General features: G+C 43.3%; 2 protein-coding genes and 1 pseudogene across 2 annotated transcripts in view; all 3 read left to right on the top strand.

Moving 5' to 3' along the window:
- Nucleotides 1-23,640: 23,640 nt before the first annotated feature.
- LOC148149457 (putative G protein-coupled receptor 139) lies at nucleotides 23,641-26,316 on the top strand. Its single transcript, XM_087990220.1, has 2 exons — nucleotides 23,641-23,647; nucleotides 25,358-26,316. The coding sequence occupies exons 1-2, from the start codon at nucleotides 23,641-23,643 to the stop codon at nucleotides 26,314-26,316; spliced, it is 966 nt and encodes a 321-aa protein (XP_087846346.1).
- A 14,393-nt stretch (nucleotides 26,317-40,709) lies between these two features.
- On the top strand, nucleotides 40,710-46,119 carry LOC148149456 (putative G protein-coupled receptor 139; annotated as a pseudogene).
- Nucleotides 46,120-59,165: 13,046 nt separating this feature from the next.
- The window catches only part of LOC148149455 (putative G protein-coupled receptor 139), a 2,566-nt gene continuing 783 nt past the window's right edge, over nucleotides 59,166-60,948 (top strand). Inside the window, exons 1-2 of the mRNA XM_087989486.1 lie at nucleotides 59,166-59,238; nucleotides 60,830-60,948. The exon at nucleotides 60,830-60,948 is cut by the window's right edge and continues 783 nt beyond it. Coding sequence (XP_087845612.1) covers nucleotides 59,166-59,238; nucleotides 60,830-60,948 — 192 coding nt within the window. The remainder of the gene's footprint in view (nucleotides 59,239-60,829) is intronic.

The raw sequence follows: 60,948 nt of genomic DNA, 5'->3' as shown, positions 1-60,948 counted from the left end.
GTGATGGGGAACTGGGATTTCAGATGAATGTCCTCATTTGTTTGTTCAGTTGACTGTAACTGATATGAACGATGATGTAACTGATGCTGTCCCACCTTTATCAATGTGTGACTGCTCTCAATGGATCTGAGAGTCAGGTGGAATCTCTGCCAACAACAGAACCCAGAAAATGGATGAACCAACAATACTTCACCAGATCGGAGACATTTACTACCCTGCTCTTGCTGTTCTTGGCATTTTCGGTAAGGCAATTAACTCTTTCATGTCCTAGATAACCGCTCAGGCATTTCCCAGTTTTGTCATTTGTTTTTAAGAGTGAGTTTTGTTTTCCACTATGTGGATTTGATGATTCTTAACAAAACCTGATGAAAGTCTCTCTTATTCTCGTTTGTTCTACATGTGACAATTCTGTTGAGTGAATCAAAGTATTTGTGCTCATGGTCTGCCCCACATGGAGTAGTGGGGCTTGCTCAGAAGCTCATTTGATCCTAGCAGATCATAGGGCTGCTGTCTCATGAGAGAGATAAGTGGCAGTGGATTAACCTGAGGGTCACCACACCTCATGTGAGGGGAAGAGGTTAAGAAGGTGGAGTCCTTTGTGGTAACCACAGCTGGTGCAGGAATTGAACACATGTTGTTGGAATCAGTCTACATTGTGGACCAGCTCTATAGCCAAATGAGCTAACTGACCCTTTCGGTCCTTGACTGCCAGTATATTTCTCCATCACGGTACTAACACCGTTATCAGATTGTTATTTGCGATCTGCACAGATTAGCTGCTCAGCTTCCTGTGATATAACAGTGACCTCAGAGCAAATAGCATTGCACTGGCTGAAAATAACTTTGGACTGACTTGACGTTGTGAGTGCTGCTATCTAAATGGAAGGTCTTTTGTCTGTTCCACATAATTCCTCACAAAGTAGTGGGGTCTTTGTGACTCAGCTCCATAAGTCCCTGTGTCTGTTAAATTCAAGGTTGACATTACCTTATACATTAGCATCATGAGTTGCAATTCCTTGTCTCTGTCATCATTATCTGTATCCCTTGAAATTTGTGTCCCTACCTGGATACAGAGTTGCAAGTGGATTGTTATGTTTCATTAGATAAAATGTTGCAACGAAAGTGTGGTACTGACAAGTTTCTCAGCTTTTCACTGTGCCCATTTTTTACTGAGATGGTGCAATAGGGAGCTGTGTCTTTACATTTAGCACTGACTTAAATGAGATGGGAACAGAGAATTTGAAAGGAACATTCATTTCTTAAGGACGGAGGGAGGGGTAGAACTGTGGCAAATGGAATTTGGCAAGGAAGGTTATGAGAGTTCTCAATGGAGTCAAACTCAGAAATGTAGATAAACAGAGAGAAATTAATTGAAATGCAGTATTCATGAAAAGCTCAAGACCATCAAATTTTATAATGGATGCTGCTATGTATTTCAAAGTCTGGCTGGAATAGAAAGGAGTGACATATTACAGCTGGACAGTACACCAATTGAAACTCATTTGGTTTATTGGAGTCTATAAAGCAGTGAAGTACAGGAGTTGGGATGTCACGTTGTGGCTGTACATGATATTGGTGAGGCCACTTTTGGTATAGTGCATTCAATTCTGTTCAGCATGGATGAGTTGCACTGAAAGGTCTGGTTCCACACTGTACAAATCCATGAGTCTATGTTTTAAATCATCTCCCTTGATGCAAACCAAAATAGAGTAGCCTCGAGATGGAAATGGTACAAAATATGTACAGCAAGAGTCAAAGTGGTTTCATACTAACTCATCCCAGAGACAAACATATTTGACTTTCTTGTTATGGAACAAACACTCAAGTTGAAACTTTTCCAAAGTTAAGTGGCAGTTTTAATGGCTGTGGTGTAGGTGATGGTACATTGTCCTTCATTGAGAACCTGGGTTTAAAAGCAGAGGAAAAATACATTTTAGCTTTTAGTTCTGTGAAGAAGTTTGGTGTTTTGAAAACAAAGGTCAGAAAGTTGTTTTGGCCAGTGGTCTAAATTCTGATTTTCCAAGAAACCATGTGACTTATTTTAAGTGACTTAATCAGCTCCATGTCGAATTAATTGTTGAATGTTCACTAAATTGGTTTTTATGACCCACAGAAACAGATGGTCAGGGTTATTTGTGTGTTGAGTTCAAAAGAGAAGTCAGCTTTGTAGTTTGTTGCAATCTCCAGGCCGTGAGAGTACAGTTTGTAGCAATCTCCAGGCTGTCAGAGTACAGTTTGTAGCAATCTCCAGGCTGTGAGAGTACAGTTTGTTGCAATCGCCAGGCTGTGGGAGTGCAGTTTGTAGCAATCTCCAGGCTGAGAGAGTAAAGTTTGTAGCAATCTCCAGGCTGAGTAGTACAGTTTGTAGCAATCTCCAGGCTGTGGGAGTGCAGTTTGTAGCAATCTCCAGGCTGAGAGAGCACAGTTTGTAGCAATCTCCAGGCTGTGGGAGTGCAGTTTGTAGCAATCTCCAGGCTGAGAGAGTACAGTTTGTAGCAATCTCCAGGCTGTGAGAGTACAGTTTGTAGCAATCTCCAGGCTGTGGGATTACACTTTGTAGCAATCTCCAGGCTGTGGGAGTACAGTTTGTAGCAATCTCCAGGCTGCGAGAGTACAGTTTGTAGCAATCTCCAGACTGAGAGAGAACAGTTTGTAGCAATCTCCAGGCTGTGAGAGTACAGTTTGTAGCAATCTCCAGGTTGTGAGAGTACAGTTTGAAGCAAACTCCAGACTGAGAGAGTACAGTTTGAAGCAATCTCCAGGCTGTGAGAGTACAGTTTGTAGCAATCTCCAGGCTGTGAGAGTACAGTTTGTAGCAAACTCCAGGTTGTGAGAGTACAGTTTGTAGCAATCTCCAGGCTGAGAGAGTACAGTTTGAAGCAATTTCCAGACTGAGAGAGTACAGTTTGAAGCAATCTCCAGGCTGTGAGAGTACAGTTTGTAGCAATCTCCAGACTGAGAGAGTACAGTTTGTAGCAATCTCCAGACTGTGGGAGTACAGTTTGTAGCAATCTCCAGACTGAGAGAGTACAGTTTGTAGCAATCTCCAGGTTGTGAGAGTACAGTTTGTAGCAATCTCCAGGCTGTGAGAGTACAGTTTGTAGCAATCTCCAGACTGTGGGAGTACAGTTTGTAGCAATCTCCAGACTGAGAGAGTACAGTTTGTAGCAATCTCCAGGTTGTGAGAGTACAGTTTGTAGCAATCTCCAGGCTGTGAGAGTACAGTTTGAAGCAATCTCCAGACTGAGAGAGTACAGTTTGAAGCAATCTCCAGGCTGTGAGAGTACAGTTTGTAGCAATCTCCAGACTGAGAGAGTACAGTTTGTAGCAATCTCCAGGTTGTGAGAGTACAGTTTGTAGCAATCTCCAGGCTGTGAGAGTACAGTTTGTAGCAATCTCCAGACTGAGAGAGTACAGTTTGTAGCAATCTCCAGGCTGAGAGAGTACAGTTTGTAGCAATCTCCAGGCTGTGAGAGTACAGTTTGAAGCAATCTCCAGGCTGTGGGAGTACAGTTTGTAGCAATCTCCAGGCTGTGAGAGTACAGTTTGTAGCAATCTCCAGGCTGTGGGAGTACAGTTTGAAGCAATCTCCAGACTGTGGGAGTACAGTTTGTAGCAATCTCCAGGCTGTGAGAGTACAGTTTGTAGCAATCTCCAGGCTGAGAGAGTACAGTTTGAAGCAATCTCCAGACTGTGGGAGTACAGTTTGTAGCAATCTCCAGGCTGTGAGAGTACAGTTTGTAGCAATCTCCAGGTTGAGAGAGTACAGTTTGAAGCAATCTCCAGGCTGTGGGAGTACAGTTTGTAGCAAGCTCCAGACTGAGAGAGTACAGTTTGTAGCAATCTCCAGGCTGTCAGAGAACAGTTTGTAGCAATCTCCAGGCAGTGAGAGTACAGTTTGTTGCAATCTCCAGGCTGTGGGAGTACAGTTTGTAGCAATCTCCAGGCTGTGAGAGTACAGTTTGTAGCAATCTCCAGGCTGAGGGAGTACAGTTTGTAGCAATCTCCAGATTGTGGGAGTACAGTTTGTAGCAATCTCCAGGCTGTGGGAGTACAGTTTGTAGCAATCTCCAGGCTGAGGAGTACAGTTTGTAGCAATCTCCAGGCTGAGTAGTACAGTTTGTAGCAATCTCCAGGCTGTGGGATTACAGTTTGTAGCAATCTCCAGGCTGAGAGAGTACAGTTTGTATCGATCTCCAGGCTGTGGGAGTACAGTTTGTAGCAATCTCCAGGCTGTGAGAGTACAGTTTGTAGCAATCTCCAGACTGCGAGAGTACAGTTTGTAGCAATCTCCAGGCTGTGGGAGTACAGTTTGTAGCAATCTCCAGGCTGTGGGAGTACAGTTTGTAGCAATCTCCAGACTTCGAGAGTACAGATTGTAGCAAACTCCAGGCTGTGGGATTACAGTTTGTAGCAATCTCCAGGCTGTGGGAGTACAGTTTGTAGCAATCTCCAGACTGAGAGAGTACAGTTTGTAGCAAACTCCAGGCTGTGGGATTACAGTTTGTAGCAATCTCAAGGCTGAGAGAGTACAGTTTGTAGCAATCTCCAGGCTGTGGGATTACAGTTTGTAGCAATCTCCAGGCTGTGGGATTACAGTTTGTAGCAATCTCCAGGCTGTGAGAGTACAGTTTGTAGCAATCTCCAGGCTGTGGGAGTACAATTTGTAGCAATCTCCAGACTGCGAGAGTACAGTTTGTAGCAAACTCCAGGCTGTGGGATTACAGTTTGTAGCAATCTCCAGGCTGAGAGAGTACAGTTTGTAGCAATCTCCAGGCTGTGGGATTACAGTTTGTAGCAATCTCCAGGCTGTGGGATTACAGTTTGTAGCAATCTCCAGGCTGTGAGAGTACAGTTTGTAGCAATCTCCCGGCAGTGGGAGTACAGTTTGTAGCAATCTCCAGGCTGTGGGATTACAGTTTGTAGCAATCTCCAGGCTGTGAGAGTACAGTTTGTAGCAATCTCCAGGCTGTGGGAGTACAGTTTGTAGCAATCTCCAGGCTGTGGGAGTACAGTTTGTAGCAATCTCCAGACTGCGAGAGTACAGTTTGTAGCAAACTCCAGGCTGTGGGATTACAGTTTGTAGCAATCTCCAGGCTGTGAGAGTACAGTTTGTAGCAATCTCCAGACTGTGGGATTACAGTTTGTAGCAATCTCCAGGCTGTGGGAGTACAGTTTGTAGCAATCTCCAGGCTGTGGGAGTACAGTTTGTAGCAATCTCCAGGCTGTGGGAGTACAGTTTGTAGCAATCTCCAGGCAGTGGGACTACAGTTTGTAGCAATCTCCAGGCTGTGAGAGTACAGTTTGTAGCAATCTCCAGGCTGTGAGAGTACAGTTTGAAGCAATCTCCAGAGTGTGGGAGTACAGTTTGTAGCAATCTCCATGCTGAGAGAGTACAGTTTGTAGCAATCTCCAGGCTGTGGGATTACAGTTTGTAGCAATCTCCAGGCTGTGGGATTACAGTTTGTAGCAATCTCCAGGCTGTGAGAGTACAGTTTGTAGCAATCTCCAGGCTGTGGGAGTACAGTTTGTAGCAATCTCCAGGCTGTGGGCGTACAGTTTGTAGCAATCTCCAGACTGTGGGAGTACAGTTTGTAGCAATCTCCAGGCTGTGGGAGTACAGTTTGTAGCAATCTCCAGGCTGTGGGAGTACAGTTTGTAGCAATCTCCAGGCAGTGGGACTACAGTTTGTAGCAATCTCCAGGCTGTGAGAGTACAGTTTGTAGCAATCTCCAGGCTGTGAGAGTACAGTTTGAAGCAATCTCCAGAGTGTGGGAGTACAGTTTGTAGCAATCTCCATGCTGAGAGAGTACAGTTTGTAGCAATCTCCAGGCTGTGGGATTACAGTTTGTAGCAATCTCCAGGCTGTGGGATTACAGTTTGTAGCAATCTCCAGGCTGTGAGAGTACAGTTTGTAGCAATCTCCAGGCTGTGGGAGTACAGTTTGTAGCAATCTCCAGGCTGTGGGCGTACAGTTTGTAGCAATCTCCAGACTGCGAGAGTACAGTTTGTAGCAAACTCCAGGCTGTGGGATTACAGTTTGTAGCAATCTCCAGGCTGAGAGAGTACAGTTTGTAGCAATCTCCAGGCTGTGGGATTACAGTTTGTAGCAATCTCCAGGCTGTGGGATTACAGTTTGTAGCAATCTCCAGGCTGTGAGAGTACAGTTTGTAGCAATCTCCCGGCAGTGGGACTACAGTTTGTAGCAATCTCCAGGCTGTTGGTGTACAGTTTGTAGCAATCTCCCGGCAGTGGGACTACAGTTTGTAGCAATCTCCAGGCTGTGGGAGTACAGTTTGTAGCAATCTCCAGGCAGTGGGACTACAGTTTGTAGCAATCTCCAGGCTGTGAGAGTACAGTTTGTAGCAATCTCAAGACTGAGGAGTACAGTTTGTCGCAATCTGCAGGCTGTGAGAGTACTGTTTGTAGCAATCTCCAGGCTGAGAGAGTACAGTTTGAAGCAATCTCCAGAGTGTGGGAGTACAGTTTGTAGCAATCTCCAGGCTGTGAGAGTACAGTTTGTAGCAATCTCCAGGCTGAGAGAGTACAGTTTGAAGCAATCTCCAGAGTGTGGGAGTACAGTTTGAAGCAATCTCCAGGCTGTGAGAGTACAGTTTGTAGCAATCTCCAGACTGTGGGAGTACAGTTTGTAGCAATCTCCAGGCTGTGGGAGTACAGTTTGTAGCAATCTCCAGGCTGAGGAGTACAGTTTGTAGCAATCTCCAGGCTGAGTAGTACAGTTTGTAGCAATCTCAAGGCTGTGGGATTACAGTTTGTAGCAATCTCCAGGCTGAGAGAGTACAGATTGTATCGATCTCCAGGCTGTGGGAGTACAGTTTGTAGCAATCTCCAGGCTGTGAGAGTACAGTTTGTAGCAATCTCCAGACTGCGAGAGTACAGTTTGTAGCAATCTCCAGGCTGTGGGAGTACAGTTTGTAGCAATCTCCAGGCTGTGGGAGTACAGTTTGTAGCAATCTCCAGACTGCGAGAGTACAGTTTGTAGCAAACTCCAGACTGTGGGAGTACAGTTTGTAGCAATCTCCAGGCTGTCAGAGTACAGTTTGTAGCAATCTCCAGGCAGTGAGAGTACAGTTTGTAGCAATCTCCAGGCTGTGGGAGTACAGTTTGTAGCAATCTCCAGGCTGTGAGAGTACAGTTTGTAGCAATCTCCAGGCTGTGGGAGTACAGTTTGTAGCAATCTCCAGACTGTGGGAGTACAGTTTGTAGCAATCTCCAGGCTGTGGGAGTACAGTTTGTAGCAATCTCCAGGCTGAGGAGTACAGTTTGTAGCAATCTCTAGGCTGAGTAGTACAGTTTGTAGCAATCTCCAGGCTGTGGGATTACAGTTTGTAGCAATCTCCAGGCTGAGAGAGTACAGTTTGTATCGATCTCCAGGCTGTGGGAGTACAGTTTGTAGCAATCTCCAGGCTGTGAGAGTACAGTTTGTAGCAATCTCCAGACTGCGAGAGTACAGTTTGTAGCAATCTCCAGGCAGTGAGAGTACAGTTTGTAGCAATCTCCAGACTGCGAGAGTACAGTTTGTAGCAATCTCCAGGCAGTGAGAGTACAGTTTGTAGCAATCTCCAGGCTGTGAGAGTACAGTTTGTAGCAATCTCCAGACTGCGAGAGTACAGTTTGTAGCAATCTCCAGGCTGTGAGAGTACAGTTTGTAGCAATCTCCAGGCTGTGAGAGTACAGTTTGTAGCAATCTCCAGACTGCGAGAGTACAGTTTGTAGCAATCTCCAGTCTGTGGGAGTACAGTTTGTAGCAATCTCCAGGCTTCGAGAGTACAGTTTGTAGCAATCTCCAGACTGAGAGAGAACAGTTTGTAGCAATCTCCAGGCTGTGAGAGTACAGTTTGAAGCAAACTCTAGACTGAGAGAGTACAGTTTGAAGCAATCTCCAGGCTGTGAGAGTACAGTTTGTAGCAATCTCCAGGTTGTGAGAGTACAGTTTGTAGCAATCTCCAGACTGAGAGAGTACAGTTTGTAGCAATCTCCAGACTGAGAGAGAACAGTTTGTAGCAATCTCCAGACTGTGAGAGTACAGTTTGTAGCAAACTCCAGGTTGTGAGAGTACAGTTTGTAGCAATCTCCAGGCTGAGAGAGTACAGTTTGTAGCAATCTCCAGACTGAGAGAGTACAGTTTGTAGCAATCTCCAGACTGAGGAGAACAGTTTGTAGCAATCTCCAGGCTGTGAGAGTACAGTTTGTAGCAATCTCCAGGTTGTGAGAGTACAGTTTGTAGCAATCTCCAGGCTGTGAGAGTACAGTTTGAAGCAATCTCCAGACTGAGAGAGAACAGTTTGTAGCAATCTCCAGGCTGTGAGAGTACAGTTTGAAGCAATTTCCAGACTGTGGGAGTACAGTTTGTAGCAATCTCCAGACTGAGAGAGTACAGTTTGTAGCAATCTCCAGGCTGTGAGAGTACAGTTTGTAGCAATCTCCAGGTTGTGAGAGTACAGTTTGTAGCAATCTCGAGACTGAGAGAGTACAGTTTGTAGCAATCTCCAGACTGAGAGAGAACAGTTTGTAGCAATCTCCAGGCTGTGAGAGTACAGTTTGAAGCAATCTCCAGGCTGTGGGAGTACAGTTTGAAGCAATCTCCAGGCTGTGGGAGTACAGTTTGTAGCAATCTCCAGGTTGTGAGAGTACAGTTTGAAGCAATCTCCAGACTGAGAGAGTACAGTTTGAAGCAATCTCCAGGCTGTGAGAGTACAGTTTGTAGCAATCTCCAGACTGAGAGAGTACAGTTTGTAGCAATCTCCAGGCTGTGAGAGTACAGTTTGTAGCAATCTCCAGACTGAGAGAGTACAGTTTGTAGCAATCTCCAGGCTGTGAGAGTACAGTTTGTAGCAATCTCCAGGCTGTGAGAGTACAGTTTGTAGCAATCTCCAGGTTGTGAGAGTACAGTTTGTAGCAATCTCCAGGCTGTGAGAGTACAGTTTGAAGCAATCTCCAGACTGTGGGAGTACAGTTTGTAGCAATCTCCAGGCTGTGAGACTACAGTTTGTAGCAATCTCCAGACTGAGAGAGTACAGTTTGTAGCAATCTCCAGGCTGAGAGAGTACAGTTTGTAGCAATCTCCAGGCTGTGAGAGTACAGTTTGAAGCAATCTGCAGACTGAGAGAGTACAGTTTGTAGCAATCTCCAGGCAGTGAGAGTACAGTTTGTAGCAATCTCCAGGCTGTGGGAGTACAGTTTGTAGCAATCTCCAGACTGTGGGAGTACAGTTTGTAGCAATCTCCAGGCTGTGGGAGTACAGTTTGTAGCAATCTCCAGGCTGAGGAGTACAGTTTGTAGCAATCTCTAGGCTGAGTAGTACAGTTTGTAGCAATCTCCAGGCTGTGAGAGTACAGTTTGTAGCAATCTCCAGACTGCGAGAGTACAGTTTGTAGCAATCTCCAGACTGCGAGAGTACAGTTTGTAGCAATCTCCAGGCTGTGGGATTACAGTTTGTAGCAATCTCCAGGCTGTGAGAGTACAGTTTGTAGCAATCTGCAGGCTGTGGGAGTACAGTTTGTAGCAATCTCCAGGCTGTGGGAGTACAGTTTGTAGCAATCTCCAGACTGCGAGAGTACAGTTTGTAGCAATCTCCAGGCTGTGGGAGTACAGTTTGTAGCAATCTCCAGACTGCGAGAGTACAGTTTGTAGCAAACTCCAGGCTGTGGGATTACAGTTTGTAGCAATCTCCAGGCTGAGAGAGTACAGTTTGTAGCAATCTCCAGGCTGTGGGATTACAGTTTGTAGCAATCTCCAGGCTGTGGGATTACAGTTTGTAGCAATCTCCAGGCTGTGAGAGTACAGTTTGTAGCAATCTCCAGGCTGTGGGAGTACAGTTTGTAGCAATCTCCCGGCAGTGGGACTACAGTTTGTCGCAATCTCCAGGCTGTGAGAGTACTGTTTGTAGCAATCTCCAGGCTGAGAGAGTACAGTTTGAAGCAATCTCCAGAGTGTGGGAGTACAGTTTGTAGCAATCTCCAGGCTGTGAGAGTACAGTTTGTAGCAATCAACAGGCTGAGAGAGTACAGTTTGAAGCAATCTCCAGGCTGTGGGAGTACAGTTTGTAGCAAGCTCCAGACTGAGAGAGTACAGTTTGTAGCAATCTCCAGGCTGTCAGAGTACAGTTTGTAGCAATCTCCAGGCAGTGAGAGTACAGTTTGTAGCAATCTCCAGGCTGTGGGAGTACAGTTTGTAGCAATCTCCAGGCTGTGAGAGTACAGTTTGTAGCAATCTCCAGGCTGTGGGAGTACAGTTTGTAGCAATCTCCAGACTGTGGGAGTACAGTTTGTAGCAATCTCCAGGCTGTGGGAGTACAGTTTGTAGCAATCTCCAGGCTGAGGAGTACAGTTTGTAGCAATCTCCAGGCTGAGTAGTACAGTTTGTAGCAATCTCCAGGCTGTGGGATTACAGTTTGTAGCAATCTCCAGGCTGAGAGAGTACAGTTTGTATCGTTTTTCCAGGCTGTGGGAGTACAGTTTGTAGCAATCTCCAGGCTGTGAGAGTACAGTTTGTAGCAATCTCCAGACTGCGAGAGTACAGTTTGTAGCAATCTCCAGGCTGTGGGAGTACAGTTTGTAGCAATCTCCAGGCTGTGAGAGTACAGTTTGTAGCAATCTCCAGACTGCGATAGTACAGTTTGTAGCAATCTCCAGACTGTGGGAGTACAGTTTGTAGCAATCTCCAGGCTGTGGGAGTACAGTTTGTAGCAATCTCCAGGCTGTGGGAGTACAGTTTGTAGCAATCTCCAGGCTGAGAGAGTACAGTTTGTAGCAATCTCCAGGCTGTGGGATTACAGTTTGTAGCAATCTCCAGGCTGTGGGATTACAGTTTGTAGCAATCTCCAGGCTGTGAGAGTACAGTTTGTAGCAATCTCCAGGCTGTGGGAGTACAGTTTGTAGCAATCTCCAGGCTGTGGGAGTACAGTTTGTAGCAATCTCCAGACTGCGAGAGTACAGTTTGTAGCAAACTCCAGGCTGTGGGAGTACAGTTTGTAGCAATCTCCAGGCTGTGGGAGTACAGTTTGTAGCAATCTCCAGACTGCGAGAGTACAGTTTGTAGCAAACTCCAGGCTGTGGGAGTACAGTTTGTAGCAATCTCCAGGCTGTGGGATTACAGTTTGTAGCAATCTCCAGGCTGAGAGAGTACAGTTTGTAGCAATCTCCAGGCTGTGGGATTACAGTTTGTAGCAATCTCCAGGCTGTGGGATTACAGTTTGTAGCAATCTCCAGGCTGTGAGAGTACAGTTTGTAGCAATCTCCAGGCTGTGGGAGTACAGTTTGTCGCAATCTCCCGGCAGTGGGACTCCAGTTTGTAGCAATCTCCAGGCTGTTGGTGTACAGTTTGTAGCAATCTCAAGACTGAGGAGTACAGTTTGTAGCAATCTGCAGGCTGTGAGAGTACTGTTTGTAGCAATCTCCAGGCTGAGAGAGTACAGTTTGAAGCAATCTCCAGAGTGTGGGAGTACAGTTTGTAGCAATCTCCAGGCTGTGAGAGTACAGTTTGTAGCAATCAACAGGCTGAGAGAGTACAGTTTGAAGCAATCTCCAGGCTGTGGGAGTACAGTTTGTAGCAAGCTCCAGACTGAGAGAGTACAGTTTGTAGCAATCTCCAGGCTGTCAGAGTACAGTTTGTAGCAATCTCCAGGCAGTGAGAGTACAGTTTGTAGCAATCTACAGGCTGTGGGAGTACAGTTTGTAGCAATCTCCAGGCTGTGAGAGTACAGTTTGTAGCAATCTCCAGACTGCGAGAGTACAGTTTGTAGCAATCTCCAGGCTGTGGGAGTACAGTTTGTAGCAATCTCCAGGCTGTGGGAGTACAGTTTGTAGCAATCTCCAGGCTGAGAGAGTACAGTTTGTAGCAATCTCCAGGCTGTGGGATTACAGTTTGTAGCAATCTCCAGGCTGTGAGAGTACAGTTTGTAGCAATCTCCAGGCTGTGGGAGTACAGTTTGTAGCAATCTCCAGGCTGTGGGAGTACAGTTTGTAGCAATCTCCAGACTGCGAGAGTACAGTTTGTAGCAAACTCCAGGCTGTGGTAGACAGTTTGTAGCAATCTCCAGACTGCGAGCCTACAGTTTGTAGCAATCTCCAGGCTGTCAGAGTACAGTTTGTAGCAATCTCCAGGCAGTCAGAGTACAGTTTGTAGCAATCTCCAGGCTGTGGGAGTACAGTTTGTAGCAATCTCCAGGCTGTGGGAGTACAGTTTGTAGCAATCTCCAGGCTGTGAGAGTACAGTTTGTAGCAATCTCCAGGCTGTGAGAGTACAGTTTGTAGCAATCTCCAGGCTGAGAGAGTACAGTTTGAAGCAATCTCCAGTCTGTGGGAGTACAGTTTGTAGCAATCTCCAGGCTGAGTAGTACAGTTTGTAGCAATCTCCAGGCTGTGGGAGTACAGTTTGTAGCAATCTCCAGACTGTGGGATTACAGTTTGTAGCAATCTCCAGGCTGAGAGAGTACAGTTTGTAGCAATCTCCAGGCTGTGGGATTACAGTTTGTAGCAATCTCCAGGCTGTGGGAGTACAGTTTGTAGCAATCTCCAGGCTGATAGAGTACAGTTTGTAGCAATCTCCAGGCTGTGGGATTACAGTTTGTAGCAAACTCCAGACTGAGAGAGTACAGTTTGTAGCAATCTCCAGACTGAGAGAGTACAGTTTGTAGCAATCTCCAGGCTGAGGAGTACAGTTTGTAGCAATCTCCAGACTGTGAGAGTACAGTTTGTAGCAATCTCCAGGCTGTGGGAGTACAGTTTGTAGCAATCTCCAGGCTGTGAGAGTACAGTTTGTAGCAATCTCCAGGCTGTGAGAGTACAGTTTGTAGCAATCTCCAGGCTGAGAGAGTACAGTTTGAAGCAATCTCCAGGCTGTGGGAGTACAGTTTGTAGCAAGCTCCAGACTGAGAGAGTACAGTTTGTAGCAATCTCCAGGCTGTCAGAGTACAGTTTGTAGCAATCTCCAGGCTGTGGGAGTACAGTTTGTAGCAATCTCAAGGCTGTGGGATTACAGTTTGTAGCAATCTCCAGGCTGTGGGAGTACAGTTTGTAGCAATCTCCAGGCTGTGGGATTACAGTTTGTAGCAATCTCCAGGCTGTGGGATTACAGTTTGTAGCAATCTCCAGGCTGTGAGAGTACAGTTTGAAGCAATCTCCAGGCTGTGAGAGTACAGTTTGTAGCAATCTCCAGGCTGTGGGCGTACAGTTTGTAGCAATCTCCAGGCTGTGGGAGTACAGTTTGTAGCAATCTCCAGGCTGTGGTAGTACAGTTTGTAGCAATCTCCAGGCTGTGGGAGTACAGTTTGTAGCAATCTCCAGACTGCGAGAGTACAGTTTGTAGCAAACTCCAGGCTGTGGGATTACAGTTTGTAGCAATCTCCAGGCTGAGAGAGTACAGTTTGTAGCAATCTCCAGGCTGTGGGATTACAATTTGTAGCAATCTCCAGGCTGTGGGAGTACAGTTTGTAGCAAGCTCCAGACTGAGAGAGTACAGTTTGTAGCAATCTCCAGGCTGTCAGAGTACAGTTTGTAGCAATCTCCAGGCAGTGAGAGTACAGTTTGTAGCAATCTCCAGGCTGTGGGAGTACAGTTTGTAGCAATCTCCAGGCTGTGAGAGTACAGTTTGTAGCAATCTCCAGGCTGTGGGAGGACAGTTTGTAGCAATCTCCAGACTGTGGGAGTACAGTTTGTAGCAATCTCCAGGCTGTGGGAGTACAGTTTGTAGCAATCTCCAGGCTGAGGAGTACAGTTTGTAGCAATCTCCAGGCTGAGTAGTACAGTTTGTAGCAATCTCCAGGCTGTGGGAGTACAGTTTGTAGCAATCTCCAGGCTGTGAGAGTACAGTTTGTAGCAATCTCCAGACTGCGAGAGTACAGTTTGTAGCAATCTCCAGGCTGTGGGAGTACAGTTTGTAGCAATCTCCAGGCTGTGGGAGTACAGTTTGTAGCAATCTCCAGACTGCGAGAGTACAGTTTGTAGCAAACTCCAGGCTGTGGGATTACAGTTTGTAGCAATCTCCAGGCTGAGAGAGTACAGCTTGTAGCAATCTCCAGGCTGAGAGAGTACAGTTTGTAGCAATCTCCAGGCTGTGGGATTACAGTTTGTAGCAATCTCCAGGCTGTGGCATTACAGTTTGTAGCAATCTCCAGGCTGTGAGAGTACAGTTTGTAGCAATCTCCAGGCTGTGGGACTAATGTTTGTAGCAATCTCCAGGCTGTGGGAGTACAGTTTGTAGCAATCTCCAGGCTGTGGGAGTACAGTTTGTAGCAATCTCCAGGCTGAGAGAGTACAGTTTGTAGCAATCTCCAGGCTGTGGGATTACAGTTTGTAGCAATCTCCAGGCTGTGGCATTACAGTTTGTAGCAATCTCCAGGCTGTGGGAGTACAGTTTGTAGCAATCTCCAGGCTGTGAGAGTACAGTTTGTAGCAATCTCCAGACTGCGAGAGTACAGTTTGTAGCAAACTCCAGGCTGTGGGATTACAGTTTGTAGCAATCTCCAGGCTGTGAGAGTACAGTTTGTAGCAATCTCCAGGCTGAGAGAGTACAGTTTGTAGCAATCTCCAGGCTGTGGGATTACAGTTTGTAGCAATCTCCAGGCTGTGGCATTACAGTTTGTAGCAATCACCAGGCTGTGAGAGTACAGTTTGTAGCAATCTCCAGGCTGTGGGAGTACAGTTTGTAGCAATCTCCAGGCTGTGGGAGTACAGTTTGTAGCAATCTCCAGACTGCGAGAGTACAGTTTGTAGCAAACTCCAGGCTGTGGGAGTACAGTTTGTAGCAATCTCCATGCTGTGGGAGTACAGTTTGTAGCAATCTCCAGACTGCGAGAGTACAGTTTGTAGCAAACTCCAGGCTGTGGGATTACAGTTTGTAGCAATCTCCAGGCTGTGGGATTACAGTTTGTAGCAATCTCCAGGCTGTGAGAGTACAGTTTGTAGCAATCTCCAGGCTGTGGGAGTACAGTTTGTAGCAATCTCCAGGCTGTGAGAGTACAGTTTGTAGCAATCTCCAGGCTGTGGGAGTACAGTTTGTAGCAATCTCCCGGCAGTGGGACTACAGTTTGTAGCAATCTCCAGGCTGTGGGAGTACAGTTTGTAGCAATCTCCAGGCTGTGGGAGTACAGTTTGTAGCAATCTCCAGGCAGTGGGACTACAGTTTGTAGCAATCTCCAGGCTGTGAGAGTACAGTTTGTAGCAATCTCAAGACTGAGGAGTACAGTTTGTAGCAATCTCCAGGCTGAGAGAGTACAGTTTGAAGCAATCTCCAGACTGTGGGAGTACAGTTTGTAGCAATCTCCAGGCAGTGAGAGTACAGTTTGTAGCAATCTCCAGGCTGTGGGAGCACAGTTTTTAGCAATCTCCAGGCTGTGGGAGTACAGTTTGTAGCAATCTCCAGGCAGTGAGAGTACAGTTTGTAGCAATCTCCAGGCTGTGGGAGTACAGTTTGTAGCAATCTCCAGGCTGTGAGAGTACAGTTTGTAGCAATCTCCAGGCTGTGAGAGTACAGTTTGTAGCAATCTCCAGGCTGAGAGAGTACAGTTTGAAGCAATCTCCAGTCTGTGGGAGTACAGTTTGTAGCAATCTCCAGGCTGAGTAGTACAGTTTGTAGCAATCTCCAGGCTGTGGGAGTACAGTTTGTAGCAATCTCCAGACTGTGGGATTACAGTTTGTAGCAATCTCCAGGCTGAGAGAGTACAGTTTGTAGCAATCTCCAGGCTGTGGGATTACAGTTTGTAGCAATCTCCAGGCTGTGGTAGTACAGTTTGTAGCAATCTCCAGGCTGATAGAGTACAGTTTGTAGCAATCTCCAGGTTGTGGGATTACAGTTTGTAGCAATCTCCAGGCTGTGGGAGTACAGTTTGTAGCAAGCTCCAGACTGAGAGAGTACAGTTTGTAGCAATCTCCAGACTGAGAGAGTACAGTTTGTAGCAATCTCCAGGCTGAGGAGTACAGTTTGTAGCAATCTCCAGAATGTGAGAGTACAGTTTGTAGCAATCTCCAGGCTGTGGGAGTACAGTTTGTAGCAATCTCCAGGCTGTGAGAGTACAGTTTGTAGCAATCTCCAGGCTGTGAGAGTACAGTTTGTAGCAATCTCCAGGCTGAGAGAGTACAGTTTGAAGCAATCTCCAGGCTGTGGGAGTACAGTTTGTAGCAAGCTCCAGACTGAGAGAGTACAGTTTGTAGCAATCTCCAGGCTGTCAGAGTACAGTTTGTAGCAAACTCCAGGCTGTGGGAGTACAGTTTGTAGCAATCTCAAGGCTGTGGGATTACAGTTTGTAGCAATCTCCAGGCTGTGGGAGTACAGTTTGTAGCAATCTCCAGGCTGTGGGATTACAGTTTGTAGCAATCTCCAGGCTGTGGGATTACAGTTTGTAGCAATCTCCAGGCTGTGAGAGTACAGTTTGAAGCAATCTCCAGGCTGTGAGAGTACAGTTTGTAGCAATCTCCAGGCTGTGGGCGTACAGTTTGTAGCAATCTCCAGGCTGTGGGAGTACAGTTTGTAGCAATCTCCAGACTGTGGTAGTACAGTTTGTAGCAATCTCCAGGCTGTGGGAGTACAGTTTGTAGCAATCTCCAGACTGCGAGAGTACAGTTTGTAGCAAACTCCAGGCTGTGGGATTACAGTTTGTAGCAATCTCCAGGCTGAGAGAGTACAGTTTGTAGCAATCTCCAGGCTGTGGGATTACAATTTGAAGCAATCTCCAGGCTGTGGGAGTACAGTTTGTAGCAAGCTCCAGACTGAGAGAGTACAGTTTGTAGCAATCTCCAGGCTGTCAGAGTACAGTTTGTAGCAATCTCCAGGCAGTGAGAGTACAGTTTGTAGCAATCTCCAGGCTGTGGGAGTACAGTTTGTAGCAATCTCCAGGCTGTGAGAGTACAGTTTGTAGCAATCTCCAGGCTGTGGGAGGACAGTTTGTAGCAATCTCCAGACTGTGGGAGTACAGTTTGTAGCAATCTCCAGGCTGAGGAGTACAGTTTGTAGCAATCTCCAGGCTGAGTAGTACAGTTTGTAGCAATCTCCAGGCTGTGGGATTACAGTTTGTAGCAATCTCCAGGCTGAGAGAGTACAGTTTGTATCGATCTCCAGGCTGTGGGAGTACAGTTTGTAGCAATCTCCAGGCTGTGAGAGTACAGTTTGTAGCAATCTCCAGACTGCGAGAGTACAGTTTGTAGCAATCTCCAGGCTGTGGGAGTACAGTTTGTAGCAATCTCCAGGCTGTGGGAGTACAGTTTGTAGCAATCTCCAGACTGCGAGAGTACAGTTTGTAGCAAACTCCAGGCTGTGGGATTACAGTTTGTAGCAATCTCCAGGCTGAGAGAGTACAGCTTGTAGCAATCTCCAGGCTGAGAGAGTACAGTTTGTAGCAATCTCCAGGCTGTGGGATTACAGTTTGTAGCAATCTCCAGGCTGTGGCATTACAGTTTGTAGCAATCTCCAGGCTGTGAGAGTACAGTTTGTAGCAATCTCCAGGCTGTGGGACTACTGTTTGTAGCAATCTCCAGGCTGTGGGAGTACAGTTTGTAGCAATCTCCAGGCTGTGGGAGTACAGTTTGTAGCAATCTCCAGGCTGAGAGAGTACAGTTTGTAGCAATCTCCAGGCTGTGGAATTACAGTTTGTAGCAATCTCCAGGCTGTGGCATTACAGTTTGTAGCAATCTCCAGGCTGTGGGAGTACAGTTTGTAGCAATCTCCAGGCTGTGAGAGTACAGTTTGTAGCAATCTCCAGACTGCGAGAGTACAGTTTGTAGCAAACTCCAGGCTGTGGGATTACAGTTTGTAGCAATCTCCAGGCTGTGAGAGTACAGTTTGTAGCAATCTCCAGGCTGAGAGAGTACAGTTTGTAGCAATCTCCAGGCTGTGGGATTACAGTTTGTAGCAATCTCCAGGCTGTGGTATTACAGTTTGTAGCAATCTCCAGGCTGTGAGAGTACAGTTTGTAGCAATCTCCAGGCTGTGGGAGTACAGTTTGTAGCAATCTCCAGGCTGCGAGAGTACAGTTTGTAGCAAACTCCAGGCTGTGGGAGTACAGTTTGTAGCAATCTCCAGGCTGTGAGAGTACAGTTTGTAGCAATCTCCATGCTGTGGGAGTACAGTTTGTAGCAATCTCCAGACTGCGAGAGTACAGTTTGTAGCAAACTCCAGGCTGTGGGATTACAGTTTGTAGCAATCTCCAGGCTGTGGGATTACAGTTTGTAGCAATCTCCAGGCTGTGAGAGTACAGTTTGTAGCAATCTCCAGGCTGTGGGAGTACAGTTTGTAGCAATCTCCAGGCTGTGAGAGTACAGTTTGTAGCAAACTCCAGGCTGTGGGAGTACAGTTTGTAGCAATCTCCAGGCTGTGGGAGTACAGTTTGTAGCAATCTCCAGACTGCGAGAGTACAGTTTGTAGCAAACTCCAGGCTGTGGGAGTACAGTTTGTAGCAATCTCCAGGCTGTGGGAGTACAGTTTGTAGCAATCTCCAGACTGCGAGAGTACAGTTTGTAGCAAACTCCAGGCTGTGGGAGTACAGTTTGTAGCAATCTCCAGGCTGTGGGATTACAGTTTGTAGCAATCTCCAGACTGTGGGAGTACAGTTTGTAGCAATCTCCAGGCTGAGGAGTACAGTTTGTAGCAATCTCCAGGCTGTGAGAGTACAGTTTGTAGCAATCTCCAGGCTGTGGGAGTACAGTTTGTAGCAATCTGCAGACTGCGAGAATACAGTTTGTAGCAAACTCCAGGCTGTGGTAGTACAGTTTGTAGCAATCTCCAGGCTGTGGGAGTACAGTTTGTAGCAATCTCCAGACTGTGGGAGTACAGTTTGTAGCAATCTCCAGGCTGAGGAGTACAGTTTGTAGCAATCTCCAGGCTGTGAGAGTACAGTTTGTAGCAATCTCCAGGCTGTGGGAGTACAGTTTGTAGCAATCTCCAGACTGAGAGAGTACAGTTTGTAGCAATCTCCAGACTGCGAGAGTACAGTTTGTAGCAAACTCCAGGCTGTGGTAGTACAGTTTGTAGCAATCTCCAGGCTGAGAGAGTACAGTTTGTAGCAATCTCCAGGCTGTGGGAGTACAGTTTGTAGCAATCTCCAGGCTGAGGAGTACAGTTTGTAGCAATCTCCAGGCTGAGTAGTACAGTTTGTAGCAATCTCCAGGCTGTGGGATTACAGTTTGTAGCAATCTCCAGGCTGAGAGAGTACAATTTGTATCGATCTCCAGGCTGTGGGAGTACAGTTTGTAGCAATCTCCAGGCTGTGAGAGTACAGTTTGTAGCAATCTCCAGGCTGTGGCATTACAGTTTGTAGCAATCTCCAGGCTGTGGGAGTACAGTTTGTAGCAATCTCCAGGCTGTGGGAGTACAGTTTGTAGCAATCTCCAGACTGCGAGAGTACAGTTTGTAGCAAACTCCAGGATGTGGGAGTACAGTTTGTAGCAATCTCCAGGCTGTGGGAGTACAGTTTGTCGCAATCTCCGGACTGCGAGAGTACAGTTTGTAGCAAACTCCAGGCTGTGGGATTACAGTTTGTAGCAATCTCCAGGCTGAGAGAGTACAGTTTGTAGCAATCTCCAGGCTGTGGGATTACAGTTTGTAGCAATCTCCAGGCTGTGGGATTACAGTTTGTAGCAATCTCCAGGCTGTGAGAGTACAGTTTGTAGCAATCTCCAGGCTGTGGGAGTACAGTTTGTAGCAATCTCCAGGCTGTGGGAGTACAGTTTGTAGCAATCTCCAGACTGCGAGAGTACAGTTTGTAGCAAACTCCAGGCTGTGAGAGTACAGTTTGTAGCAATCTCCAGGCTGAGAGAGTACAGTTTGTAGCAATCTCCAGGCTGTGGGATTACAGTTTGTAGCAATCTCCAGGCTGTGGGATTACAGTTTGTCGCAATCTCCAGGCTGTGAGAGTACAGTTTGTAGCAATCTCCCGGCAGTGGGACTACAGTTTGTAGCAATCTCCAGGCTGTTGGTGTACAGTTTGTAGCAATCTCCAGGCTGTGGGAGTACAGTTTGTAGCAATATCCAGGCAGTAGGACTACAGTTTGTAGCAATCTCCAGGCTGTAAGAGTACAGTTTGTAGCAATCTCCAGGCTGTGAGAGTACAGTTTGTAGCAATCTCCAGAGTGTGGGAGTACAGTTTGTAGCAATCTCCCGGCAGTGGGACTACAGTTTGTAGCAATCTCCAGGCTGTTGGTGTACAGTTTGTAGCAATCTCCAGGCTGTGGGAGTACAGTTTGTAGCAATATCCAGGCAGTAGGACTACAGTTTGTAGCAATCTCCAGGCTGTAAGAGTACAGTTTGTAGCAATCTCCAGGCTGTGAGAGTACAGTTTGTAGCAATCTCCAGAGTGTGGGAGTACAGTTTGTAGCAATCTCCAGGCTGAGAGTACAGTTTGTAGCAATCTCAAGACTGAGGAGTACAGTTTGTAGCAATCTCCAGGCTGTGAGAGTACTGTTTGTCGCAATCTCCAGGCTGTGGGAGTACAGTTTGTAGCAATCTCCAGACTGAGGAGTACAGTTTGTAGCAATCTCCAGGCTGTGGGAGTACAGTTTGTAGCAATCTCCAGACTGAGGAGTACAGTTTGTAGCAATCTCCAGCCTGTGGGAGTACAGTTTGTAGCAATCTCCAGGCTGTGGGAGTACAGTTTGTAGCAATCTCCAGGCTGAGGAGTACAGTTTGTAGCAATCTCCAGGCTGTGGGAGTACAGTTTGTAGCAATCTCCAGGCTGTGGGAGTACAGTTTGTAGCAATCTCCAGGCTGTGAGAGTACTGTTTGAAGTAATCTCCAGACTGAGAGAGTACAGTTTGTAGCAATCTCCAGGCTGTGGGATTACCGTTTGTAGCAATCTCCAGACTGTGAGAGTATTGTTTGCCGGAATCTCTAATCTGTAGGATTTGGCTGCACCCTCCAAGCTGTCAGAATTGGAAATAGGTTTCCAGGCTAGCAATGCTAGAAAGGGGACTGAAGCTGCTTCAGCAGTCCAAGGGGAAAGGCTGGGAAGAGTAAAGAGTTACAATTGAATTACTGTAAAGGATGCTGCTGTTTATGCTAAGTGCCTCCTAAATTTCCTCACAAATATGCAGATTTATATTTTACACATTTTGTAGAATAAACTCATGTTTCTTAAAAACAAACTGAAATATAAAACCAATGACTATCGACATAGGTATCACTCTGACTTCCAAATTGCCGATGATGAACATCAACTAGAATCATATTGACACTGAGAAAGGGGGAGCTAGTCTTGGTTTTGCCCAGGAGCACATACTATCAGAGTCAGTCTGAGAGAGTTAAATGAAGAAGCCCCACCAGAGCTCCAGTTTGGTGGACAAAGGGACTATTTCCAGGTCAATCACCAAGCAGAAAACCAATGAGCGCAGATTATCCATTCAGAGAAAAAGGCTTGTGAAGCATTAGAGACCACAGATTCACTGAGGGTATTTTCCTACTGGAAGGGCAATGGATTACATTCAAAGGGTTAAGTGAAGAGGACTTGGTCAAAAGTCACTGGAAGATTCACCCAGTTGTGGCAGAGAGAAGAGACCCTGTTAAACCTGGGAGATGAAAGAAGATATTCCTGGGAATGCGCCCAGTGAAGTTATCTGGGTAGAACTTATTGGGATTGTACTATAAGCCCCACAAAAGTCAGCAGGAAATTGAGAAGCAAATTTGTAAGGAGATCTCAGATATCTGTAAGAATGCTAAGATAGTAATGGTGGGGATTTTAATGTTCCAAACATAGATGGGGCTATCATGATGTTAAGGGCTTGCATGGGGAGTGTGCACAAGAAAATCTTCTCATTCAAGATTAGATTAGATTAAATTATATTACTTAAAGTTTAGAAATAGGCCCTTCAGCCCAACAAGTCTACACCGACCCTCCAAAGAGAAACCCATTCAGACCCATTCCCCTACATTTACCCCTTCACCTTACACTACAGGCAATTTAGCATGACCAATTCACCTAACCTGCACATTTTTGGACTGTGGGAGGAAACCCACGCAGACACGGGGAGAATGTGCAAACTCCACACAGACAGTTGCCTGATGCGGGAATTGAACCCGGGTCTCTGGCGCTGTGCGGCAGCAGACCTAACCACTGTGCCACACAAAAAAAAACCCTTAAATCAATCACCAACCCTAACGCAACACTGCAAACATCACTGGCTCGCTCATCTCAGCAGTACTCTTGGTTAGGGTGGGGATTGAACCCACAACCTTGGTATTATTAGCACCACACTGTAACCATCTGAGCTAGCCATCCAATGCTGCTGCTGTACCTACTGGAGAAGGAACAAGATTTGACCTTCTCTTTGGAATTAGTCAGGGCAAGTGACTACGGAGTACTTTGGGACCAGTGGTCATAATTGCCCCTGTTTTGAAATTGTTATGGAAAAGGATAGACCTGTTCCAAAATTTAAAATTCGAAATTGACGTAAAGCCAATTTTAACAATTTTTGGCAAAACTTTTCACAAGCTGATTGGGAGAGGCTGACTGCAGGTAAAGGGACTGTTAAAAAGTAGAAGGACTTCAAAAATGAAATAATGAGAGTCCAAAGGCAATCTGTTCCTGTTAGTGTGAAGCGCAAGACTGGTTGGGGTAGGGAATGCTGGATGCCTGGAGAAATTGATGCTCTGGTCAAGAAAAAGAAGGAGGCATATAGCAGGTATAGACAGACAGGATCAAGTGAGTCCCTCGTGGAGTGTAGGGGCAGTCAGAATATACTCAAGAAGGAAATCAGGAGGGGGAAAGGGGACATGTGCTAGCTTTGGCAAGTAGGGTTAAGGAGATTCTCCAAATGCATGAAGGGGAAAAGAGTAACTCTGGAGAGAGTCAGATCCCTTAAAGATTAACAAGGCCATTTGTGTGCAGAACTGCAGGAGATGGGTGAGGTACGAAATGAGTATTTTGCATCAGTATTTACTGTGAAGAAGGATATGGAAACTAATGAATTTGGATAAATAAAGAGTAATATCTTGACATCATATTACAGAGCAGGTGCTGATGGACATCTTGAAGCATATAAACGTGGAATAATCTCTGGGACCTGATCAGGTGTATTCCAGAACTTTATGTGAAGCTAGCGAAGTGATTGCTGGACCCCTTGCTGAGATGTTTGTATCATTGACAGCCACAGGTGAGGTGCTGGATGACTGGAGGGCAGCTAAAGTGGTGCCATTATTTAAGGAAGGTGGTAAGGAAAAGCCATGGAACTGTAGACCGGTCAGCCTGATGTGAATGGTGGGCATTTCGTTCGAGGGGTTTCTGAGGGACAGGACTTACATGTGTTTGGAAAGGCAAGGATTCATTAGGAATAGTCAACATGGGTTTGTCTGAGGGAAATAGTGTCTCCCGAACTTGATTGACCTATTAAAAGAAGTAACAAAGAATCTTGATGAAGGCAGAGCAGTGGACATTGTCAACGTGGACTTCAGTAAGGAGTTTGACAAGGTACCATATGATAGATTGGTTAGCAAGGTTAGCTCACATGGAATCCTGGGAGAGCTCACCAGTCAGATACAAAATTGGCTTGAGGGTAGGAGACAGAGGGTGATGGGATGGTGGAGGCTTGTTTTTCGGACTGACGGTCAGGGACCAGACGGTGTTCCACAAGCAATAGTGCTGTGTCCATTGCTTTTTATCATTTATTTATAGATTATTTGCAGATGAGTATAGGAGGAATGATTGGTAAGTTAGCAGATGACAACAAATTGATGGTGTAGTAGTCGGTATCTTAAAGTTTATCTCAGAATACAATGGGACTTGATCAGATGGGCCGATAGGTCGAGAAGTGACAGATGTACTTTAATTTAGATAAATGTGAGGTGTTGCGTTTTAAAAATGCCGATTAATATAGGACTTGAACAGTTAAAGATAGTGTCCTGGGGAGTGCCAAACAAAGAGACCAATGACCTTGGGTTCATATTTCCTTGAAGGTGGAGTGGCAGGTAGACTGAATAGTGAAGAAGGCATTTGGGCATTTGGTGCATTTGGAGAATTGGTCAGTGCATTAAGTATCGGAGTTGGGAGGTCATGTTGCATCTGTACAGGACATTGGTTAGCCCCCTTTTGGATAACTGCATTCAGTTCTGGTCTCCCTGAAAGAGGAAAGATTTTGTTTCACTTGAAACAGTTCAGAAAAGATTACATGGATGTTGCCAGGGTTGGAGGTTTGGAGGTTTGAGCTATAGGGAGAGGCTGAATAGGCTGGAGTTATTTTCCTTAGAGCATTGGAAGCTGTAGGGTGACCTTATAGAGATTTATAAAATCATGTGGGCCATGGATAGGGTGAATAGCCAAGGTCTTTCTTCCAGGGATGGAGAGTCCAAGACTAGAGGGCTTAGGTCTAAGGTATGAAGGGAAAAAATTAAAAGGGTCCTAAGTGGCAACCTTTTCATGCAGTGGGTGGTGCATGTATTAAATGAGCTGTCAGAGGAAGTGGTGGATGCTGGTAAAGTTCCCACATTGGGAAGGGAGCTGGATAGGGAGATGAACAGGAAGAGTTTAGAGGGATATGGGCCAAATGCTGGCAAATGGGACTGGGTTAATTTAGGATATCTGGCCGGCATTGATGAATTGGACCAAAAAGTCCGTTTCGCTACTGAAAATCTCTATGACCTCTATGACTCTATTAAGTCCAAGTCAACATTTTTGGAAAGAAGGCTGTGTAAAGAATGATCATAGTGTGGGGTTTTCAGTGATGAAAAGTTGAGAGAGGATGTCTTTATTGTAATCGAGTGTATTATGTTTCTGCACAGGAATGTTTAGCCAATATTAATATTTTCCATTTGTTGCAGTGAACATCTGAAAACATAACATCTTGCCAGGTGATCATTTGAGTTTGTTGCTGGGATTTTCTAAAAAGTGATCTGTCTCTATGAAGATCAAAACAATGCATGTATTGGGCCTGATTGTGGTGTATTATAAAATCATGAGAATGATTATGAGTAATAAAAAGGCGATGGAAAGATTCAGTGGACTGAACTTTTATTCTCTTGCACTTTTAAGTCAAAGATGCCATATACTTGATGATTTTTAAGATGAGAAAATTATTTGCTATAGTTTTCAAGTATTTCTGTTAGTCTGAAGGGGTAGAACTACGGGACTCAAAATTATATAGCAACATTGTTTGAGATGTGTCAAGAGGCAGTCTTTAAATAAGATGATATCTTGAATTCACTCTTTCTTAATCTGTTAAGGAAAGGTCCATTGTAAGTTTCAAAATAGTATTAATATTCTTAGCTAACAATATTTAAGATTTGCAGAGTTGAGGTCGATAAAAATAGGAAAGATATTGATCAGTCATAGTAAATTGAATAGAAGAATAAACCCTGGTCTGCTGACTGGCTAGCCTATCTTTTAAAGCATCCAGGATTTGATTTAATTGCCATGTTCTAGGAGTATCCCTAATAATCTTGTTTTCTCTATCCATTTCAGTTAACTCAGTGGCAATTCTGATCCTTTCTCAAGGAAGGTGTGGACTCTCTAAGTGTATCACTCTCTACTTGGTAGCCATGGCAGTGGCAGATCTACAAGTCGTTTTCACTGATGTGATACTGTTTACAATTATTTCTATTCATTTCCCAGGTACTTACTTGGACAGTACTCCTGTAGAATCATTCTGTCATGTTTTACTCTCCATAGCTACAGACATTTCAGTCTGGTTTACTGTCACTTTCACCTTCGATCGATTTATTGCAATTTGTTCTCAGACGTTTAAGGCAAGATATTGCACAGAGAAGACTGCAACTGTGGTCACTGCAACATTAAGTGTCCTGTTCTGCCTGAAAAACATTCCTTGGTACTTTGCATTTGAACCTGAATATATAATTGACAATGTGCCCTGGGGAGTTACACCATCACTGTCCTTTCACACCAGTGCTTCTTGGATAGCATTTCAATACATCTGTATTATTTTAACCCCTTTCCTCCCATTCATTCTGATTTTACTGCTCAATGCTCTGACTGTCAGACACATTTTAGTGACCAGCAGAATCCGCAGGAAGCTACTGGATCACAGCAAGAGAGAGAATCACACTGACCCAGAGATGGAGAGCCGCAGGAAATCCGTCATTTTACTCTTCACTATCTCAGGCAGTTTTATACTGTTATGGATGACAAATGTTGTGTATTTCCTTTATTGGCGAATTAGCAACACTTATTACTACACAGGTCCCCATGATCCTGCGTATATCACTGAACAATCAGGCTACATGCTGCAGCTTTTGAGTACCTGCACCAACACCTGTATTTATGCAGTGACCCAGACTAAATTCAGAGAGCAGCTGAAGAATGCAGTCCAATACCCAGTCACTGTAATTGGCAAATTATTTCATCAATCAACGTGGAGCAACTAGAATCAGAGCTGTCAATCTATCACTGACTCTAAACTCTGACACTCCTTCTTTCCTTCTTAATCTCCTTTATCAAATTATCTTCAATTTATGTTTTGTCTGCATGTGGTATCTATTACATGAGTTGTTGAATAAATGGACTCTGGACATTTTTAAGTTTTAAAACTGTTTTCAATCTGAAGGGTTTATGTGAAATGGACTCCTTATTCAGTTACTCCAGAAAATCCATTTGGATTAGTTCTTTCATAACCAGAACATTGGTTGGGTATATACACTGAATAAGCAATACCCTTCAAATCCAAACATCGAGTCCAATCAAACAAACAGGTTGGAATGGAGCAGATATTTTCCAACCTGCTCATAACACTGGACCAAGGGCTGGAAAATAAGATTCGAATAGTTCATAGTTTCTGACTGGCGCAGCCTCAATATGCTAAAGAGCTTTATCTGTTAATGATTGGTGGCGCGTGGGTATCACTGGCTGGGCCAGAATTTATTGCCCACCCCCTAGTTGCCCTTCAGAAGGTGGTGGTGAGCTGCCTTCTTGAACCACAGCCGTCCATGTACTATGGGTTGACCCACAATATCATTAAGGAGGGAATTTCAAGATTTTGACCCAGTGACAATGAAGGAACTGTGATATATTTCCAAGTCAGGGCTGGTGAGTGTTGGAGGGGAACGTGCAGGGGGTGGTGTTCCCTCTGCTGCCACTGAATGTCTGAGCTGTGGATCTCAATGATTCCGGGACTTTCTTGTTACAATCATAAAAAAACAAGATATTGTGAAGTCCTTGTAAACCCTAGTGCACCCTTTAAACAACAGCAGACCGGGACGTATCAGCACGTCTGACAGGAGTGTGGTGGTTTGCAGAGGCTCTTCATGAATAAATGTTAAGTTTCTAGTTTTGGTAAAACCTGTCTGATCCATGTTACTACACACAAACAGCAAGGAATTATTGGGCAGTTGTTCCCTCCATTGGGTCGGACTGGGACTGGGGTCACAGTTTAAGAATAAAAGATTTCCCTTTAAGACTGAGAACAAGAGTTTTTTCACATGGCTGTTCATCTGTGAATTATAAGAATTCCGACAGTTTGGAAAAAGGCCAACTAAGTGTGTTGTTCACACCAATGGTGTATCTCTGGAGAACATGGGATGTTTGAACTGTGCAGTTTGAAAGGATTGATTTGAGGTCTTTAATAAGATGACTTCGACCAAATTGAATGTATCAAAATAATGTAAGTTCCCTTTTAAAATGTACAATCCCATAAATGGATAATGCATCAATGTGTCATCTGTCTTTGGTGATGGTCAGTGACAATATTGTCCAGAATATCAAGAGGACAGTCTGTGCTTCAAATTACACCACAATCTCTCTCCTGACCAACAGTGTATGTGCTTGGATGGTCTTTGTTTGATTCAAAAGACAGCACCCTCTGAAATGCAGCATTCAGTCACTGCAGCTTGGATTTTGTCTTCAAGACAACAGAGAGATTTCGAGAACACCAGGGTCAAAAATTCAAAATTACATCACTTCCATTTATTCATTTTTTTTATTTGCTGGATTGCTGAAGTTATAACAAAGGTATTTTAGCACAACACTTTCTGTATTCCTTCAATTGGTGAAGATTTGAATCAGATGTAATTTCTTTCTTTCACACATATCACTTTCAAAAGCATCTCCCACAATTTTATTTAAATGGATTCAATCATTCACATTTTGCTACATACGAGCTAAAGGCATGAACAATGTAGGACGCACCAAAATATTGTGGTCTCTGAAATAAGATATTGCTGATTTTGTGAGCAGTGACTTTAATCTGGAGTCCCCTGTCTGCTAACAGTTCAATGGAACCAGGAATACATCACAGTCACTGCTAAGCAACAGTCAGTGGACAAGAGGTGCGTTACTCAGGGGTAAATGTAGGGGAATGGGTCTGGGTGGGTTGCTCTTCGGAGGGCCGGTGTGGACTTGTTGGGCCGAAGGGCCTATTGGGAATCTAATCTAATCTAATCTAATTATGTTATGGGTTATTTTGGGAGGTGACATTAATATTGAATACAGTTGATTCATTTACCTTCAATCATCAGTCAATGCTGCTGTTGATGTGTCATCAAACTGACGGTTTTTGTAGAGAATAAGTTGTTTGACGATGTGTATGCCATCCCCAATTTACAAACGTTTTATTTAAAAGAGTAGGACGTTCCAGCCAGTGCTCCTCTGCTCGGCCTGTTATTTGTCTTTTCCATTTCCTCTTCAAACTTCTGACTTTAAACTTCCTCAGAGGGGAATGGAGAAGGCGACTCCCTGACTGGATGCTGTCTCAGGTAAGTCTCAGACCAAGCCGGTGTGGGAGGTAAGTAAGGGAGGTGAGTCGCAGATCAGTCCGGTGTGGGAGGTAAGTAAGGAAGGTGAGTCTCAGACCAGGACAGTGTGAGAGGTAAGTAAGGGAGGTGAATCGCAGGCCAGGCCGGTGTGGGAGGTAAGTAAGGGAGGTGAGTCGCAGATCAGGCCGGTGTGAGAGGTAAGTAAGGGAGGTGAGTCCCAGACCAGGCCGGTGTGGGAGGTAAGTAAGGAGGGCACATCCCAGACCAGGCGGTGTGGGAGGTAAGTACAGGAGGCAGGTCCCAGACCAGGCCAGCATTGGCATTGTTTTGGCATCATGGTAGCCCACAAACTCACCAACACACTAAAACAGCAGCTAATGAACTTAAAGACCGGAAACAGACAACAGGCAAAACTAATGTAATTTACAAAATACTTTGCAAGAACTGTAACAAACATTACATTGGACAAACAGGCAGAAAACTAGCCACCAGGATACATAAACATCAACTAGCCACAAAAAGACACGACCCACTTTCACTAGTATCCTTACATACAGATGAGGAAGGACACCATTTCAACCTGGACAACACATCCATCCCGGGACAAGCCAAACAGAGACATGCACGAGAATTTCCAGAAACATAGCATCCAACCAGAACTGTATCAACAAACAAATTGTTAGTGAATGATAACATCAGTGTAATAGTGAGAAAGGGTATTGGCATAGAAAATCTAGAAGTGGGATCAGTCTGGGTGGAGCTAAGAAACAACAAGGGATGGGAAATATTAGTGAAAGTTGTCTATAAGACTCCAAACAATGGTGGTAAGTTAGGGGATTGCATTAAACAGGAAATTAGAGATGCATTCAACAAAGTGCTGCAGTAATCATTGTTATTTTTAATCCACTTACCACCCCTGAGAAAAAGAACAGTAAATGACATCACCACAGGAAATGATGTCATCATAGGAAGTGACATCACCAACCCAAGGAAACCTAAACACATAAATAGAAAGTGAGCCATGCCACCAGAGCTTTATCCGGAGGCTCACTGATGATGTTACCTAGTATGGTGATGAAACATCTGAAAACTAACCTTCCCGCTCAGTGAGCAAACCTACATCCAGAACCTCAACCTCAACTATAAATCTTCTCAAAACTCGCTAACAGGGGTGTAGGTATAGGGTAAATTGTTATTATGTGAGAACCTGAAATTAAAAGTGCAGGAGAAATAGGTTTTAGCTTTCAGTTCTGTGAAGGACATTGGTATTTTGAAAACGTAGTTCAGAAAGTAATTTTGGGCAGAGGACTAAAGATACCCTTTCTGCGTTTTCAAGCTGAGAAACTTCGTTGCACCATGTTACCTTTGCAAGGTTTCCAGTTGGCATAGTGGTTAGCACTGCTGTCTCACAGCAACAGTGACCCAGACTAAAGTCAGAGAGCAGCTGAAGAACGCAGTCAAATACTCATTCATTATAATTGGTAAATTATTTCATCAATTAATGTGGAGCATCTGGAATCAGAGCTGTCAATCTATCACTGACTCTAAACTCTGACACTACTTCTTTCCCTTCTTAATCTCCTTTATCAATCATTAATTTGTGTTTTGCCTGCTTGGGTAACATGCATCATCTGTTACATGAGTTGGTGAATTTTTGACTTTATTTGGACATTTTAAAAATATTTTAAACCTGGAGAGTTTAACTTGTTTAACTCCAGAAAATCCATCTGGCTTAGTCCTTTTATAACCAGCACGTAAATGGTGAAATAGATGGGAAACATTCGTGGCTGTAACAGCTGCTCCTTTTTTTGAGGTATTTTAGGTGCTGGAGGTGATCTCCTCAAATTCCAGGAGCAGCAATTACTGTTTTATATGCTGTTGCATTGTTTTGGAACTTTGGGAAATAAAAGTCAAAACAGCAGCAGTTTTAAAAGGGAGAAGAACAGACAAAGGAAGCACATAGTGAGGTCAGTGCAGGAGAGAGAGAGAGAAAGAAACTGACACTGCCTTTGCTGTTTGAATTCATGAATCAGTGGCACACAGAGGGTGATACGTCTATGGAATGAGCTGTCAGAGGAAGTGGTGGAGGCTGGTACAATTGCAATATTAAAGAGGCATTTGGATGGGTACATGAATAGGAAGGGTTTGGAGGGATATGGGCTGGGTGCTGGCAGGAGGGACTAGATTGGGTTGGGATATCTGGTCGGCATGGACGGGTTGGACTGAAGGGTCTGTTACCATGCTGTACATCTCTATGACTCTGTGACTCAATACACAATCCACATCAAATCCAAAACATTAAGCACAATCAAACAAGAAGTGGAATGTGCTAAGATTTTACAGCACAGAAACAGCCCTTTGGCCCATGATGCCAAATTAAGCTAATTCCTTCTACCTGCCCAAGGTCCATATCCTTCCTATCCTTGCATATTCATATGCTTATTCAAAAGGCTCTTAAACGCCCCAATGGTATCTGCCTCCACCACCTACTTTTCCAACCTGCTCATAAAACTGGACCAAGTGCTGGAAAACAGGACTAGAATAGTGAACTGTTTGACTTGCACAGACTTAATAAGCCAGAGGGCTTTTTTAAATTCATTGGTAGGACATGAGCATCACTGGCTTGACCAGAATTTATTGCCGACCCTTAGTTGCCCAGAGGTGATGGTGAGCTGCCTCCTTGAACCGCTGCAGTCTATGAGCTGTAACTTGACCCATAATGCCCTGAAGGAGAGAATTCCAGGATTTTGACCCAGTAACATTGAAAGAATGGTGATTTATTTTCCAAGCCACGCTGATGAGTGGATTGGAGGGGAACTTGCAGAGGGTGTGTTCCTGCTGCTGCTACTGAGCATCTGAACTATGGATCTCTATGACTCTGTGACTGATCACAAAAGAAGTTACCCTGAAGTCCTACAACATAGTCCCCTATCAATGACAGCAATTCAACATGCAACAGCATGTCTGTCAGGAACCTAATGATTTTCTGAGGCTTGTCATGAATAAATGGTAAGATTCTAGTTTTGATAAAATCTGTATGGTTCATGTTACTACACACAAGCAGCAGTTATTGAGCTGTTGTTACCTCTTTTGGGTAGGGGACACATCTATGTTCACATGTGTTATTAGTCTGTGAATTGTAAAATCCTTACCATGTGGAAAAAGGCAAACTTAGTTTTCTGTATTTGCCCGATGGTATTTCTGTTGAATGTGGATATTTGAATAATGCAATTTGAAAGGATTAATTTGGGGCTTTTAACTAGATGACCTCAATCAAATTGAACAAATCAAGCTGATGCAAATTCATTTTTAAAGCGTACAATCCTAAAAATGGGAAATAAATGGATATATCAGCTGTCTTTGCTGGTGGTCAGTGAACAATATCATTCACAATATCAGGAGGACCCTCTGTGCTTCAAATCACACCACAATTTCTCTCCTTACCAAAAGTATGTCTGCATGGAGGATCTTTGTTCTTTTCAAAGCACAGAACCCTCAGTTATGCAGCATTCAGTCAGACAATCATAGAGATGTACAGTACAGAAACAGACCCTTTGGTCCAACTCGTCCATGCCGACCAGATATCCTAAACTAATCTAGTCACATAAACCCTTCCTATTCATATATCCATCCAGATGCCTTTTAAATATTGTAATTGCACCAGCCTCCATCACATCCTCATTCCATATACACACCACCTTCTTCATGAAGAAGTTGCCCCTTAGGTCCCTTTTAGATATTTTTTCCTCTCACCTTAAACCTATGCCCTCTAATTCATCCATTTCAGTCATAATTTACTATGCCTATTTACCCTATCCATGCCTTTCATGATTTTATAAACATCTATAAGGTCACCCCTCAGGCTCCAATGCTCCAGGGAACATAACCCCAGCCTATTCAGCCTCTCCCTATAGCTCAAACCCTCCAACCCTGGCAACATCCTTGGAAATCTTTTCTTGAACCCTTACAAGTTTAACAACATTCTTCCCATAGCAGGGAGACCAGAACTGCACACAATATTTCAAAAGTGCTCAACTAACTTCCTTTACAGCTGCAATACGAAATCCCAACTCCTATACTCAATGCGCTGACCAATAAAGGAAAGCATACCAAACACCTTCTTCGCTATCCTGACTATCTGCAACTCCACTTTCAAGGAACTATGAATGTGCACTCCAAGGTCTCTTTGTTCAGCAACACTCTTCAGAACTTTACTGTTGAGTATTTAAGTCCTGCCCCAATTTGCCTTTCCAAAATGCAGCACCTCACATCTACCTAAATTAAACTCCATCTGACACACCTTGGCCCATTCGTCCATCTGATCAAGATCCTGTTGCACTCTGAGGTAAACATCTTCGCTGTCCACTACACCTCCAATTTTGGTGTTACCTCAGTGCTGTACTGAAGCACAGCTTTGATCATGTCTTCAAGACTGCTTCAGAGAACACGAGGGTCAAAAATTCAGGATTGCACCACTTCAATTTATTCATTTTTTTCACTTGCTGGATAACCGAAGTCATTACAAAGCTATTTTAGCACAGCATTTTCTGTTATTCTTTAATCTGGGGTGGTTTGAATCAGATGCTTTAGTATTCTTTCGTGCCATGCTACGGTGGCTCAGTGGTTAGCACTGCTGCCTCACAGTGCCAGAGACCCGGGTTCAATTCCCGCCTCGGGTAACAGTCTGTGTGGAGTTTGCACATTCTCCCCGTGTCTGTGTGGGTTTCCTCTGGGTGCTCTGGTTTCCTCCCACAGTCCAAAGATGTGCAGGTTAGGTGAATTGGCCATGCTAAATTGCCTGTAGTGTTAGGTGAAGGGGTAAATGTAGAGGAATGGGTCTGGGTGGGTTGCTCTTCGGAGGGTCGGTGTGGACGTGTTGGGACGAAGGGCCTGTTTCCACACTGTAAGTATTCTAACCTAATCTATCACTCTCAAAAGCATCTCCCACAATTTTATTTAGATGAATTCAATCATTCACACTTTGCCACATATCAGCTGAAGGCATGAATGATGTAGGAAGCGCTGAGTTATTGTGGTCTCTGAAATCAGAGGTTGTTGATTTTGTTGGCAGTGACTTTAATGTGGAACCCCAGTGTGATGATAGTTCAACTGAGCCAGGAACACTTCAACAGAGATTTCTAAGCAATAGTAAGAGGACAGTTGTCATTAGCTATTTTGGAGGTGACAGTAATATTAGATACAATAGATTCATTTACCTTTAATCATAAGCCACGCCAAGAAACATCAAGAAACAGGTGGCTTCTCTTGAAAACAAGATATTTGACAATGTGCAGGTGGTCCTCAATTTATGAAGGTCAGATTTCGAATTGCTTTTGAATAAGATCCCGTGTTAATATTACTTTTAAGGATTTGGCTCGCATTTATGAATATGGATTTGATATTGTACTATATGTGTTTTGACTTGTGTACAAATTGACTTAGGAAAATACTCAGAAATGGTGTCCATTTGGCCCGTAACAGGGAATAGAACAGTTTACCTCATGCAACGTATCATTTTCAGAAATATTAATATTTCCATCTGGCTCCATCTGGTGGCAATCCACAATCAGCAGCCGAGGATCCCACTTCCCACAGAGTCCTCATTACATTATTGAACATGATTGTTGACCACTCCCTATTGTAGTGACAGCGCTATTGGCTCTTGCTGCCCTGGAATTGGTTCATTTCCCTGAAATCATCACGGTGAAAAAGGGGTGTCGACTGTTCGAGTGAAGCAATGCAGCTTGCTCCACAAGTGAAAAAGGTCAGCACAGGATTTACATTCATACATCATCTGCCCCAATCTTGGGATATCCCAATCACTTTGCAGCAAACTAAATACTTTTGAAACACAAACAGAAATTGCTGAAGAGACTCAGCAGGTCTGGCATCTGTGGAGCAAGTCAATGTTTTGGGTCCAGCAACCCTTCTTCAGAACTTTAATTCCAGCAATACATGTGTTTCTTTCAGAATTCCGGCATTTACAATTCTTGGAGTACTTTTTTAAAAAATACTTTTAAGTGCAGTCAAAAACACAATTTTTACCAGGCAGTAAGACAACAAGCAGCTACTTACTTTTTAAACTTGCTGTTTGAATAATAAATGTTGGCCAAGGGCAGGATAATTGACAGAAAAATGAAAAGCATTAATTTGATTTAAATTGATTTGGAATGGGAAGTTGAAGGAAGATGCTGTCTATGTGCACGTCATTACTTTAACTGTCCTCCTCTCCTTGAAAAATGTTTGGGGTCACCTGAAAGAATAGATAGATTCCCCGGCCTCTCTATCTTATTGGGAAGACAGTCCTTCCCTCAGTGCAGCATTCCCTCAGTACTGCAACAGGAGTGTCCATCTTCACCTTTTAACAGGGGTTCTTCCCCCAGGAGTTGGAGGAGATGGCATCCTCTTTGACCACACAGTGACTGGTGAAACCAACAGCAGGCATGTGGCTCTTCAAAGCTGGAAACCTTGTACTGAGAGGAAGCAGAAGCTCAGGTGGTACGAAAGGTGAGTGGTGTCACATGTTCAGGTGCCTGCTCCCACATTCTGAGGGTCACGGCATTCTGCTGTACAGTGCACCACAACACACCATGAGACTGTTCTCCATCTCCTCCTTCCTGAATCTTCACATCTCCTCCACCTGAGCTGACAGCATTCATCCTAATGCCCCCACACATTATAGTGCAGAGAGAGGCCATTCAGCCCATTCAGCCTGCCCTGATTCTATCACCTCGTGCCAATCTTCCACCTTTTCCTCAAGTCCCTGCAACCCATTTCTCTCCTAATAACCATCTCATGCTCTCTTGAGTGCGTCAGTTGAATCAACCTCCAGCACATTTGTCAGCAAGACATAAAATCATTGCAACATGGAAAATAGCCAATTGACCCAACAAGTCCACACCAACCCTCCGAAGAGTAACCCACCCAGACCCATTCTCCTACCCCATTACTCTACATTTACCCCTAACCTACACATCCCTGAACGCTTTGGCAATTTAGCATGGCCAGTTCACCTAACCTGCACATCTTTGGACAGAGAAAGAAAGCCAGAGCATCCAGAGGAAACCCCCACAGATGCGGGGAGAATGTGCAAACTCCACACAGACAGTTGCCTGAGCAGGAATCAAACCCAGGTCCCTAGTGCTGTGAGGCAGCAGTGCTAACCATTGAGCCACCATGCCATCCTTGCTACTGCCTGAATGAAAATATTTTTGCTCACACACACACCCCCCATCCCTCGCTTCCTAGAAAAGGTATAGATGGCTATGGGCCAAATTCACAAGGATGTCACTGAGACCTGTGGAGTTCAAAACTGGAGGACGAAGATTTCAAAGGGACCTAAGGGGCAATGTTTTCATGCAGAGGATGGTGAGCACGTGGAATTAGCTGCCAGAGAAAGTGGTAGGTGCAGGTACAATTACAATATTTAAAAGACATGAATGGGAAAGGTTTAAAGGGATATCGAGCAAATGCACAAAAATGGGACTCGGAAACCAGGTCGGCATTGATGAATTGGGCCAAAGGGCCTGTTCCTGTGCTGTATACCTCTATGACTATCTACGCCCTTGCATAGATGAGTGGGTAAAGTTTCTCCCTATTTACTCTTTCCATCCCATTCATGATTTTGAAAACTTCTATCCAATCTCTCCTCAGCCTTCTTCCCTCCAAGGAGATCAGTCCTAACTTCCTCAATTTACCCTCATCACTGAGATTTCTCACTCCCGCGACCATTCTGCATTATCTCCTATCTTTTCTTGAATCTCTGAAATCCATTTGCCGTAGAGGCAAGGACATTCATAACAAGAGGGACCGGGTCCTGTAAGCAAAATACAGGGAGCTGAGAAATCAGTTGAAGCAGTGACCTCAAAGGAAGTAAACATGGGATTGTACTCAGTGCCTCACATTAGCAAGCCTGAGAGCAGGGGAATTGAGCAGCTGGAGGGATGGTGTATGAGGAAGAGATTTAGATTCTTGACGTATTCAAAATAATTGCAGAAAAATGGGGTATGCACAAGATAGATGGGTTACATTGCCGCTAGAGTGGGACTTGTAACCTGTCCAGGGCATTCATAAAAAAGAAAATCTGGAATTAAGTGTCTGATGATGACAATGAATCTATTAGCAATCATTGGAAAATTCACTGATGTCCTTCAGGGAAGGCAACTGCCATCCATACCTGGTCTGGCCTACATGTGACTCCAGACCACAGCAGTGTGATTGGCTCTTCACTACCCTGTGGGAAATTAGGATGGATAATAAATGCAGGCCCAGCCAGCGATACTCTCATCCTCTGAATGAATAAAAGAAAACTAACATTGTTGGGAGTTGGGGAACAGGGGGTTTCAACGAGAAGGAGAAGGAGATCAGAAATCTGAGAGGGAAGGCAAGAGAGAGGGACACAAAGATGGAGAGGAAAGATGGAAAAGTAGGAAGCAAAAGTGGAAGGCAATGGAAACACTGTCCAGCAGCAAACAGAGCAGGAGTACTGAAGGAAATACATACCAATATCAAAGAGAAAGGGCTTAAAATATTATATCTGAACGCATGGACGATCCACAATAAGGTAGACAAATGAGCAGCTCTAAGCAGGTGTAATATAAATCTGATGACAGGGACATAGTGACAAGACGGGGAAAAGTGAAGATCCAGGAGTATTTAATCTTTTGAAAGGACTGGTATAACAGAAAACAGAAAAACTGAAATCAGTGTGTAATAGTGAGAAAGGGTATTGGCACAGAAAATCCAGAGGTGGAATCAGTCTGGGTGGAGCTAAGAAACAACAAGGGATGGGAAATATTAATGGAAGTTGTCTATTGGCCTCCAAACAATGGTGGTAAGTTAGGGGATTGCATTAAACAGGAAATTAGAGATGCATTCAACAAAGTGCTGCAGTAGTCATTGTTAATTTTAATCCACATCTCGACTGGGCAAACCATGACCTGAATAATATTGTGCTTGGTGAATTCTTCACTGTACACGATGGGGTTTTTAGACCAGGTCATTGTGAAACTGACTCGGAAACAGGCTATACTAGGTTTCCTGAAGAAGGGCTCATGCCCGAAACATCGATTCTCCTGCTCCTTGGAAGCTGCCTGACCTGCTGCGCTTTTCCAGCAACACATTTTCAGCTCTGATCTCCAGCATCTGTAGTCCTCACTTTCTCCTATCCTAGGTTTTGTTTAGTGCAATAAAATAGCATCATGCGGACTCAAAACATTAATTCTGCCTCTCTTTCTCTCTCTGTCTCTCTGTCCATCTGTCTCTCTGTCCAGACACTTCCAGAGCTGCTGTGTTTCTCCAGCATTTCCTACACTTTGTTTCAGATTTCCAGCAGCTGCAGAATTTTGCTTTTAATTCACAACCTTATCATGAGAGATGATTTAGAAAGTAGTGACCATTACACAGTATTAGGACAGAAAGTGGTGAATCCAAAACTATGGTCCTAAATCTAAACAAGGGAAATTCAAAGGTATAAGGGGTGAGGTGGATGTGACAGACAGGATAACAGCTCGAACAGGCATGACAGTGAATAGGCAATGGTGAATATTTAAAGACGATATGCAGGCATTCTAACAGTTACCTAGGGCCTTTCAGACAAAAGAACGCAACAAGAATGTGGCCCAACCAAATGGTTGCCAACAGAAATTAAGAGTACTGTTAGACTAAAGAGGAGTGACGTGAAGTTTCTAAAACAAAACAGTAAGCTGGGTGGTTGGGAGTTCAGCAAAGAAAGCCAATAATTTGATTGATCGAGTAAAGATGGAATGTGGATGTAAATGCGCAAAGAATATAAACTGAGATTGTAAGAACTTTCATAATTATGTAAAGCAGAAAGATGAGCGAAAGTAAATGTAAGCCCCTGACAATGTAAAATGGGAGAATTGATAACAGAGAACAAAGAAATGGAAGACCAATTAAACAGTTCCTTCTGTGCTGTCTTCACAGAAAGAGACCCACTAAATGCTTCCTAGAATTGCTCAGGAAGAAGCTATTATTGTGAAGAAGGCATTGAAGGAAGTTAGTACGAATAAATTAGAAACAAATATGCTGAATAAATTAATGGCATTGAAACCTGACAAATCTCTACATCCCAGAGCACTAAACGATATGGACATGGAAATAATAAATGCATTGATGAGCATCTTACAAACTTCTGAAGAGTTTGTAACAGTCCCAGCAGATTGGAAGGTGGTAAAATGAGATACCGGATGGAAGAAGGAAACAGGCAATTTCAGACCCAGTCAGCCTAATATTAGGAGCAGAGAACATGCAGGAGTCTATAATAAAGGATGTTGAACCAGAACACCTGAAAAATACCAATGGATTCCACAAAGCTAACATGTATTTATGAAAAGGAAATCACGTTAGACATACTTACTCAAGTTTCTTTTTGAGGATGCAATCAAAAAAATTGATGAGGGAGAACCAGTGGATGTGGTGTGTTTAAATTTTCATAAAGCTTTTCAAAACGCCCCAAACGCCCCAGAAGAGTTATGATAGTATTGTGATTTGACATGAGGAATGTACTGGTGAGCTTGCCTCAGTACTTCACAAGTCACACTATTAGCATTGATTTACTTATCCAAATGACCAATGGTTTCTCAATTAATAATCCTTTCCAGACTTGAAATATTTTTCTCTGGGATTCTTCAATGAGCTGAAGAATACTTTGCCGATTATAAAGCTGGTTTCTAAAGCAAGTGCAAAACTGCTTAACTTTGAAGATATCCTCCAGAATGATACATGTATATCATAGAATGCCGACACAGTGGAAACAGACCATGGATGGCACGGTAGCACAGTGGTTAGCACTGCTGCCTCAAGGCGCCAGAGACGTGGGTTCAATTCCCAACTCAGGCAACTGTCTGTGTGGTGTTTGCACATTCTCCCTGTGTCTGCGTGGGTTTCCTCCGGGTGCTCCCATTTCCTCACACAGGCCAAAAATGTGCAGGTTAGGTGAATTGGCCATGCTAAATTGCCTTATGTTAGGTGAAGGGGTAAATGTAAGGGAATGGGTCTGGGTGGGTTGCTCTTTGGTGGGTCAGTGTGGACTTGTTGGGCCGAAGGGCCTATTTCCACACTGTAAGTAATCTAATCTAAAAAAAACATTTGGCCCAACAAGACCACACTGATCCTCCAAAAAGTAAACCACCCAAACCCATTTTCCTACCCTATTACTTTACATTTACTCATGACTAACGCACTTAACCTACACATCCCTGAACACCATGGCCAATTTAACTGGTCAATTCACCTAACCTGCACATCTTTGGATTGTGGGAGGAAACTGGAGCAAACACAGGAAACCAACGCAGACATGGGGGAAATGTGCAAACTTCAAATAGACAGTCACCCGAGGCTGGAATGTAACCCATGTCGCTAGCGCTGCGAGGCAGCAGCGCTAACCACTGAACCACCATGGCACCATTTCTATAAACCTTTTAATCTTATCCAGATAGAGACAATTACAAAACAGGAAAGAAAACAAAGACTCTGCAAAGATGCTTTGAAAAGAGCAAATCGAAAGCATCTTATTCTCCAAAGGTCGGAAAAGCAAAAGATAGGATTTGGTGAAACCTCACAAACCCCCAGCTTTCCTGTTGACAACGTTGAATTGCTGACAGCTGCAGGCTGATGTAAGATTTTCCAAGTGTGTCAAATACATTGGGTAAGTAACTAAATATTGTCTTAAAATGACTGACTTTAAATATTACATGGAAAGGAAACAGCTGTAGAAAATGTGCAAATGATAGATGAAAATACCGATGTTACATTAATCAGTAATATTCCTCAAACTGGTTTATATGAAACTATTTTCCTCAATAGTATATCTGGCTTTGAGCCACTGATTCCTACGATTAATTACAGTTTATTTCATGAGTTACATGAGTTTTCACATGATTGTCTCTATTTGTTTGTTCAATGACCTGTGATTGATATGAACAATGAGGTATCTGTCACCTCTCTGTACTTTTCTCTCCATAAATATGACGCTCCTCTGAATGCTTCATGTAATCAGACAGAGCTATTATCTGTGGCACCAGCAGGAAAATCTCTCCGCTCACACAACAATGTGTGAATCAACAATACTCCATCAGTTGGAAAATGTTTACTATTCTGTTCTTGCAGTTGTTGGAGTTCTTGGTAAGACATTTAATAGTTTCAAGGAAATGAATTTTGACATGTAACTTAACCTTGTTATCTCTGATTTTGTTTTTCTTTAAAAGTTCCGTTTAAAACCATATTTTGGTGATTACAGCACTCACTTACAATCAATAACAAAGCTTTCTTTGTAGAAAAAGCAATCTGAATGATTGTAAATGTAATTGTTACATATTTGACATTCCCAAAATAAATGTTTTGTTCCAATATCGATTGTTGGTGTGAATCTATGACCAGAAATGCATGCAGTGTCACAGCAAAGACTTGCAAATAGACTCGCAGCTAACCTGGCTAATAGTTCTGACCTAACACAAAGCTCCATAACCTCAGGGAATCTGGTGTCTGGAAATTCACACAGACCAGCCAAGGACAGAATACTTACACAGACCTGGTGTTAGAGTAGAGAGGGCTGAGAGGGGATCAGAGTGAGTTGCATAGAATTTGAAGGGCATGGATAGGGTGGATAGAAATGAACTGTTTCCCTTTAGTTTAAGGGGACATAATTTGAAGGTGAAAGACATGAGACTTCAAGGAGGTTTGAGGAAAATGTTTTTCACCCAAAGGATTATGGGAATCTGGAATGCACTACCCTGGGTGCATATTTGAAGTGTGTAAATGCACAACATTTAAGTAGTGTTTGAATAAGCACTTGAAATGTTCTAACAGTCAAGGATATGGGCCAAGTACTGGAAAGGGACATTAGTGTAGATGTACATTGTTGTTTGTTGTTGCAGACTCAATGGTCCGAAAGGCCTGATCTGAATTGTATGATTCTATGAACCGTAAATATAAAATATAGAACTAGCAGTGAAAGGTGGCACAGCTGAAGGAACAAGTCTAGCTACCAATCATACAGCAATGTTTGATAAAGATGAAAAGAGTGAATATGTTGTATGTGTATGCACTTGTTTGTCATCCTAATTTTTGTGTTAGTGCATATTTTATATTGACATTGGAACAGAACTTACAATCATCAAAAATAAGAAACACCATCCCACATTGTAGTTAAAATGGACTTCCCTCATTTGGTTATTAGAGTCATAGAGTCATAGAGATGTACAGCATGGAAACAGACACTTCTGTCCAACCCATCCATGCTGACCAGATATCCCAACCCAATCGAGTCCCACCTGCCAGCACCCAGCCCATATCCCTCCAAACCCTTCGTATTCATTAGATTAGATTAGATTAGATTAGATTACTTACAGTGTGGAAACAGGCCCTTCGGCCCAACAGGTCCACACCGACCCACCGAAGCCCAACCCACCCATTCCCCTACATTTACCCCTTTTACCTAACACTACGGGCAATTTAGCATGGCCAATTCACCTGACCTGCACATCTTTGGACTGTGGGAGGAAACCGGAGCACCCGAAGGAAACCCACGCAGACACAGGGAGAATGTGCAAACTCCACACAGTCAGTCGTCTGAGTCGGGAATTGAACCCGGGTCTCTGGTGCTGTGAGGCAGCAGTGCTAATTACTGTGCCATCGTGCTGCCCACAAATACCCATCCAAATGCCACTTAAATGTTGCAATTGGACCAGCCTCCACCACATCCTCTGGCAGCTCATTCCATTCACCCTCTGCATGAAAACATTGCCCCTTAGGTCTCTTTTATCTCTTTCCCCTCTCACCCCATACCTATGCCCTCTAGTTCTGGACTTCCCAACCCCAGGGAAAAGACTTTGCCTATTTATCCTATACATGCCTCTCATAATTTTGTAAACCTCTATAAGGTCACCCCTCAGCCTCCGATGGTCCAGGGAAAAGAGCCTCAAGCTGTTCAGCCTCTCCCTGTAGCTCAGATTCTCCAACCCTGGCAACATCCTTGTAAATAATTTCTGAACCCTTTCAAGTTTCACAACATCTTTCCGATAGGAAGGAGACCAGAATTGCATGCAATATTCTAACAGTGGCCTAACCCAATGTCCTGTACAGCCGCAACATGACCTCCCAACTCCTGTACTCAATACTCTAACCAATAAAGGAAAGCATACCAAATGCCTTCTTCTCTATCCTATCTACCTGCGACTCCACTTTCAAGGAGCTATGAACCTGCACTCCAAGGTCTCTTTGTTCAGCAACACTCCCTAGGATCTTACCATTAAGTGTATAAGTCCTGCTAAGATTTGCTTTTCCAAAATGCAGCACCTCGCATTTATCTGAATTAAAGTCAATCTGCCAGTTCTCAGCCCATTGGCCTATCTGGTCCAAATCCTGCTGTAATCTGAGGTAACCCTCTTTTCTGTCCACTACACCTCCAATTTTGGTGTCACCTTCAAACTTACTAACTGTACCTCTTATGCTCATATCCAAATCATTTATGTAAATGACAAAACGTAGAGGGCCCAGCATCGGTCCTTGTGGCACTCCACTGGTCACAGGCCTCCAGTCTGAAAAACAACTCTCCACCACCACCCACTGTCTTCTACCTTTGAGCCAGTTCTGTATCCAAGTGGCTAGTTCTCCCTGAATTCTATGAGATCTAACCTTGCTAATCAGTCTCTCATGGGGAACCTTGTCAAACGCCTGACTGAAGTCCATATAGATCACATCTACTGCTCTGCCCTCATCAATCTTCTTTGTTACTTCTTCAAAAAACTCAATCAAGTTTGTGAGACATGATTTCCCATGCATAAAGCCATGTTGACTATCCCAAATCAGTCCTTCCCTTTCCAAATAGATGTACATCCTGTCCCTCAGGATTCCCTCCACCACCGAGGTCAGGCTCACCGATCTATAGTTCCCTGGTTTATCTTTACAGTCCTTCTTAAACAGTGGCACCATGTTTGCCAACCTCCAGTCTTCCGGCACCTCACCTGTGACTATCGGTGATACAAATAGCCATCACTTCTTCAGCTTCCCACAGAGTTCTTGGGTACACCTGATCAGGTCCTGGGGATTTATCCACCTTTATCCATTTTGAGACATCCAGCGCTTCCTCCTCTGTGATCTGGACATTTTACAAGGTGTCACCATCTATTTCCCTACAGTCTATATCTTCCATATCCTTTTCAACAGTAAATACTGATGCAAAATATTCATTTAGTATCTCCCCCATTTTCTGTGGCTCCACACAAAGGCCGCCTTGCTGATCTTTGAGGGGCTCTATTCTCTCCCTAGTTACCCTTTGGTCCTTAATATATTTGTAAAAATATACCTGGAACTCTTAATTCATATCCTTGCACTAAAATCATTTTAAAAAGGAAAGAACTATTGACCTATGGTGGCTAAAATAATCACTTGATCATATGTTAAACCAGTTCACAAAACCATCAAAAAACGACGACTCTGTTTGAATTGAAATTGACGCATTTTCTAATGGATTGAAACAGTCACTCAGACCTCTAACTATTGTTTCGTTTATACCTTTCTGGACGTTTCACATAATGGAATGGAAGTTGCCTGCAAATTATCCCTGTTTGGAGCCAGACATTGGAATACTCAATGGAACTACCTTTCCAACAGAACAGGCTGAAAATTGATCAGTTCTATCTTCAGGACTGGAAGATGTGTTCTCCCACTCTCTCTATCACCCTGTTTCTCTCTTGACCTTTTAAAAGTCAACATTCAGTGAAAAGCAGAGAACTCAAGGATATCTGCAGATGATGCAGGTCATCAATTAAACAACTCTGGGTTCAGATTAAGCCTAACTATTCAAAGGCTCTTAAGAATGTTTTAAACCGTACATATCACCTCGCGCCCACTAATTTGTAAGAAAATGTGGAAATCCCTGTCCAAAAATGGGCATTTAAGCTCAGACTCTGCAAACTTTCAAAGAAAAATGGAAAGGTCAGGGCCTTATAATGTAAGTATATTGTATGGCAAAAAATGATTCATGGGGGGGACTCCTATGGCACAGTAATATAGTTCCTCCCTCAGGGAAAAAAAGTCTGAGTTCAAATCGTATCTTCCCAGATATTTGTTGTAACATCTCTGAAAAGTTTGAATAAAAGTGTCTATAGTGAGGTTCAGGTAAGTCAAGACTGACCCCATGACACTGACATCAGTAACATACTAGTCTAGAATAAGCATGTGCAGAGAGAAAGAGATCTCAAACTATGCATGAGAGCCATATTCAATAACCAACTATGTACAGATATAAATAAAGAGGTGTCACAGGACAGAAGGAGTTGAAATGCCTTGCTTAGAAATAGTGAGCAAGCAATCTCAAGAACACTCATAACTCAAGATAACTGGACCAGTATTTCAATGTGAAGGCAGCAATATTGGCTCAAAACAGTACCAAGGCAGATTACAGGATCAGTCAGGGCTCACTTCAAAGACAGAACAAGATTTTGGTTGTTGATTAATATATTCATATTGTAAAGTACTTATGAATTCATATTATTCACATGCTATTTGAGATTCAAATTTATAATTCCCTATTTACCCCCTATATGTTTTTTGTTTAACTCAGTGGCTATTCTGATCCTGTCACAAGGAGAGTGTGGACTCTCGCAATGTATCACTCACTATTTGGTGGCCATGGCAGTGGCAGATCTACTTGTTGTTTTCACTGATGTGATACTGTTTACAGTTATTCCTTTTCATTTTCCAGGTACCTATCTGGACACCACTCCTGCACGCTCTGTCTTACATGTCCTGCTTTCTGCAGCCACAGACATTTCAGTCTGATTCACTGTCACTTTCACCTTTGATCGGTTTATTGCAATTCATTATCATAAGTTGAAAACAATATATTGTACAGAGAAAACTGTGACCATGGTTATTGCAACTGTAAGCATGCTGTTCTTCTTGAAAAATATTCCTTGGTACTTTGTATATGAACCTGAATATATAATTGACAATGTGCCCTGGAGTTACTTTGCAAAACCAAGTTTTTTCATTGAAACTGCCTGGATAGCATAATAATACTGCCTCAGTATTATTTTAACTCCTTTCCTCCCATTCATTCTGATTTTACTGCTCAATGCTCTGACTGTCAGAAACATTTTAGTGACCAGCAGAATCCGCAGGAAGCTACTGGATCACAGCAAGAGTGAGAATCAATCTGACTCAGAGATGGAGAGCCGCAGGAAATCTATAGTTTTACTCTTTGCTATTTCTCGTAGTTTTGTAATGCTGTAGCTAACAAATATTATATATTTCCTTTATTGGCAAATTGCAAATATTTATGATTATACAGGTCCCCATGATCCTGCGTATATCACTGAACAATCAGGCTACATGCTGCAGCTTTTGAGTACCTGCACCAACACCTGTATTTATGCAATGACCCAGACTAAATTCAGAGAGCAGCTGAAGAATGCAGTCAAATACCTATTCACTGTAATTGGTAAATTACTGAAATAAGTCAAATAAAATCAGAGCCATCTTTCTGTCTCTTATTCTGGTTACAGTATTTCTTCAAAAGATTGCAACCTATTTTCTTCCTCAGTCCGTGTCTGACTTCATCTCCATTGGAAATCTTCCCTCTATGGCCTCCAGGGTGGTAGCTTTCAGATTCCAGTTTCCATATCAATGCTCACAAAAAGACCCATTGCTCAAGCCTTTTCTTTTCAAATGGTCCATTATATATGATAATGCTCAGGTAGGTGGGGCTCAGTTCCCATGTGGGGATGACCATTTTTCATTGCTGAGACCACAGCTCTCTGTGGTCTCACTTTGTCCTTCCAGGAATGGCAGACAATTTCTCAGTTAACAAGAGTGGCATGGTGGCGCAGTGGGCAGCATAGTGGGTCAGTGGTTAACACTGCTGTCTCACAGCACCAGTGATCCAGGTTCAATTCCCGCCTCAGGTGATGGTCTGTGTGGAGAATGCACATTCTCCCCGTGTCTGCATGGGTTTCCTCCGGGTGCTCCAGTTTCCTCCCACGGTCCAAAGATGTGCAGGTTAGGTGCTAAATTGCCCATGGTGTTCAGGGATGTGCAGGTTAGGTGCACTAGTCAGGGGTAAATGTAGAATAATAGGGTAGAGGAATGGGTCTGGGTGGGTTACTCATTGGAGTGTTGGTATGGAATTGTTGGGCAAAATGGCCTGTTTCCACACTGCAGGGATTCAATGGTTCAATGATTCCATGAAGATGAGGATCTGTTACACCCCTCCATCACTACACAGCAGGTATTTCCTCATTTCAAAAGAAAACAGATTACTTGGATTAACATTTCCCCAGTGAGTGTAACTACCTGCTGCATCCACAAATTCCAATAAATGATTAAAGCGCCTCAGACAACAGCTATCCTGGATGATGATGATGATGACATTGACATTGACATTGGGACAAGAGGATTGGTGCTTCTAAATTTGTGAGTCTCAGTGTCTCAGTCCAGAGTTCATCCCAGTAACCAGGTGGATACTTCACTCTGTTGTAGGTGGAAGACACATCTCGTCAGCTGGAGACCAACACAACTTCAGTCTTAAGGGCCTGGCCATCGAGAACCTTGATATAGATGGAGTTGTGGGTGCACTGTCCAGAGAAAGCAAAGATGCACCAACTTGACCAGCCAAATACCAACCACCAATTAATATCTCCACCATCTGTGTTAATGAATCTCAACCATAGTTTTTCTCCAACTCATCTGACCAAGGGACTTCATCGAGTTGACACTACCCAAGGACCACATGGTCTATTAAATATTTTCAGTTCAACTGACTCCTCCTTTAGGACTGACAATTAACAAGCCACCCCACACATGGGCTCTATCATTTCTATTGACCAGTATTATTGACAAGATTGGCATGATGAATGATCCCTGTGAATGGTTAGTCCTGTTACAATGAGTATGTTGCTCAGTTACAGCCTGTGTTCATCTGTAGTGACCAGGATTCTGAGCTCTCTCTCAGAACAAAGTGTTCCAGCTCCTTATGAAGCAAAGAGAATCCCAATCAGCCAGAATCGCACCCTACCTCAACCCACACAACCTTAGCGCAACAAATCCCTTCAAGAGAGCAATGGTATCCTCAATCCAACATTCCCGGGCAAGGCTAGCCAATAAAGGCTCATATCAACATGGGAATGTTGATGTGACACAATACACATGTCACCTTCCCAACGATGCCAGGGGGAAACCTGTAGATTTGCAATAAACCTTTAATATATTTAAGTCTTTGTTTAGCCTGAAGGCATGGGCATCACTGTGGAGAACCTGAACCTATCATTTCCACTCAAGAGGTTAAAGGGGGGAATTGACTTGTCACACTTGCTGATGGAGAGTGCTACAATAAAACACAACCTTCACTCAGGTCAGGTGTTGACTCAATCTTACACAAGATTTCCCAGTGGAGACAAATCATTGCAGCAGATCTGACCAGTGGCTTTTACTGGGATTCCATGAGTAAGATCTTCAAAGGGAGAACTTTACAATCGTCTAGTGCAACAGACACATGGGAACACCACCTCCTGTAAATTCCCCTCCAAGCCACTTACCATGCTGACTTGGAATGATATCGCTGTTCTTTCAGTGTCCTTCAAACTCCTCATATCACTAACCAATATGGCAAGTACTGCAGCAGTTCAAGAAGGCAGATCGAGGGATCCAAGATGGCGGCGACCCAGCAAGACTGAGTCTATAGTGCTCCTCACAAGACTTGGGTACAGTGGGTCACCCACCCCCTACCACGCTCACCAAACCATTTATAATAGTTGTGTAATTTAATTAGTTGTGTAATATTACATTTAAACAATTTAATCCTAAGTAAAAATGACTAAAGGGAAGGGAGCCCGCAGCTCTCAGCAAGCAGGAACCCCTCCCCCACCCTCTCCAGTTGCAGCAGAGGTGTCCACAGCCGCCCCGGGGGACTTACCTACAGTGATAAGCCTTGCAGAAATGATTTCCAAGCTGGATTCGAAGATTGATGCCTTTATTGCAGAATCCAGAAATTGTTGGGACTCGCTCTCGGCCGCGCTGCAGAAGCACGACCGAGAAATCCAAGAAATCGAGCGCCAAGTCGGAGGGGCGGAGTTAAAGGCTGCGACCTCCGAAACTACCGCTCAATCGGCCGTGGATCAGGTCCGGACTCTCGAGCAGCGAGTCTGGACCTTGGAAAATCATATTGACGCCCTCGATAATTGTGGTCGTCGAAAAAATATTCGTTTGCTGGGCCTGCCAAACGGGAAGAGGAAGGCCGGCTTACAGCATCCCTGGAGCAGTGGCTGCAACAGCTTTTAAATCTGCAAGCTGGATCAGGCCAGGTAAGGGTGGAATGGGCCTACCGGGTCACAATACGCGGGCCCGGCTTGAACCAGCGCCCACGCCCGGTCCTGTTCTGGCTGCAGATCTAGAAGGAGAGGCAGATACTCCTAGAAGCCTCTAGAAATCTCGGAAAAGACCCCCAAGCTATGATCTATAAAGGATCCAAGATCATGCTATTTCAGGACTTTTCCCCGGCTCTGGTTCGAAAGAGGAAGGCATTCGACGAGGCGAAGAAGCGTTTAAGGGACTTAAATATTCAGTACTCCTTACGCTACCCAGCGACGTTACGCTTTAACCATGAAGGATCCGTATATAACTTTGGATCACCAGAAAAGGCTAAGGAATTCTTGGACTCTCTTAGATAAACTGTAAGACATAATGGATGTTGGTTTGCCTTTCCCCCCGCTTTGGTTTATATCCCCCCCATTTTTTTTCTCTCTTACCTTACTGTTTAATATTATCATGGGGGGCGGGGAGAGGGATTTGATTTTCTCCCCCCACTTGGGGTTGTTTTCTGTTATTATTTTATGTATATATGAGGTATATGTGTGTGTATATATATATATATATATATATATATAAAAGCTGGGGGGTTTGGTTAATGTTGGTGGGGGGAGGTGGTTACCTTTTTCAATTTTACCTCTGTCTCTAGGAGCGGGGTTGTTTTCCCCTTGTTATTTTGTATTATTATATTTAATTATTATTTGTTGAGGTGGTAATTTTATAGTTATATGTTCATATATGTTATTAATATTACCAAATATATCCCAGGTGTTGGTAAGGGTTGGGGGTAGGGTGCTCACTGTTAACTCTAGCTTAAGAAGGAAAGAGTTGATATAGCTCTCCTGCAGGAGACACACCTGTCGGATAAAGAACACTTGAAATTACGACAGGGCGGATTTGATCAGGCCTTTTTTTCTTCTTTTAGCTCAAAAAGCAGGGGAGTTGTTATTCTTGTTCGGAAGAATTTCCCTTTCAAAATCCTAAAGCAGATAAAAGACGAATCTGGACAATATATCTTGATTAAAGCCCTCATAAATGGAGAGGAATATGGGATTTTAAATGTGTACTTCCCCCCCCCCGGCACACCCCTTTAAATTTATAACGGAAGGCTTTTTAAAATTGATGGCTTTTGATGCCCGTCATATAATTATAGGGGGAGACTTTAATTGTATTATGGATCCGGAAATAGATAGGATTCCCAAGAGTACTGCAGGAGTATCTCCCAGATCTCGACAATTGATGGATCTGAACAAAGAATTAGGATTAGTAGATGTATGGAGATGTCTTCATCCACAGGGCAGAGATTTTTCTTTCTACTCTAATCCACATAAATGTCATACCAGAATTGATATGTTTTTTGCCCCCTCGATTTTTTTAAATTCCATATCATCCTGTAAAATAGGTAGTATAGCAATTTCCGACCACGCTGCTGTATATATGGAAACTAAGGCGAGGAACAATGGGACATCCCCTCGGCATTGGCGTATGGACCCCTTCCTAATGAAAGATAGTAAATTTGTAAAGTACTTCTCTCAAGAATTTAAAACCTTTTTAGAAATTAATTCAGGTACAGCTAGCAACCCGTCAATGATGTGGGAGACCATCAAAGCTTACACGCGAGGCTTGATCATCTCCTACTCAGCGACCCAGAAGAAATTGAAGGGAGAACAACAGCGTCTGCTTGAAGCCCGCTTAAAAGTGGCTGAAACAGCATACACTGATAGACCTTCTATTATTAAATTGCAAAGGATTACAGCTCTTAGGACAGCTACACTACGCTTACTCAAACGGCTAAGAGGGAAATATTATTTGCAAAACAAAGGTTATATGAATATGGCGACAAACCGGGTAGATACTTAGCATTTCTTGTAAAGAGAAAAAAGGCCCCTCAGACTATTATGTCTATCAAGGAAAGTACGGGTATTTTGACTCATGATCATAAAAAGATTAATGCGATCTTTAGAGAATTTTATTCTGAGTTATATAAATCGCAGGATTGTGAAGATAGGACGAGGAGGATGCAGTCATTTTTAAAAAATTTAACCTTTACAAGCCTAACTCCGGAACAGGTATCGGTCCTAAATGCTCCCCTAACAGTCCAAGAAATACTTGATGCAATTAGGCAACTTCAAAGTGGTAAGGCACTGGGCCCAGATGGTTTTCAAGCTGAATTCTATAAAGAATTTACAGAAATATTGGCTGGTCCACTTATGGACATGTATAACTATGCATATAGTCAGGGCTATCTCCCACCTTCGCTGAAAGAGGCAAATATCTCTCTTATCCTTAAAAAAGGAAAGGACCCAGAAGATTGTACATCATACAGACCAAAATCCTTGCTAAATGTAAGATTTTAAAATCCTTTCTAAAACGTTAGCACTGAGACTAGAAAGGGTACTGCCACGTATTATAAAGGAGGATCAGACGGGGTTTATTAAGGGCCGTAGATCATCCAATAATATTAGAAGGGCTCTGAATATGATTCAAGCCTGTCATCAGAGAAAGATACCAGGAGTAGTGGTTTCATTAGACGAGGAAAAGGCATTTGATAGGATCGAATGGTCATATTTGTTTTACACATTGGAAAGGTTTGGCGTTGGACAGGTGTTTCAACATTGTATAGTGATCCCAAAGCAGTTGTGGTTACCAATGGATTAGGTTCGGATAGCTTCAGTGTGGGTAGGGGCTACCGTCAGGGATGTCCCCTCTCGCCATTGTTATTTACGTTAATAATTGAACCACTAGCAGAAGCTATATGAGCTGATCCTAATATAATGGCCCCAAGGATTGGTACAGGTAAACATAAAATTACCCTTTATGCAGATGATGTTCTTCTATTCCTCAGTAACCCTCTGATGTCCATACCTTGCCTCATCCAAGTTATCAATACATTTAGTGCATTCTCAGGCTATAAAATTAATTTATCAAAATCGGAGGCTATGCCAATGGGTGGTCTTGCTATGATACCCCGCTTAGCGGACGGATCCCTTTTTCCCTTTCCTTGGTCCCTGGAGGGCTTCTTATATTTAGGCATTTTTATTACTCCAGTATTTGGTCAGTTGTATAAGGCTAATTTTGTGTATTTACTGGAAACGATAAGGCAGGACTTCCAGCGATGGGGAGACCTACCAATTTCCTGGTTGGGTAGAATAGCACTAATCAAAATGAATGTCCTGCCCCGTCTCCTATATCCTATGAGAATGCTTCCAGTGATGCTGCCGAGGACGGCTTTATGTAAATTATATGGCTGGCTGGATTCCTTTATCTGGAATCATAGGCGGCCCCTCATTAAGCTGAAGAAGCTACAGCTTCCACAGGCAAGGGGTGGATTGGACTTCCCAGACTTTAGGAAATATCAGTTAAGTTCCCTATTAAGTTACATAGCTGATTGGGTCTTGTCTGATCCACAATCAATCTGGTTGGACATCGAGGCCTCTCAAGTAAAATACCCACTTATTAACCTTTTATTCTCAGACAAGAGGAAAATCATTACAGATCACTGTAAAAACCCTATAATACTAAATACAATCAAGGCTTGGAATATAATGCGGCAAAATGAGGGCAATTCACATAAAACATCCCCCTATGCACCGATAGTGGGAGCATGGGGATTCCAACCGGGGTTAACAGATGCCACTTTTAAACTCTGGAGATCCAGGGGTATCTCATGTTTAGGGGATCTATTTAAAGATGGGGTCCTGATGTCTTTTGAACAGCTGCGTCAGAAATTCGGATGACCTAATGGAGACCTCTATCGATACTTCCAAATTCGAGATTATATACAGAAGAAGACTACGTTATTAGATAGTCTTTATAAATCAGATAGAGAATGTAGTGTCCTACGACCAATGGGGGTATCTTCCGTCAGTACTATTTATCATTTACGATAAGATGACGTATCGGGAGATATGGATAATCTGCTTAAAACATGGGATCAGGATTTGTGACGAGAAATCTCTATAGAAATGTGGAATGATATTTGGGAAAATGCTAGAAGAATTACTATCTGTGACAGAACCCAGGCTATCCAGCTGAAGATACTTCATAGGGCCCATATAGCACCGGTTCGATTGGCAAAATTTAAGGCAGGAGCATCTCCAATGTGTCCTAAATGCAAAATAGAGGTGGGCACTCTTGTACATTGCCTATGGACCTGTCATAAGATCCGTAGATATTGGACTAAAGTAGCAAGTACCCTGACAGAAATTTTAGGAACGGAAATTAAAGTGGACCCTGTATCTCTCCTCTTGGGCTTTTCGAACTTTCCCTCCCTGGACACGTACGGGAAGAGACTATTTTCTATTCTTTCTTTCTGTGCAAGGAAAAGTATTTTGGTGAACTGGGCGGCTGAGGGCCACCCTGGACTTTCAAATTGGCACAGATTAATTATGGAAAGTATTCCCCTTGATTTCCTTACAAATATGGTGCACCGAAAGACCGAATTATTTTATAAAATATGGCAGCCCTTCTTGAATTACATAAATACAGATATTTCGGCTATCCTAACAAGGGCTTTTATTTAATTGAGATTACAAACCTGGCTGGTCCGGGGCCCCTTGGGGGAGGAATCCCGCATGAATACGGGTTTAATTACATCTGATATTAACACATTCCGAGCATGTAAGAGACTTAAGTATACACTCTGGTTAGTTGTAGGTTCGATTAGTAGATAGTTGAGTTTTGTTTGTTTTGTTTTTCTTCTTTTTCAGCTTTTTTTTTGTTTTATTGTTAAATTTTGGCTATTGTATATTTGAGCTAATTGTATATCAACGTTGAAATCTGAGAGTTTTGTTTATTTTTGTAAACTTGTAAAAATGTTAAATTTCTAATAAAAGTATCTATAAAAAAAAAGAAGGCAGATCACCACTACCATATCCAACGCAATAAGCGATAGGCAGTAAATACTGGCCCAGGATGTGACATCTATATTGTATCCCTTGAATGGATTTCAAAATTACAAACATGTTAGTGCATTTGCTCAATCCACCATAGACCTTTCTTGGTCTGAATCTGCAACTCTTCATGTCAACTGAGGAATTGACATGGCGTTATGTTGGTGATGTTGGGCATGGTTGACTGCAGCAACTGCGGTGTTAAGGAACACTTGGTAACATTTGCCACACGTCACTGCTACCTGCTAGAAGAGGGTCTTCTGCTGTAAGACTAGAAATTGTCTGGAAAGGAGTCAGCTCCTGACATCTTGCCATCTGGCTTACACTATGTGGCCACCCCATCAGTCTGCTCTTCATTGGAGAAAACATTGGCTTGAGATATTCCATTGGAGCTGACAAGGTGTGTTGGAGAATCCTCACTCATTGTAGCTGTAAGACAGGTCACTTGGACACTCTTACCATCAGACATCTGTTTTAATGAGAGAACTGAATGATGGATTCACCAAGGACAGGCTTCCAAATGGTACAATCTGCACCTTCATCAACTAAAGACATGAGCCCTTCCTGTCAAACAATCATCCATGGGCTGTCACAGAGTTTGCAACTCAAAAGAAAAGCATCATAACCACTCTGTATACCATCCATGACAACAGACCCAAACTTGCTGTTTTGTTGGTGCCAGATTGTGGCATTGCGAAGTCACACTGTGTCTTGTGAAAGCGAAGCTCAGTCCGTCACTGACTCAACTGAGCACTTCAATGCAAATAAACAGTGTTCACATAGACCACAAACCTGTGGGTTATAATTCTCTTCGAAACAGAGCAGCAGAGAGTGCTCTAGCATGGCCAAAATCAATACTTGCCTTTCCACAGTCAGCACTACTAGACATCCTGCTCGAATATCCCAGTGGGATTCTCTGGATTGTGAGGGCCAAACATTTCAAATCTATTCCATCATCCACTCGAGCTCAGATTCCACCATTCACCAGCTACCCATTAATGTCATTGTATCAACATATCTCCCTTTCATCAGAAAGACCACCAGGGTTAGTTATGGATGATTCCCCCCCCCCCCTTGTCACAGATCTGGCAGAAGATACCCACACTGCAAAGATACATGATGTCAAATGCTACCTACAGATCGTTACCATTGCACCAAATATTTTATGTTTTGTTCAGCACTATGAGCACCTCACCCCATCCATCAAACGCATGGTGTTCTGGAAGAAACTTATCTGCACTCTTCTCTTATGCCTTGATCACCCGATAATTGGTCACTCACTGGTATTTCTCGCCACTCACCATGGATGCCCCTATTGATTGGGCAACTCCTAGCTGCCATACATGCACAGTCTTGCACGTCATCAGTCTTCTAGTCCTCAGAGGAGTTAGGGACCTCATTTGCTGCTGACAGTATTAATTGGGAGTGACAACTCATTTTGATTCAACAAGAGGGCGTGGTACTTCCTCTGCTGTTTCCGGCGTCATTGCCACTCACCAACATGACATCTGGAGAGATGTTCTCTCCAGTTGTACACCCTCTGGATGGTCTGTAAACTATCATACAGACTGAACCTGACTTTGGCTTCTCAACCCTGCTGGGAGACAGGCTCTTTCCTAGACACCGGCACTGCCATTGTGCTCAGGAGAGAATAGATGCCCTGGTCATGAAATGGAAGATGAGCTCTTTTTTCACAAGCCACATGAAGAACATCAAAAGTCATTGGCTCTGTCTCTTGTCTTTGCATGACTCAACATCCACCTTCATTCTTCCAGCCTTTCTGGGCCCGAGAAATGGACACAGAAGAGACCAGTTCACAAATGGTGCAGATTCCTCTGTCCAATGGCAGTGTCATTGAGACTCAACAACAGCTCAATAACACCAATCTCACAATTAGACTTCTAAAGCTCCCCAGAAAGTGCATTCAGCACTTCCATCAGATGACCCTCTTGCTAATCACAACAAGTTACAAGTATGTGGTGACGTCTGTTGAGGACAGTTAGAACATAGAACATCATAGTGCAGCACAAGCCCTTCAGCTCTTGATTTTGCACCAACCTGTGAACCCAATCTGATGTGTCGAACATGTCAAAGAATGATGTTAAGGATACGATGGGAGGTAAAGACCTCAATTCAATTGTTATCACTAAAGGGGTAATGTTGAGGGTCTCAAGGTAGATAAGTCCCCTGGCCCTGATGGAATGCATCCCAGGGTGCTGAAAGAAGTGGCGGAAATTATAGTGGATGCGTTAGTGGTAATTTACCAAAATTCACTGGACTCCAGGCAAGTCCCAGTGAATTGGAAGACAGCGAATGTCACACCACTGTTTAAAAAAGTGTACGGGAAAAATGCAGGTAACTATAGGCCATTTTGCATAACATCTGCAGCCAGGAAAATGCTGGAGGCTATCATTAAAGAAGAAACAGTGAGATATCGGGATGGAAAGGGTTCCATCAGGCAGATGCAGCATGGATTCAGGAAGGGAAGGTCGTGTTTGTCAAACTTACTGGAGTTCTTTGAGGCTACGACAAACATGGTGGGTGGAGGGGAACGATGGATGTTGTATACTTGGATTTCCAGAAGGCATTCGATAAGGTGTCACACAAAAGATTCATTCATAAAATAAGTAGGCATGGAGTTGCAGGGAGCATACTAGCATGGATAGGACTGGTTAACCAATAGAAAGCAGAAATTTGGGAATTCATGGATGTTTCTCTGGTTGGAGATCAGTGATGAGGGAGGTGCCGCAGGGGTCGGTGTTGGGCCTGCTACTGTTCATGATATATATCAATAATCTGGAAGAGGAGACTGAGAGTAACGTATCCATCTTTGCTGACAATACTAAATTGAATAGAGAGGCAAACCGTGCAGAGAATGTTGAGGGTTTGCAGAGAGCTTTCGATAAGTTAATTGAGTGGGCAAGGGTCTGGCAGATGGAGTAAAATGTTTCTGAATCTGAGGTTATCCACTTTGGCATTATAGGGCAGATTATCATTTAAATGGTGGAAGATTGCAGCATGCTGTTGTGCAGAGGAACGTAGGAATGCTCGGACATGAATTGCCAGAAGTTGATTTGCAGGCAAAACAGGTCATCAGGAAGTTAAATGGAATATTGGCTTTCATTGCAAGAGGGATTGAATTTCAGAGCAGGGAGGTGCTGCTGCAATTGTACAAGGTGTTGGTGAGGCTGCTCCTGGAATATTTTGCACAGTTCTGGTCTCCTTACTTGAGGAAGTATATACTGGCTTTGGAGGTGATGCAGCGAAGGTTCACAAGATTGAGTCCGGAGATGAGGAGGTTACACTATGAGGAGAGGTTGAGCTGTCTGGGACTGTGTTGGCTAGAATCTAGAAGAATGAGAGGGAATCTTATAGAAACATAAAATAATGAAGGGATAGATAAGACAGAGCCAGGCGAGTTGTTACCATTGCCGGTGAGACTCGGACTAAGGGACACGGCCTCAAGATTAGGGGGAGTAGATTTAGGACAGAGATGAGGAAGAACTGCTAATCCAGAGAGTAGTGAATATATGAAATTCTCTGCCCAAGAAAACATGAGGAGCAACTTCATTAAATATATTCAAGACACAGTTGGATGGGGTTTTGCATGGTAGAGGAATTAACGGTTATGGGGATAATGCAGGTAGGAGGAGCTGAGATAGTGGATGGATCAGCTGTGATCTGCATGAATGGCAGAGCTGGCCCAATGGGCCAAATGACCTACTCCTGCTTCTATTGCTATGAAACTAAGAAATATAAGAGTCTTCTTGCAGTTTAGGTTTTCAGTTAAGCTGAAGTGTAATGAAGATGAAAACAGCATCTTGCCAGGGAAAATATGTGTGTATTTGGATCTGCAATTGGAAAATCCATCAGACCCTTTTAATTTGTCTGTAATGCACAGAATTTTTTTTTTAATTCTTCTCTAATGGAAGTAAACCAGGTAAACATTAGAAAATGTTTAAAATTGCCTGGTGATTAATTTTGAACAGAAAGGACATAGTTCATTTAAAAAAGTCAAAACCATTGATTAATTTTTGGTTGAAGTATTTCCCTCACACAGTATCACCTATGTGTCATTATAATATTATACATTCTGTAAATAAAGCCAACCCATTTTTAACATCCACAGAGAATTGTACAAAATGGCACCCAAAGTCACATGACCAATCTTGTGGCGTTCAGACTGCACATACCTCAGGAAGGAATCACAACAGACTTTCTGAAATTCAATGAACATTTCCAGGGATCATCAGAACCTCACTGATTGTAGATCCCTTGAAGGTGTAATCATACTTCATAGATTATCATGACATGTCAATGGGAACCATTCAAGCCAAAGGCTAAGACAGTTCATAAATGTAAATTACCTTGACTAAAAAACAATGTAGGTTAACCTAATACCAAACAGGGAAGCATGACCTTCCTATTTCTAGGTAGCAGCCATTTTAAAGCTTGTTAGGATAGGTTATGAGCAACCATTTTGTTGTAACTCCTCCAAAGGAGCTCTGTGAGACTCCATAAGGGAGAGGGTTCTCAGCCAAAGGGAGGAGAGGGAAGAAGACAGATGGAAACCAAATGCTGCTGACCTGGAAAAGTCAGGCAATCTGCAAATGTCTTAACCAAAGAACTAGTGAGGACCAGGAAACCTCATGTTCTCCCAAGTTCTGTTTACTTGTGAAATGCACCTGAAAAAGGAAAGACTAACTATCCAATGACTGAATCCAACACAGCCGCTGAAGCAGCTGACCTCAAGTTTTCATCTCCTTCATGTCAGAAAGAGAATCTTCAAAGAAACAACAGAACTGCAACTATCTTAAAGACTGAGCTTCCTTTCATCTTCAAAAGTCACTTTCTATCCTTGTCTACTTGTAAACCTGTGTGTCTGTGCTGTTATTAACTTTATAATTTTTACTCTAATAACTTCCAGTAATGCTGTTCAAAACTAAAGCTTTCTTGCTGGTTATTTTTAAAAAGGGGCTTAACAAGCAACACACATTCATCGTTCGTCGGTCACTCTGAAGATTCAGTGTGGCCATGTCACGGGGCAGAGAAATGATAATTCCCGTGGACTGTCTTGTTTTATGATACAGAAGGTAACAGTTAATGATATTTCATCCCATTGTTCCCATGTCAGTTTCCCCAGTGATTGCACTCGTTTGTTCAATTGAATGTAATGAAATTAATAATGATGTAACTGACATCTCACTGGAATTGTCCCTCCTGTATAAATACAAGACACCTCTCAATATATATTGATCAGGAAAATCTGTTGCCTTTAGTACAACTGGAAACTGTTACATCTCACAGAAAATGCGTGAACCAACAATATTCCATCAGATAGAAGACATTTATTACCCTGTTCTTACAGTTGTTGGAGTTCTTGGTAAGCATTTTAACAACTTCATTGAAGCCAATAATTTCTCACATACATATTTATCTGAGTTACTTTGAAACTTTTTGTTTCTCGAAAATTCTTCTTTGATCATTTTAAGGCTGGTATTGTGTACTGGTAAACTCATGAAACCAGTAACCTGGCTTCCCGGGCTAATGTTCTCAGGACATGAATTCAATTTCCACTTTGGGAATTGGTGAAATTTGAATTCAATGATTCTTTTAAAAATCTGAAATAAGATGCTGATCCAATGTCAATGATGTAAACACTGTTGACAGTCATAAATACTAATCAGGTTCATTAATGTCCTTTAAGGAAAGAAATCTAACATTCTTACCTGGTCTCATCTACATGTGATTTCAGGCCCACAGCAATGTAGTTGACTCTTAATTGCAATTTGGGCAATTAGGGAAGAGCACCAATTATTTATTTTCTTTAGAAACTGAGTGACGTCCAATGTCAGTGATTAGAATCCACTCCAGGCTTTTACTCATTTTCTCATTTATCTGCAGAAAGTGGCCATCACTGCATGTACAATAATAATATGGATACAAAATTGGCTGAGAGATAGTAAAACATGAGAAGTGGTTAATGGATGCTTTTCAGACAAGATTAAAGGTAGTATTGGAGCTGCCCAAAGGTCAGTGTTGGATCTTTGCTGCTATGTGTAATATGTTATGTACATACATACCTTCTTTTAAATATTAATGACCAACACCTTGATGTGCAGAGCCCAATTTCAATTAATTCAATTGATTGTACACAATTTGAGAGTATTGTGCAATGTGAGAGGGCTGTTGTGAAGCTTCAGAAGAACATAAACTGATTGCTATAATGGGCAATCAAGTGGAAAATGAATTTTAATGTAGACAAGTATGAAAGAATATGATTTAGAAGGAAAATCATGGAGAGACAATGTAATACAAAGGCTCCAGCCTTGGATGGGAATATTACATCTAGTTCTGTGCTCTGTACATTAGGAAAACAGAGGAAGTGCAGGATAAATAGAGGAGAACAGGCTGAGAGATGAGGAAATTCAGTTGCATTGTCACTTTGGAAATGTAGGGACTGTTTTGAAAAGAGAAGAGAATTTTAAAAGAAAATTTGACAGAGGTGTTCAAAATAGTGAGGGGTCTGCACACGGTGCGAAAGAAGAAACTACTCCCACAAATAGAAAGAATTTGTGGACACATATTTAATCTGGAATCTGGAATGTGCTGCCTCCCAGTGTGGTGAAGATAGGTTCAATTGAGGTAAGAGGGAATTGCCTTGTTACCTGGAAAAGGGTAATGTGTAGAACTACAGTGCCAGGTAAATTGCTCCTTTAAAGAGCTGGCATACATACAACAGATTTTGACCTCCTTTTGTTCTATATCAATCCTGAGATTGAGACTATGAAAACTGTTAGACAAAGCTTTGAAATTTATAGTTCTAATACAAATTAACAACTTTCAAATATGGATCAGCAATGATCTGGTTGAACAAGATTAATAGATTGACAGCCCTTATGTGATTACATTATTCTCAAATCCCCTGAGAATCCAATCTTGAACCTTGTTTTCTTTTTCTCTACATGTTCGAGTTAACTCAGTGGCTATTATCATCCTGTCACGTGGTATGTGTGGACTCTCCAGATGTATCACTCTCTTCCTGGTAGCCATGGCAGTGGCAGATCTATTGGTCGTTTTCACTGATGTGATA

Source organism: Chiloscyllium plagiosum, unplaced genomic scaffold (assembly GCF_037043375.1).
Source record: "Chiloscyllium plagiosum isolate Xiang-an unplaced genomic scaffold, Cpla_swu_hap1 HiC_scaffold_8, whole genome shotgun sequence".
In the NCBI taxonomy this organism is placed as follows: domain Eukaryota; kingdom Metazoa; phylum Chordata; class Chondrichthyes; order Orectolobiformes; family Hemiscylliidae; genus Chiloscyllium; species Chiloscyllium plagiosum.
Note: the sequence above shows the minus strand (reverse complement) of the source record. Positions and strands in the feature narration are given on the sequence as shown.